General features: G+C 27.6%; 2 protein-coding genes across 3 annotated transcripts; both read right to left on the reverse strand.

The window, feature by feature from the left end:
• Window positions 1–7,178: 7,178 nt before the first annotated feature.
• On the reverse strand, window positions 7,179–54,776 carry LOC135927324 (uncharacterized). 2 transcript variants are annotated; one of them, XM_065463286.1, is made up of 11 exons: window positions 54,561–54,776; window positions 54,337–54,404; window positions 44,097–44,203; window positions 42,847–42,966; window positions 41,527–41,663; window positions 37,987–38,263; window positions 30,985–31,163; window positions 30,568–30,706; window positions 26,047–26,168; window positions 20,912–21,096; window positions 7,180–17,856 (listed from the first exon to the last, which is right to left on the reverse strand). In XM_065463286.1, the coding sequence occupies exons 1-11, from the start codon at window positions 54,633–54,635 to the stop codon at window positions 7,878–7,880; spliced, it is 11,388 nt and encodes a 3,795-aa protein (XP_065319358.1). In that variant the 5' UTR covers window positions 54,636–54,776; the 3' UTR covers window positions 7,180–7,877. The 2 variants fall into 2 exon arrangements, with proteins under 2 accessions (XP_065319359.1, XP_065319358.1); XM_065463287.1 differs by lacking the exons at window positions 30,568–30,706; window positions 30,985–31,163; window positions 37,987–38,263; ... (3 more) ...; window positions 54,337–54,404; window positions 54,561–54,776 and adding an exon at window positions 29,026–29,211 and having other exon boundaries at window positions 7,179–17,856.
• An 8,598-nt stretch (window positions 54,777–63,374) lies between these two features.
• On the reverse strand, window positions 63,375–71,019 carry LOC135927128 (large ribosomal subunit protein bL12m-like). The gene is made up of 4 exons (XM_065463067.1): window positions 70,741–71,019; window positions 70,631–70,696; window positions 70,359–70,508; window positions 63,375–63,779 (listed from the first exon to the last, which is right to left on the reverse strand). The coding sequence occupies exons 1-4, from the start codon at window positions 70,975–70,977 to the stop codon at window positions 63,663–63,665; spliced, it is 570 nt and encodes a 189-aa protein (XP_065319139.1). The 5' UTR covers window positions 70,978–71,019; the 3' UTR covers window positions 63,375–63,662.
• Window positions 71,020–72,089: the final 1,070 nt, after the last annotated feature.

Here is a 72,089-nt window from a genome sequence, read left to right on the forward strand (position 1 = left end):
TACCCTGAAGCAATGAAAATACATTTTTAAAACACCCCATCTGTCTCAAATATATTCCATCATGTTTGGGTGTCTCAAATATATTCCATCATGTTTGGGATACCTATTCTATGAATTTCAGAAAATTTTGCCATAAAATCAATATAATTTATATTAGTTTTTCCATAAATTTTTTATATCAATTATAAATGACTCAAACATTAACGGCAAAATTGTCAGCAATTCATATGATAGGTATTCTAAGTAGATTGGTCTGTAAAATCAGATTTTTAATTTTAAAAAAGCACTTAAAAAATTATTTAAAGTTGAATTTTAATAAATTGCCGGATAAAATACATTGTGAAGCTAACATATATAATCGACATGTGAATTATAGAATAAAGGTCTAGAAAAAGAACTTTGTAAAAAAATGTTGAAAATATAGATTATTGCACAAAAATATTCATAAGAATTATTAGCAGCATGTATATAAATTTACAAAGTAATCACGTAAAAAAATATGTATATTAAAAAATGAGAAAAAAAAATATAATGAAGAAGTATATTATGAATTAATAATAAGAAATTCAATCCTTTTATATTTTTTAAATATTTATTAAAATTAACTCGTGCATTATTTTCAACTTATTTTTCTAATCCATGTTTTTGTGCGATTTATTTTTTATACGATCACCTTTTCTTATATCGTTAATAATATCTGATATTTTTTTGCTTTGTGTGTTTCATCTAAAACTTTGTTAAAATTGTCGGAATGTCCCGTAAATCATTTTTTGGAGTATCAATAACTATATCGACAGTTTCATCATTTACAACGAGTGGTAATCGTGATAAACAGTCAGGAACTGTATTGTATTTTCTTGCTCTATAGATTATTTTGAAATCGTAATCTCCCGCTATATTCTATTTTTACAATCACATTGAATTGAAGTGTTTTCTTTTAAGTCTTTGGCGATGATGTACAAGGGTTTATGGTCAATGATGAATATAAATTTTGTCACTATGAGATATTCAAATCCTATTATGAATAGAGCGTCTCTGTATGTTTGTGTAGTTTATCTCTGCTTTTAATAACGTTCTTGATTCATATGCTACAGGTTTTATTCCGTCACCTATATGAAAAAGTTCTGTTCCAAGTCCATGTTTGGATGAGTCAGCATCTATTCCAATAGATAAGTTTGGATTAAAATAATTTAACGTAGGAGGTTGACTAATTAATGTCTCAATTTCATCAAAAATTTTAGCATTTTCAGCTTCCCATTTCCACTTTTCTATATTGACTATTTTGTAGAGTGGGTCTGCGAGGTCTGCAAAATTATTCAAAAATTTTCTGTAGTAACTTGCCATTCATAAAAATGTATAAAGTACATCATATGATTTTGGCTCTGGCATGTTGATTATAGCTTTAATTTTATCTCGATTAGTAGGGGAAATGTTCCATAAATGGCCATGTGTTAAGACTGGCCATCACCCTTTATCTTTTTAACCATTGAACCACTTTCTCTCAAAATTGGTCAAAATGTGTATATTTATGATATGTACCTTACCTAAGTTCATTTATTGAATAGAGCAATTCGATAAAAAAATATTTTAAATAAACTAGTTTTATTACCTCTTTCTGGGAAAATCACGTCACATTTTTTTGAAATAATTATTAATTTAGATTGCTTATATTTTATATAAATATTATCTTTCGGCATTTAACATTATTCACACAAAAAAATTAGACTTTAAAAGCTTTACTTAATAGACATATAAAGGCGCTTAATAATAGAAAGGTGATTATTGTCTGGCCATGTATTGATTGGCCACAATTAGCACATTCACATATTCATATTAAAATGAAAAGCTCTTGCAAAACAACATTTGGTGAAATTTAAAAAGATAAACAAGCTTAAGAATATTTTGCAAAATGATAATTTAGATATTAATTTATATATTATCATCAAATAGATTGTGATAAATTGAGATTTTAATACTAATTCAATTAGTGTATTATTAATTTTTTATATAACTAAAAAGTTTAAAAATATTAACATAGGTCTTTAACAAGTATTTCATATTGTATTATTTCATATTTATAATAAAATTTTTAAATAATATATTATGGCCAGTTAACACATAGTATATGGCCAGTCAATATATAGAAAAACAACTTTCACGTAATCTCATTTAGCTCTTAAAATTTTATTTTAAAGATTAAGATTTAGGCTACACATTGATATAAAATTTGTTTGGTTAAACATAAATTTTAATACCTTTTTTCAAAAAAGCAAAAACATGGACATTCAAGGCACATTTCCACTATATATGCCTTCCGCATCTATGTCATATCCTAAAATCTGATGTTGGTATGCTGGTTTGCATGAATACGCTTTTTGCAAAATTAGGTGTGAGATCATATTAGCTGACCGATTCCCAGCAGAGGTCAGGTAGGCACTATTTTGAGGATCATTTTATTTTTAATTGGATTTTATGTAATCTTTAAGAAATTAATTAATATTTTACATCTTTATTTTAAATTATTATAATATCTAAATAAAAAAAAGAATAATGATCGTTAAAATAAATGCTATATATATAGTATTTTTAAAGTAAGGTATTAAAAGTATTTGAATAATAAAATTAAAAGAAGGAAAATAAAAGTAATAGCCTTGTACAAAGATGTTGTTTTCGTTAATAAAAAATTGAAATAATATATTAGTGAAAATGATATTTTCGTCAAATATTTATTTGAAATAATATACTAGTGAAAATAATGATAAATTATTTAATTCATAACAACTTTCGAAATATTGTCTACCTTAAGAGTTGTCGAAGATGTTAAAGGATAATTTGGGTACATTTTATTCTATGATGATGAATATAATGAGATGTTTTGAAATCATTATCAAATCCATACTTTAAGAATATATGGATTGAGTCAGATGATAAAAAAAAATACCCTATAAATATATTATTAAAAGACGACCTGGTTTTATTATTACATAATCAAACTCACCTTAGATTGAAATAATTATTTCTGAGTTTAATAATGCACATAAGATTTAGCTAGAAATATTGAATTATCTTTAGAAATATGTTAGAAACACTTAATTATTATTCTTCCATTAAGGATTTTTAAAGTATAATACTGCAATTATCAGCTCCAATTGAAAGGTTATTCAGTTTTGGCACAATGAAATACTCCGACCGATAGGCTAAAGGATAAAATATTTTTAAGATTCACTAGTTAAAAAAATTAATTTTGATTTAATAAAATAGAATAATTAATTTTAAAAAACTCTGTATTGTAAATAAATATTTAAACTTCATAAAAACTACTAGTCTTCTTTCCTCTAATGTTATGAATAAACTAAAATTAATATTAAAATGTTTATGAATCTATCTTATCATTAAATATAATATATATTGTATATATTCATTCTTATTATAAAATGAGCTATATTAATATATATATTTAAAAATTCCAAATAAATTAGTTCTCTAATTATATACATATCATCAAAAATAAATATAAAATGTTATTCTATACCTAACTTCAAACTTAATAGGAAATGATCATTTTATAGGAAATATCTTATATTTAAAGGCTCTCATTTAGCAATGATACAATATAATAATGATCCTTCCTTTTACAAAAAATCTATATTTGAATCTAGATTGTTTTTTGAGGATCTGTCCAATTCTGTGTTGAGGGGATATTACAGATCTCTCCGGCTGTTGATTTAAAGGTGTATCTAATGGGGGAGGAGGTTTTTTCCCAAAAGTATATAAATGTCACTATAAATAATCATTAAAGAGTAGAAATAAGTGAAAGTTAATACTTTATCAAAATTTTCAGAAAAAAACATTTCAATAAAAATAACAAAAATATTTTTCAATAGATGTCACCCTGCCAAAGGTTTATAATAAGCGAGTCTAGCCCTCCAATAAATATTAATGGGAAAAACTTGTCAAATATTACTCACCCCCCTCTTAATTATTCAAAATAACTTCTTTAATAAAAATTATCAACATCTTAATGATATAAGAGAGGTAATAGGGAAAGTCAGATACAATGATCTGCATTAATTTCGCCTTCATAGATTGTAAAGTAGCACCTGCTGACACAGGGTTGTTAGATCCTACTTAGTAGAAAGGATATAATTTTTATGTATTTTAAATAAGGCATTAAAATGAATTTAAAAAAATTAATTTGGCTTTTTCCCTAAAAGTTTATAGAAAAATAATTTAAAATGTATTGCGTGCATACAATTGCTTTTATAAATTCCACGGATAATCTGTTCCTCTTATTTGTTCATTGATTATTTATTGATTGGTAAAGCAAAAATGAAGCTTGCTATAATTAGCAGTTCACTATGTTCAAGAATTGAAATATCAGAGAAATATATGACCCATTTTGGTGAAAAGGAAGTCTTATATATTCAACACACCCCAACTTATCAGTAAAAAACTATTTAAGGTTGCAAAATTCGTCGAACAACTTTGACTCCTTCAAGGTAACATTTTTATTTTTAAATAAATCTATAGACTTTTCTAAATCTCATCACCTAGGAACATTTTTAATTTAATTTCCATCCATTTGAAAATTTTTAATTCTTATAGAGGTTCTTACCAATGATCAAAATCATCTTTCAGTGCATATACTCGGATTTTTTGTCCATTTTAAATATTTGTTTGAGATATTGATTTTACTTTTGGAGACAAACTTTCATTTTTTTTCAACGATTTTAAATAGTTTAACATCTCAAAAACTGAATTATTTTATTTTTGAACTGATTTAATTTTTCATCAAACACATACATCAAGGAATGGGCAAACCACGGATGCTTCATTTCAATCATTTTCAAAAAAAATTAATTCTGACAATATATGGTAGATTTTTAATTCTAAGTAATATTTTTTATTTAAAAAAATAAGAATTAAGTTTAAAAAAACAATAACAAACATCAGAATGAATGGTATTTTTTAAAAATTGTTTAAAAAAAAAGAAGCATATATGATATGCTTTCCATTTTCAAATTCAATGTTATGAATAATTGCCTATATTTTTTTGAGTTTTTACTTAAATACTGCAACATACGATTAAGAGTTACATATCTTATATAAGTGCAAATATTAGTATATGTAAAAAAAAAATTATTTTCAAAAAAGAGAACAATTAAAATAAATACTGGACAGGACATATTTTTAAAAAAGGACTCATGGAAGTCCTACCTGAAACTATTGCGGGCCGGCATAGGCACATCTTAGTGCAGCGGTACTAAATAGAGAACATGTTTTTCAATGGCTTCTACTTCAGCAAATGACATTTATTATAATGTAAGTACACTTCTAATAAATGAATTGTCAGTCTAGGTTAGTACTCATGTCATTTGACGCCCATGAGTTTTATTATAAAAACGGAACGCTAACTCAATGTTTCTTTAATCCTAAATCCGCGTCTAATATTCTCTAACATGATCTGTTTTTTTTCAAGCTTAAGATCGAAGTCTAACTTGTTCTCAGCTCAAGGTATATAACCTGAGTTGCGCATTATCACTGTAAACTTTGGCAAATAATCAAAAGGGTGAAAGTTAATCATCCACACGTAGGAGAGCCAATTCATTTTTAAGCCTGTTGGAGCAGCTTTTAGTGAACTAATTAGGTGGAGTATTCAAAATATATTTAAAATCTATATAAAACTTATGAAATAGGTAAGAAAGTAGTTGAATTGACAGTTATAAAAATAAATAAAATTTAAAAAAATGTACTTGTCCAACTTGAATATTAAATAATAATCCACATCTGCTTTCTAATACTACCACCTCATAATAAATATTCGACCTAGTGAATATCTAGTAATGATATATAGCGTCGGATTATTTTTCGTAAAATATCTAATGAGTAATGAATATCCTAAAAAAATTTGTTAGCGGCAGGTAGATTTACCATGTGTCACGATTTTCTAAAAAAAATTTATAACATCTCACTCAGCTTTTTTGAGCAAATTGAAATAATCATTATTTTTCTCGCACTTTAATTCTCGCTTTTATTAAAAAAATATTATTGTTATGTTTTCCAAATTTAAAAAAGATTGTAAATATTTGTAGATAATATCAAAAAATCACATTCATTTATCAACATTTGAATGATTAAATTTGGAAATGAACATAAACATATATTGGTAGACGGGCAAATTATCTAAAAAAATCACACAAATATCAGAAAAAAATGGATGGATTGAATTTCCTTTAAAATAATATCACCAGAGACAATATTCAATCATATTCATCCGACCTTTTTTTCAAGGTCCGGCTCCCAAACATAAATCGAAATAAATTTTTGTCCGCTGAATACAACCCGAAATTTCTTGAAGAAATCTGAATACGGTCTGAGAAAATTTAAAAATATTTTTTGCCCGGCCCTAAAATTTTTAAAGATGTCCCAGTCTGTTAGACGAACTCTAGATTTAAACATGATATATTCACCTTATAATTCGAGATGGAACGATGTGCTAATAACTACGAAGATTATAATAAGCTATTACTGTTCCATATCCCAAATTATATAGGACATGGAAATGGAACATTATAATATAAAAATAAACAATATGGGAAATTTAATTTTAGAGTCACATTACTTGTTTTAATATTATATTCTAATGAGTTCAAAAAGATATAGAACATATAATCTTAATATTATTACGGAGAATTATAATTAAATTAATTTATAGTAAATATTTATTATTATTATATTTAAAATAAAAGCTACTTCGCTACTATAAAAAATAGTTGCGAATTTTTACCAGAGATCAAGATCTTTTTCATTTTATCGTGGCTAAGAACGAAATTATCTGAAGATACTTTAAATGATATTTAATATAGTAAAGATTAAATAAATAAAATTAATTTTTAGCTTATCTAACATTCATTTTAAATTTATTATGAAAAATTTAGAACCACCTAAAATCACATAATGTTTTGATCCCTGGTTTTTACTTCAGAAAAATTCTATTAGGCCCTATCCTAACTCTTTTATCTTATCTATTTTAAAATATAAGATTTTATAAGTTGGCCTCAGATTTAATTTTTCTTATAAATTCAATTAAATGACTGAGAGTGGGAAAATTCATATAAAAATATATTATTATATTAGTAAATTTATTTATATAAACTAAAACTAGCTACATAATTTGATAATTCATGTGAGTATATATTAATATTATATATTTTTCGTTCGTAGATTTAAAAGTAATAATTTTTTAAAACAATTTAAAAATTAGGAAATTTAAAAAAAATAATCTTTTTTTAAATACAAAATACATTTACGCAACATAATATATGATAAAAATATAAATAAATACTTATTTTTTAAAATTAATAAATATATATTATATTTACATAAATAAGACTAGTTTCATGAATAAGGAAAAAAAAGTAAAATATAATAAATTGCATTTCAACTATAGGCAGTGGCGCATGAAGGGTGGAGGGGGGGGCATAATTTATTCTCCACCTAATAAATAATAAAACACCGTCTTTTTCCCTAAATAAACTATTCGTTAGCTTTCTTTCCCCTTTTAATAAAATCCTAAGTACACCACTGACCACAGTTACTCTTAAAAAGTACATAATATAAGTATTTAAGAAAAATTAGATAATGGGTTTCAGGTTTTTATAATATAATAAAAAATAATAATGCAATAAGGGCCAAAATCACAATTCATGTTAAAAATTCGTTTTATTATTAATATTAATGGAGGAGGGGATGTGGTAAATAATCTGGTATTAAATAATATGGTTGATGAATGAAATTTTTCAATAAAATAAATAATTAATTCTACTATCAATATTCTTCCATAATAAGATGTGTACACAATGCATGACTAATTTAAATTAATAATGTAACACTTTGGCATATCCTTTGACCCTTTCAGCAAAGCGTTCCAGTAAACTTTTTTCTTTTTTAACAAACGGAAGAGGTATATAATTAAAAATTGCATCTGAAGCTCTATTAAGCTTGTCTAAAATATTGTTCGTAAACACGGTATGATACAGAGCCTTTTTGGGTGAGGATACTGCATCCACAATTTCGGCCACTTTATCCTTAGCCACATCCAGATAGCTGTTAGATTTTTGTCCAGGTAAGGCAAATTCCTTCAGTCCTACAACGTATTGGCCCGTTGCGTGAAGAACTGCTTGAGCATCTTGCGCTCCAGCAGTGGTCAGTCTTTTAGCAGTTTCCAGTATAAGAGCGGCTGTTGATTCAATGTAATACTTGCTATCGTAATAGTTTTCCAATATAGTCTCTTTCAGAGGTTCTTTACGTCTGATAGTTATGGCATCTTTAAAATATTCGCTAGCGTCGGTGAGAGATTTTCTAGCGTTTTCAACAATAGATTTAGTGTCGTGTGGAGATTTAGCTCCGGACAATTGTAGAGCTGATCTCATTATAGTTTGCTTGGCCTTATCAAAATAACCATTCGATCGATGATGCGGATATATATTATCAATTATGGTATCCTTCATATCCGTCACCCTATCTTTGGTGAGTTCAAAATAACTTTTAGGATGATTCCCAATAATATAATCTTTAACACCTACTAAATACTGACTGGTTTGATCAATTATGCTGTGGGTATCTTCCACACCTGCACTACTTAATCGTTTAGCAGAATCAATAAGCATAGCAGCTGTGGATTCAACATAAGATTTGCTGTCATAATAATCGTCCGATAGTCTATCCATGAGTGTAGAATCATGTTTTTTGAGCATAACGATCTTAGCAAAATGTTCACTCTTTTCTGTCAAGGATTTGCGGGCCTTATCGATAATGGACTTTACGGCACTTTGCGATTGAGCACCGTTAATTTGATGGGCTGCATTTATAATTGTTTCTCTAGCTTTTTCAAAGTATCCTTTGCGGTGAGGATAAATTGATTCCATAACATCGTCCTTAAATTTGTATAATATATCCATGGAGCCTTCTAAATAACCCTTTTTGTGTGGAAAATGTTCAACGATGTTGTCTTTAAAGCCGGACACTCTATCCTTAGTGAGGTCAAAATAACTTTTGGTAGGGTGGTGATAATGGGTAACGTAATTCCTAACACCTATAAGATATTGACCAGTTTGATCTAAAATTGCCTGGGCATCTTTAGATCCTGCGTTACTTAAATGTTTAGCTGCATCTATTATAATTGCGGCAGTGGAATCCAAATATGCTTTACTACTATAATAAGAATCTGAAATTGATTCTCCTAAACTATTTTTATGCTTCTTGCCCTTAACCAAGTTAGTAAAATGATCACTAGAATCTGTTATTGATTCCCGAGCTTTATCGAGTATTGATTTAATATCGCCAGATTTGGATCCACTTAACTGATGTGCTGTGTGAATTATAGTGTCTCTAGCTTTCTCATAGTAACTCTCTTGGTGAGGATATATTAAGTCAATAATTCCTACTTTGATATCGTCCAAATAATGCATCACGTTTTCTAAATAACTAGGTTTGTGCGGATGAACAGATTCAACAACTTTGTTTTTCATTCCTGATAGCTTATTCAAAGTTGCATCAAAATATCCTTTTGGGTAGTTTCCTGTTATATAATCTTTTATGCCTATCATATATTTACCGGTTTGATCTAAGATTGCATTGGTTTCGTCAGAACTGGCAAGGCTTAATCGCTTAGACGCATCTATTATCATATTTGCGCTATGATCCAGGTATTCTTTGCTATTGTAATATGCGTCTGATATCGATTCGCCCATACTATTTTTATGTTTTTTGCCTCTAACTAAATCAGTGAAATGATCACTTGCGTCTGTTATTGACTCCCGGGCTTTATCAAGGATGGATTTAATATCGCTGGATTTGGCTCCACTTAGCTGATTCGCAGTGCGAAATACAGTATTTCTAGCTTTTTCATAGTAGCTATCTTGGTGAGGATATAATGAGTCTATAATTCCTACTTTCATATCGTCCAAATAATGCATCACGTTTTCCAAATAACCAGGTTTGTGCGGATGAACAGATTCAACCACTTTGTTTTTCATTCCAGTGAGTTTATCAAGCGTAGTATCAAAATATCCTTTTGGATGGTTTCCTGTTATATAATCTTTCATGCCTATCATATATCTACCGGTTTGGTCTAAGATTTCATTGGCTTCATCAGAGGTAGCATGGCTTAATCGCTTTGAAGCGTCGATTATCATATTTGCGCTATGATCCAAGTAATCTTTGCTATTGTAATATGCGTCTGATATCGATTCGCCCATACTATTTTTATGCTTTTTGCCTCTTACTAAATCAGTGAAATGATCACTTGCGTCTGTTATTGACTCCCGGGCTTTATCAAGGATGGATTTAATATCGCTGGATTTGGCTCCACTTAGCTGATTCGCAGTGCGAAATACAGTATTTCTAGCTTTTTCATAGTAGCTATCTTGGTGAGGATATAATGAGTCTATAATTCCTACTTTCATATCGTCCAAATAATGCATCACGTTTTCCAAATAACCAGGTTTGTGCGGATGAACAGATTCAACCACTTTGTTTTTCATTCCAGTGAGTTTATCAAGCGTAGTATCAAAATATCCTTTTGGATGGTTTCCTGTTATATAATCTTTCATGCCTATCATATATTTACCGGCTTGATCTAAGATTTCATTGGCTTCGTCAGAACTAGCATGGCTTAATCGCTTAGACGCGTCGATTATCATATTTGCGCTATGATCCAAGTAATCTTTGCTATCGTAATATGCGTCTGATATCGATTCGCCCATACTATTTTTATGCTTTTTGCCTCTTACTAAATCAGTGAAATGATCACTTGCGTCTGTTATTGACTCCCGAGCTTTATCAAGGATGGATTTAATATCGCTGGATTTGGCTCCACTTAGCTGATTCGCAGTGCGAAATACAGTATTTCTAGCTTTTTCATAGTAGCTATCTTGGTGAGGATATAATGAGTCTATAATTCCTACTTTCATATCGTCCAAATAATGCATCACGTTTTCCAAATAACCAGGTTTGTGCGGATGAACAGATTCAACCACTTTGTTTTTCATTCCAGTGAGTTTATCAAGCGTAGTATCAAAATATCCTTTTGGATGGTTTCCTGTTATATAATCTTTCATGCCTATCATATATCTACCGGTTTGATCTAAGATTTCATTGGCTTCATCAGAGGTAGCATGGCTTAATCGCTTTGAAGCGTCGATTATCATATTTGCGCTATGATCCAAGTAATCTTTGCTATTGTAATATGCGTCTGATATCGATTCGCCCATACTATTTTTATGCTTTTTGCCTCTAACTAAATCAGTGAAATGATCACTTGCGTCTGTTATTGACTCGCGGGCTTTATCAAGGATGGATTTAATATCGCTGGATTTGGCTCCACTTAGCTGATTCGCAGTGCGAAATACAGTATTTCTAGCTTTTTCATAGTAGCTATCTTGGTGAGGATATAATGAGTCTATAATTCCTACTTTCATATCGTCCAAATAATGCATCACGTTTTCCAAATAACCAGGTTTGTGCGGATGAACAGATTCAACCACTTTGTTTTTTATTCCAGTGAGTTTATCAAGCGTAGTATCAAAATATCCTTTTGGATGGTTTCCTGTTATATAATCTTTCATGCCTATCATATATTTACCGGCTTGATCTAAGATTTCATTGGCTTCGTCAGAACTAGCATGGCTTAATCGCTTAGACGCGTCGATTATCATATTTGCGCTATGATCCAAGTAATCTTTGCTATTGTAATATGCGTCTGATATCGATTCGCCCATACTATTTTTATGCTTTTTGCCTCTTACTAAATCAGTGAAATGATCACTTGCGTCTGTTATTGACTCGCGGGCTTTATCAAGGATGGATTTAATATCGCTGGATTTGGCTCCACTTAGCTGATTCGCAGTGCGAAATACAGTATTTCTAGCTTTTTCATAGTAACTATCTTGGTGAGGATATAATGAGTCTATAATTCCTACTTTCATATCGTCCAAATAATGCATCACGTTTTCCAAATAACCAGGTTTGTGCGGATGAACAGATTCAACCACTTTGTTTTTTATTCCAGTGAGTTTATCAAGCGTAGTATCAAAATATCCTTTTGGATGGTTTCCTGTTATATAATCTTTCATGCCTATCATATATTTACCGGCTTGATCTAAGATTTCATTGGCTTCGTCAGAACTAGCATGGCTTAATCGCTTAGACGCGTCGATTATCATATTTGCGCTATGATCCAAGTAATCTTTGCTATTGTAATATGCGTCTGATATCGATTCGCCCATACTATTTTTATGCTTTTTGCCTCTAACTAAATCAGTGAAATGATCACTTGCGTCTGTTATTGACTCGCGGGCTTTATCAAGGATGGATTTAATATCGCTGGATTTGGCTTCACTTAGCTGATTCGCAGTGCGAAATACAGTATTTCTAGCTTTTTCATAGTAACTATCTTGGTGAGGATATAATGAGTCTATAATTCCTACTTTCATATCGTCCAAATAATGCATCACGTTTTCCAAATAACCAGGTTTGTGCGGATGAACAGATTCAACCACTTTGTTTTTCATTCCAGTGAGTTTATCAAGCGTAGTATCAAAATATCCTTTTGGATGGTTTCCTATTATATAATCTTTCATGCCTATCATATATTTACCGGCTTGATCTAAGATTTCATTGGCTTCGTCAGAACTAGCATGGCTTAATCGCTTAGACGCGTCAATTATCATATTTGCGCTATGATCCAAGTAATCTTTGCTATTGTAATATGCGTCTGATATCGATTCGCCCATACTATTTTTATGTTTTTTACTTTTAACCAAATCGGTGAAATGATCACTAGCATCTGTTATAGACTTTCGAGCTTTATCAAGGATGGATTTAATATTAGTAGATTTGGCTCTACTTAACTCATGTGCCGTGAGCATAATAATGTCTTTTGTTCTATCATAATAGTTCTTTTGGTGGGGATAGATTGTTTCGATAATTCCATTTTTTATATCAAAAATTTTATTGATAGACGATTCAAGATACCCTCTTTTATGCGGATAGAAGGTTTCTGAAACGCTATCCATCAAGTTGGATAGTTTGTCTTTCGATGTGTCAAAATAGCTTTTGGATGGATTATTATTTATAATGTATTCTTTAATACCGATCAGGTACTTCCCAGTTTGGTCCATTATCGAATCGGCGTCTTTCGTACCTGAGAGGCTTAGTTGTTTAGCGGCTTCTATTATCATTGCAGCAGAGGAATCTAAATAAGATTTGCTATTGTAATAGGCATCGGTTATAGCTTCCCCCATTTTATATTTATGCCTTTTTTCCTTAACAATATCTAAAAAATGGTCACTAGCATCCGTAAATGACATACGAGTCTTATCCAGGATTGATTTGATATCCTCCGATGATTTAACTCCATTCAATTGTTGGGCCGCATGCATGATCATATCTCTCGCTTTATGAAAATAAGACTCAGGATGACGATGAAAAATATTAGCTGAGAATATCTCGCTATTGTAGTCACCCAACAAATATAGAGCCACTAAATGAATCAGAGCTTTAGCATCTTGTGCTCCTGCTCGTGGCAATCGTTTAGCAGCTTCGATTAGCACCGCTTGAGTGGCATCGAGCCCAGTCTTAGTATCGTAGTAGGTGTCCGAAAGTTTTCTTTTTAGTAAATTAGGATCATCGGTAAAGTGATGGCCCAAGTCATGAACAATAGAGCGTACTGTGTCTACAGTTGTTTTTATCAGGTCCGGAGAATTAGTATTCTCAAGTCTATGTGCTGCTTGTAAAATAGCAGCCCCCGTTTTTTCCAAATAGGTACTTTCGTGTCGTGGATATAAGCTATCAATAATGCCTTCCTTGATATTGGACAGTGCATCTAGCACACTTTTCAAAAAACTCTTTGTGTGATGGTGAAGTATAGAATATTTATCACTTTCGAGGGATCCCTTTGATTGATGATATAAAGAGTCTACCTTGTCCTTGGGGCCAGATAACCTATCTACAGCCAATTCGAAATAACCCTTTTTATGCATACCTGGAACGTATTCCTTTATTCCAGATATATAGTGCCCTGCTTGGTCTAATAGAGCTTGAGCATCCTCATTTCCAGCAGATGAAAGTCTTCTTGCAGCATCTGAAATCATTGAAGTTGTCTTTTCTATATAATCCTTGCTATCGTAATATTTGTCCGAGATTTTATGCTTTGAAAACTTGTCACTCATAGAATTTATCGATTTTCTAGCCTCATCTAATATTATTTTTATATCTTTAGGCGAATCTGCATTTTTCAATTTATGAGCAGATTCTATTATGGTATCTCTAGTTTTTTCGAAATACCCTCTTTTATGGGGATAAAATGTTTCAATGATATTATCCTTAGCACCAGTTAAAGAATCCACTGCACTTTCTAAGTATCCTTTCTCGTGAGGAAGTAGAGCTTCTGTAACACTATCTTTTATACTAGATAATTTATCTCCGGCCAATTCGAAATAACCCTTTTTATGCATACCTGGAACGTAATCCTTTATTCCAGATATATAGTGCCCTGCTTGGTCTAAAAGAGCTTGAGCATCCTCATTTCCAGCAGATGAAAGTCTTCTTGCAGCATCTAAAATCATTGAAGTTGTCCCTTCTATATAATCCTTGCTATCGTAATATTTGTCCGAGATTTTATGCTTTGAAAACTTGTCACTCATAGAATTTATCGATTTTCTAGCCTCCTCTAATATTATTTTTATATCTTTAGGCGAATCTGCATTTTTTAATTTATGAGCAGATTCTATTATGGTATCTCTAGTTTTTTCGAAATACCCTCTTTTATGGGGATAAAATGTTTCAATGATATTATCCTTAGCACCAGTTATAGAATCCACTGCACTTTCTAAGTATCCTTTCTCGTGAGGAAGTAGAGCTTCTGTAACACTATCTTTTATACTAGATAATTTATCTCCCGCTAATTCAAAATATCCTTTTTGATGCATCCCTGGAACGTATTCCTTTATTCCAGATATATAGTGTCCTGCCTGGTCTAATAGATCTTGAGCATCCTTATTTCCAGCGGAAGAAAGTCTTCTTGCAGCATCCAAAATCATTGAAGATGTCCCTTTTATATAATCTTTGCTATCGTAATATTTGTCCGAGATTTTATGCTTTGAAAATTTGTCACTCATCGAACTTATAGATTTTCTAGCATTATCTAATATTATTTTTATATCTTTAGCTGAATTTGCGGTTTGTAATTTATGAGCTGATTCGATTATGATATTTTTAGTTTTTTCGAAGTAACCTTTTTTATGGGGATAAAATGTTTCAATGATATTATTCTTAGCACCAGTTAAAGAATCCGATGCACTTTCTAAATATCCTTTCTCGTGAGGAAGTAGAGCTTCTGTAACACTCTCTTTTATACTAGATAATTTATCTCCTGCCAGTTCAAAATATCCCTTTTGATGCATCCCTGGAACGTATTCCTTTATTCCAGATATATAGTGTCCTGCCTGGTCTAATAGAGCTTGAGCATCTTCATTTCCAGTTGAAGAAAGTCTTCTTGCAGCATCCAAAATCATTGAAGATGTCCCTTCTATATAATCTTTGCTATCGTAATATTTGTCCGAGATTTTATGCTTTGAAAATTTGTCACTCATCGAACCTATCGATTTTCTAACATTATCTAATATTATTTTTATATCTTTAGCTGAATTTGCGGTTTGTAATTTATAAGCTGATTCTATTATGATATTTTTAGCTATTTCGAAGTAACCTTTTTTATGGGGATAAAATGTTTCAATGATATTATTCTTAGCACCAGTTAAAGAATCCAATGCACTTTCTAAGTATCCTTTCTCGTGAGGAAGTAGAGCTTCTGTAACACTATCTTTTATACTAGATAATTTATCTCCCGCTAATTCAAAATATCCCTTTTGATGCATCCCTGGAACGTATTCTTTTATTCCAGATATATAGTGTCCTGCCTGGTCTAATAGAGCTTGAGCATCCTCATTTCCAGCGGAAGAAAGTCTTCTTGCAGCATCTAAAATCATTGAAGTTGTCCCTTCTATATAATCCTTGCTATCGTAATATTTGTCCGAGATTTTATGCTTTGAAAACTTGTCACTCATAGAATTTATCGATTTTCTAGCCTCATCTAATATTATTTTTATATTTTTAGGTGAATCTGCACTTTTTAATTTATGAGCAGATTCTATTATGGTATCTCTAGTTTTTTCGAAATACCCTCTTTTATGGGGATAAAATGTTTCAATGATATTATCCTTAGCACCAGTTAAAGAATCCACTGCACTTTCTAAGTATCCTTTCTCGTGAGGAAGTAGAGCTTCTGTAACACTATCTTTTATACTAGATAATTTATCTCCCGCTAATTCAAAATATCCTTTTTGATGCATCCCTGGAACGTATTCCTTTATTCCAGATATATAGTGTCCTGCCTGGTCTAATAGATCTTGAGCATCCTTATTTCCAGCGGAAGAAAGTCTTCTTGCAGCATCCAAAATCATTGAAGATGTCCCTTCTATATAATCTTTGCTATCGTAATATTTGTCCGAGATTTTATGCTTTGAAAATTTGTCACTCATCGAACTTATAGATTTTCTAGCATTATCTAATATTATTTTTATATCTTTAGCTGAATTTGCGGTTTGTAATTTATGAGCTGATTCGATTATGATATTTTTAGCTTTTTCGAAGTAACCTTTTTTATGGGGATAAAATGTTTCAATGATATTATTCTTAGCACCAGTTAAAGAATCCGATGCACTTTCTAAATATTCTTTCTCGTGAGGAAGTAGAGCTTCTGTAACACTCTCTTTTATATTAGATAATTTATCTCCTGCCAGTTCAAAATATCCCTTTTGATGTATCCCTGGAACGTATTCCTTTATTCCAGATATATAGTGTCCTGCCTGGTCTAATAGAGCTTGAGCATCTTCATTTCCAGTTGAAGAAAGTCTTCTTGCAGCATCCAAAATCATTGAAGATGTCCCTTCTATATAATCTTTGCTATCGTAATATTTGTCCGAGATTTTATGCTTTGAAAATTTGTCACTCATCGAACCTATCGATTTTCTAACATTATCTAATATTATTTTTATATCTTTAGCTGAATTTGCGGTTTGTAATTTATAAGCTGATTCTATTATGATATTTTTAGCTTTTTCGAAGTAACCTTTTTTATGGGGATAACTCATAACATCATCTTTAGTGCGTGTTAAAGACTCCATTGTGTCTTCTAAATATTCTAAGGGTCCTTTCTCGTGATGCTCTGTAACATCTGAAACTGCATCTTTCAAGTTCGACATCGCTAAACCAAAGTAATCCTTGTAATTCATTCCTGGCACAAAATCTTTGATCCCAGATATGTATAAGCCGGCCAGATCTAATATAGCTTTAGAATCTTGATTTCCGGCATTAGAAAGCCATTTGGCAGCATCTAGTATCATAGAAGATGTTCCTTCCAGATAGTCCTTGCTCTCAAAATATTTGTCGGATATTTTGTGCGCAGAAATGGGATCACTCCTCACAGAATTTACCGATTTCCGGGCATTATCCAGTATAGTTTTTAAATCTTTGGGCGATTTAGCTCCTTTAAGCTTGTGAGCCGAATCACTTATAACATGGCGAATCATATCGAAGTAACCCTTCCTGTGGAGATGAGCATCCGTTTTGCTGTGCTGTTTTTCTTCATTTCCTTTAGTATGAAACACAAATCCCCAAAGAGAACTCAATATACCGGTCTTCTCGAGATGTGGTGGTTTACTTTTGGTGAGATGCTCCAAAGTAGATTTATCAGGTATGATATCAGATCTAGCTTTGTCTTCGAGGGATACAGATCTTTGTTATTTTTTCAAGATAGAAATAAAATTTTAAATAATTTTTTTCACTAGGAATAAAATAAAGGGTAAAAACATGCTATAAATAGGACACATTTAATTAATTTTTTTTGTTCATTTCTATCCCTTTTTAAAAATCAATTTCTTTCTATTTATATATAATGTTCACCATTAGTTTCTAGGGTTGGCAAAATTTGTGATTTATCTGAAAAAATCGTTTTAATATTTAAATAGCGATTTAAACCAAACAAAAATACTAATATTTTAATTAAGGAAGTTACAGATTTAGATTAAAAAATATCATAAAGCATAATCTTTTTTCCTTAGTGTAATATTTCTTTATAGCTAAAAAGTTATTGCATCAGGAGATCCGGTCAGGAAATTATTGAAAAAATATATATTGATAATTCATGAGCTAATTTGATATTTTATCAAGACTTTCAATCAAAAATTCCATATGCGAACACTGTTTTAAAAATATTTAACAAGTCGATATCGGTGAGTCGGAAAGAAAATCATTCATTCTCTAAAATGATCAATGACATATAATAATACCTAGACTGACGATTCATTCATTAAAAGTGTACATCAATACAAATCAGCTAGAGACGCCATCTTGGTTACTGTAATAAATATTAAAATTTTAAACGAGAGCCTAATTTTATATTATATCTGATGCAAACTTTATTAAAGAATTGCCTGATCATCGAGATAATAAGAAAGTAAGTTATCAATTTAATATTAGTTTTTAACATGAAAATAATTATTATAAAGGTTACCAAAATGGCGGGTCCAGCTGATTTGCTTTTAACGACGGTTAAAAATGCATTTTAATGAATGAATCGTCAGTCTAGGTATTATTATATGTCATTGAAAATGATACTATTATGAATATAAGCCAAATTTGAAATTTAATTTTTTTGACTTTTTATTATTTTTAATTTTAGCTTATGTTATTTCCGATATCCTTACGCATTAGTAAAATGTAAAATATTCGTTAATACCCTTAATTTAAAATAATCTTGATTATTTATGCCCCAAAAATTTTTAAAATCTCCTTCTCCTTTCTTTTTCTGATAGAGGCTAGTTCTTATATTATATTATGATAAATATAGTTTAATTAACCTTTTTCTGATGATAAATCAAGTGTTTATAACTATTAAGATATTCGAATTAATTTTTTATTTATTTTTTACTGTCTATTAACTTAATATTTACCTTAAGGCCTAATTTTATTATTTCTTTTATTTTACACTATTAATTTAATATTTACCTAACGGACTGATTTTATTATTTCTTTTATTTTACATTATGTTAACTTAATATTTCTTAATACCTTGGTCGTTTAAATGATTGTTGTTTTATATTAACCGATTAAGTAAAAATTTTGTAAAGTATATATATAATAGATGTAAAATTTATTAGATTTAGTTAGGTATATTTTTAAATCAATAAAATCAAAATAAATATCATTTTGCTTTCCTATTTTTATTTAACTCCCTACAACTTCTTCAATAACATTATACAAATCAAATAATCTAATTATTTTTAAAATGGTTGGTTATTTGACAAAATTTAATAAAAGATTAATTATATTTAAATTAGATTTGTTTATATATGGTTATTTTTATAACCCACCATCCTGAAAATCAGCATTATTATAATACTTCCACCGACACATCTAATCATATCTTCTAAACCACAAATATGCTTCAAATTTAACCAACAATGAAACCGAAGTGGCAGTGGAAGGTGGCTAATTTTATATTTTCAACTCTCTTATCTATCAATCATGGTAAAATTCTAAGCTAAATTTAACCAGTTTAATAAAATTTTGTTTGCACATTATTTTTATATAATAGCAATAATTTTTAATTCGATTGTATTTCAACTATATTTAAACTGAATAAAATGCATAAGTTTCCAATTTAATAAAATGCAACTTAATATAAATTAAATACTGATTATATTATAGAAGTCAAATAAACTTTTGTGTTAAAACACATAATTTTTATATGTTTTTTGGATTTTATAATATTTACACTCAAATTCAAAAAAATTGTAGGGTTCACATCGGGTCGGGTTAAAAAGATTTTGAATTCGGGTTCGGACAAAATTTTTTGTCTAGCTCGGGCCGCAAAAAAATCACTTTGCAGACCTTTAGTTAGCAGGACCATTTAATTCATAAAACAATCAACAGATTCAATAGAGTATTTTCATCATATGGAGTGTATTCAAAACTGAATAGTTTAGAAAAACTAGTTTTCTTTTAAACAATTAAATTCAAATATGTCGAGTACATTAAAAGTTGCAATGTATGTCAAAGTTAGTAATAAAAAATCGATCTTTTAATTTTAAACAATCTAAATTTTGGAGGATATCAGATAATTCTCTTATAAAATTAATAGATTATTATTTTTTAAATTGTAATTGCAATATTCTAATTATAATGATAAAACTATTTTTATGGTAAATTCAATAAAAAAAACTGATATTATTGTTATTTTTACTAAAATTTAAAGTATCTATTTTTCTGGACTGACCCTGAAACTGAGCCGAGTTCGCAATATTTCACTAAACCAGAACTCTTTTTTTAGAAGGAGGGTTCACACCCCTTAGAATATTAACTAATTTATCACTACATTGAGATTAGAATTATACATGTCAATAATTGAAACAAATGAATACAAAATAAATCAACTCTTTTTAATCTAACAAGTAATGATTATTAGTACAATTTAGTATTTCTCATTTATAAATTATTTAATTAAATTATTTTAAGTCTTCATCTTTCCTTATATTAAGAATTTTGATCAAATTTAGTAAATAAAATTTATTAAAAATAATGATTAAATTTAAATCACAGGTTTTTTTAAAAAATCGAGGTAATTTAAATCATCAAATTGATTTTTATTTGCCAACCCTACTAGTTTCCAAAACTTTTAGTTTCCAAAATTTTTAAGTGAGTCCCTCTAGTCCCTCATTTGGCTAACTTTAAATAAAATCATTTATTCCCTTTCAACCCATAAAGAACAATCTAATCATTTATTAACTACCCTTCCAATCCTCTGCGAGAAGCATTAAGAGCCTTGTAAAGCGCGTCAACGCAATAACGACCTCTCCTATCGTTGAGTTGGTCGTTCGCAACCGTGTTAGTTAGGTAAGCGTAACCTATTCTTTGATTAGGATCGCCAAAGGCCAATTGCAACCCGTGACCTGGGAAACCAAAATTGGTTTGGCCCTTAAAGTTATATTTTTAATTGAAATAAATATTTTTACATAATCACAATCGAACATTCATTCTCAAACCAAGATCAATAGAAGTATAGATTGGATAATAGTAGAAAAATTAATTTTATGGTTAGCACCAAAACATTGATGACTATTATGTTGAATTTACTTGTTGGGGGGGTTATCTAAATTTTATGTGACCCTAAAATTTTATATTTATACAAAGGCTTTAAAATTTGAATTTTCAAAATTTTCTCGCTGAGGTGTGGATCAGCTTGCCTAAAATATTTTATACTTGAGCACATATGTAAATCAAATTAATTGACTTTTTTTTATAACAACTAAATGACAAGATGTAGCGATATACAGCTTAAATGAATATCTTATAGTTTTTGGACAGTCCTTCCAGTTATATGTTTATGAGCAAAATAAGGAAAATTTTATAATATTTTGATTTTATTGTATATATTATAATAAAATTCAAATCTTACTAAATCAAACATAATATTACATACTATATACGTGTTCTAGTTTCTTATAATAAGGTAATAATAAATTTTTAAAAACTTATTCTTTTATTGGGGGTCACAAAAACAACAATTTTCTTTATAATTTTTAAAAAGTTAGAAAGCATTAAAATGATCATTTTTAAATAATTTTTTATGTGTTCAAGGTGTCATAATGTCACTAGAGATCTCCGGCTCTGACGGGCTTCGAGCCGGGCTTAATATTTTTTAAGAAAATTCGGGCCGAGTCGGGTTGGGCCTAAAATATTTTTAAAATATATCTTAAATTTATCAATTTTATGTTGAATTTTTTATGTATAATAAAAATATGTGATTTTATTTATAGAAAGTAGACGCCATATAACATATATCGTTTATTTTGAGTAATTATAAGAATTAATTTTTATATTTAAATAAATTCGGGCCGGGCCGGGCTTGAAAAATTAGGCCCGATGCAGATCACTAATATCAACATCGTCGTTTTGGAAATTGGATGGCGAAAATTTATAAAGAAAAGAATGTATATTACCTAACTTCATATATTTTGGTCCATTGGCAATTTTCATTTTATGCATTTAAAATTTCGATAAAAAATATTACTCAATTTAAACCAAATATTTTCACTTTGTAACATAAAGTTGGTATACATATTACAGCTATTATATAAATTTAGCTAGTTTACAAACTAGCCAGTAGTTAGCTAGTATAATAGTGACTTAAATATTTTACAAATTAGCTAGCTTGCTAATATCTAGTAAAGTAACTATTATTTTGTGAATTTTTTTATAGATTGGAGTATATATTTTAAGATTTTATTTATTTTTTTTTATCCTTTTTTTGCCCGATGCATTATAGATAACGTATAAAAAAATATTCAAATTATACGTTAAGTAAAATTTTGAAAAAAAATAATAAATCAAGGGAAATAAATGAAAAGAGAATGAGCTAGAAGTACACCAAAAAGGAAAATTAATAAGTTAAATCATAATAAAATTCAAAAATTTTGAAATATAAAATCATGTTAAAATTAAGAGTTATCAAACTAAAAAATCATTAAATGCTCAAAAATGCGTAGGAAAATGCACAATGAGAAAATTAAGTTTTTTATTTAAAAAACTAAAATAAATATAAAGGTAACAAAAAACGGAAAAAAAGATTAAAATTAGAATAAAATAATCTAAAGGAGAAAAAATACAAAATTAAAAATAAATGAGAAAAATAAAGTTATAAAAAATGGGGAAAACCCCAGTGTTGTTAAAGTAGCACGCTACTATAGCGTGCAACTTTTTCTAGTAGCGATAGCTTTAGCGACCTACTTTAAAAAAAATAGAGATAGCTCGCTACTAACAGCGAAGCAGCGCGCTATTTCGCTACTTTCAATTTTATATAATAAATACATACACATAAAAATTGTTAAAATATATGTATAATTATAATTAATTCTAAAATCATAATCCTTTTATTTAATTTAATTTTGAAATTTATATTTTAAAATCTGCATTATAAATCTAATTTTCAAAATAATTTAAAATGTCGAAGATAAAGATTATATTGAAGATAATTTTGGTATCGACAAAATTTTCCTGGAAAATGATAATAATATGGAATTTCGTTTTCCTGAATTCATTGAATATTTTAATCTCAATAAAAAAATTAACTTAAGGTATAAATTTTACTGTAAGATGTGTGCTGGAAGGTCTATCATCAAACAAGACTAGTAAATTTAACGAAGACGCTTTTATAAGTAATATATCCAACAAATTTAATATCAATGTGTAGCCCATTTCTTAATCTTTAAAATAAAATTTGAATCAAAGCTGTATCCCATAATAGTTTTTGAGCTAAATGAGTATATGTGAAAGTTGATCTTCTGGCCCAGTCCAAACCTGGTATGTTTCAATTTGATAAGATATTATTCAAGAATTATATTATGAATTGAAATTTTCTAAAATAATTAATATTAACATTTCATTTAATCATCAGACTCATCTAATGATTATATTTTATAAATTATTAACTGGATGTAAAACATGCTTGAAATTAAATACTAATATATTTATATATTTAAAATTTTATCAAAATTTATTATCCTTTAACATTTTAACCAATTTTGAGAGAAATTGGTTCAATAGATAAAGTTAAAGGGTGGTGGCCTGACCATTCACTTATCCTCTACATAATTTTTGTTCTAACTATTACTATTATAATTTACGACTTGATTTTTTTAAAATAAATAATAATACTAATAGAAATCCTTTGGATGCATCTTTTTTAAATTAAAAAACTCAAATTAATATTTTTGATTATTCTTCTTTATATAAAAAATATGCATATTAAATTTAATACTACATTGTGTGCTAGTGTTACACAATTATTTAGTCATAGTTTATATTTTCTGATCTCGTTCTAGACTTGGAGATGACAGTATGGAAATGTTATTATTGAAATGACATTTAATAAATAAATAAATTATATATATATATATTTGAAATTTTAGACATATTAATTTTTGAAAATGAGATTCATAAAAAATATTTTAAAAATTCTAAAGTAACGCAAAAAGTAGTTAGTAGTGGGCTACTTTTAAAAGTAGCTTTTAACACTGGACAACCCAAGGTTAAAATTTTTTTAAAAAAAATTAAAATCATAAAGTTAAAGAGCTAGTTAGTATATTAAATAGCTCATTTGAAATTAAAAATACATTTAAAAAAATATAACGGTCCCATTTTATCAGGTATTAAATTTATGAGATCCCCTCATCATTCTTATGTAATTAAATTCCATATCTTCTACTGTTTTCTTTAAATTCATTTCCAGTAGTATGGCATTTTAAATTGTTTTTTAAAAATAATATCCCATAAATTTTCAGGATTTAAATTAAATATTTCTGTCAGGTAACTATTCTTTAGTCAATTTCTCAGCATGGCATGGTGTCCTATCTTGCTGAAATACACTTGCGCCATCAGGAAATAAGTATCTCTCAATTTTTAAAGCGTTTTTATGCCATTTACAAAGACATGACTTCCAACATATTTTTACAAATTCCCATATCATTGTCTTCTCTGGAAAACAGCTAGTTTTAATTAATCAGTATGAAAGGCTTCTTATCTCTGATTACATGATCCCTAACATTACTACAGTTCATTTTAAAAACGGGATTCATTTGAAGAATGGTGTTCCACGACCCATTCTTTCTAATCTTCCTTTTTTTGAATCATCGTTATAGTGTTTTTATATAACCTTGATTAAAGAATAAGTTAGGTCAATAATGGAAAATCTCCTGTAATAGATTTTACCTCATAAATCTTGTCCTCTGTTTTTGAATGACGATTTTCAAAAGATTTTTTTTAATATATGATCTTCTAAAGAAATATATCTCTTAAGGCATTCCTTTAGAGTTGTTCGTTAACAAGAATGCTATCTAGAAGATCCATCAATTATTTCCTGAATACGACTAAATTTAAGCTCAAGGGAAAAATTTTATTGTGAATTCCTTTGCTCATAAACACTACATACACCCCCCCCCCCCCGTAACAATGGGGAAGAATTTTCGACCACTAAACTAGTCTCTAAATTTGTTTCTAACGGTTTGTAAAAAAATTAAAATATATTGGCACCAAATAAGCTTTTGCCCCCCCCCCTCCATTTGAAGTTTTTCTGGCTAAAGGCCTGCTTTTAAGATTCAATCAAATATATATCTTTTTTATATAAAGATTTTGCACGCGTCATGTAAAAATATTACATAAGATAATTTGAAGAATTTTTTTTTAATTTTTTAAGATAAGATATATATATTTTACCTTATTTTTGAGGGGCTTTTGTATTTTATCTTTGGATGTATTTTTAGCATAATTATATAAATTATATTTTTATATTCTTTAATATATATATATTAGAACTGCAGATGTACCATTTGCACGCCCCGATCGGGTGTATTTAAAAAAATTAAAATGGCTTAGGGCCCGGCCAGCAGGTCTCTGATATATACTATATATTATTATTTTAAAAAAATAAACATATTTCGTTTTAATTGTGTATTATAATCTTTTTATCGAAATTTTAAAATACACAAAATAAAAAAAATGATTGAACGAATATAATATACGAAAAAGGGTTGTTAAAAAGTCCGATTAGGATCTATCTTTAAAAACGATCTGAAAGATTTTAGTCAAAATAATATTATGTAAGCCTAGAGATTTGGCAAATAGAGGTCCAAACCTTTCTACCATCCATGAGAACATTAAATCATTTTAGCCAAAATATTATTTGGATCGTTTTTATAAATCGACCTGAATCTGTCATTTTAACAACCCCGAAGTTTGGTAGTATATTACAGTAATTCGAAAATCAAAGGTACTAAAATATAATATCAGAATACTTATTATTCGATTTATACATTTTAATTCTAAAAAAAAAATTTTCTTAATTAACAATTTTTTAAAAAAACTTTTTACATTAGGGTTGGGCATAAGTATGAATCCGGTAGACATAGCGAATTTATACATATCACCAAATATGACATCTTTATCGTAAGAAGACGACGTTTGCTTGATCATTCTTTGCAATGTTTCGGGTTCTAAAAAAATTTAATAAGATTCTTTAACCGCACCATGTTTTTAATTTGATTATAAAAATTCGTGCTAAAATATTAATAAAAATTAAAATATTCCCCAATATCATTTATGCTTGGTACATTAATTATAAAACTACAAAAAAAGATATTTATACAAAATTTTAGGAAATATTTTGACAACCTAATATATTGTATTATTGAGAGTAATAAAAAAAAAATAGTGCTGCTTGCATCAAAGATCATCGGCCACCTTCAATTTTTTAAAATTATATAATCGTCTGCTATTTCACTTAAGTCTATTTTTAAAATTTAACCATTTTTTTTAAAACTAATTTTAATAAATGTTATCGTTCTAAAGGTCCCTGAGAGAGAAACATTTGAGGAGTTTCGATATTTTATTCTCTAGCATCAGGCGAAGAGAATGTAAGGAATTAATTTTAAGTATTCAAATATCGGCTGTATAACTGTGAGATGCATCATAGAACGATGACAGAATCTCAAGAATTGTATTCGTATAATAACATTTTCGATATTTTTACTTGAAAAGGGGAAAGGATTGAGCTGGGTAAATAATCACATTAATTTGATAGAGACCATTGATACAATAGAATATTTAGCGATGACTCACGTTAATTTAGGAAGTGTTGTGAATGTCATTCGAAACCAATAAAAAGCTTTCCATATTGATTTTCTTCAAAACAATAAAATAAGTGGAAAATTTTCATGGCGTTTACACTTTGAATGTGGAAATGGGATTATAAATACTAAAATATCAATCATTATCAAATCAATTTTGATTCCATCATTCGACACCTTTTTTTCCTTGATAAGATCTTTGTGAATGATAAAACCTTAATCCAAAAACAACCCAAAAATAGCTAATTCTAATAATTAATATAATAGAATAGCTGACAGGTTATATTGATCTAAGCCCTGTATGACGATTCATTAAAGGAGAGTTCACTTAGCAGAATAAACCAACTCGAGAAAAAAATATAAAATATTTCGAATTCCATTTGCTTATTATAAATTTTTAGCAAGTTGAAATAATACAATACAGAATAGCATTATTTATTCAAGAATTATTTATCAAATCCTATACAATGATGTATAAAACAAAATTTTAGAAAAAAAAACTTTATAAAAGTATCGATAAAATTTAAATATGTTATAAATATTGTCGTAATTGAATAAAAATTTTGAATTATATTTTTAGATTTGTAAAAGTTTGTTTTTAGTTAAGTCTGAGGATTTTTATCTAATTTTATTTTAATCGCGTTAATGATATATTTTTAGATTTTGTAAATGATTTTTAGTTAAGTCATTATATTTTACAATTTTTAAGTTATTTTTAGTGAAATTTATATTAATTATAATTATGATACTAAAATTTATCAATTATAAAAAGGTATTTTTAACTTATAATTTAAATTTGAGCATGAGTAGGGGGTTTATAATTTCAAAAGAAGATATTTTTTGTTAGTTAATTTTTAATTATTTTTTTTAATTATTAATCGCTTCCCTATAAAAGGAAGCGAAATTGTAATTTAATTAATTCATATTTTTTTTGGTTTTATAAAATTGTAAATTTTAAATTTGATATTGCGTTGTAATTTTTCATTGATATTATTTTAATAATAAAGTTCAGAGTTATATATTATTTCTGTGTAGAGTTATATATATTTCTTGTAGAGTTATATATAATTTCTGTGTAATACGGCACAACGTAAAAATATAATGTATAAAAAGATTTTCAAAGGAAAAAGGGATCCAAACCGAAACGAATACGGGTTCGGTTCAGGTTTAGGTTAGGATAAAAATAACGGTTTAAGGTTCAGATTCGGTTCGTAAAAAATAAAAATATCGGTTCGGTTTGAACCTCTAAAAACAGGTTTAAACACTTTTGTATTCAAACCTACATTCGAATTATGTATAGGGAAGTATATTTTTTTTAACTTCATAATTAAAATAAAAAACACATATATAATACCTTCATTTTTATTAATTGCACATAATAAAATAATATTTAATTAATAAATATAACAAATAAATATCAATGAATAATTTTAATATGAACAATTTAACTTTATTTACTTAAAATATTTTTATTAAGCCGCACAATTAATATATTTTCAAAATTCGTCTCACTCAAATTACATCTATAAGGAGATAATATAAATTTAATTGTTGAAAAATATCTTTCCACGCTAACTTGGGTAGCCGGCTGCTATAATGATATCAGATTTGATGTTTCATTTATAATACTATATGCAAATAATTTATATATAGGATTTAATTTTTCTCTAGACATTATAATTTATAAGCTTAAAATATTTAAAAAATGTTGTAAAATGGCAATATACTAAAGTTTATAAAAATTATGACTGACACTTATCAATCAAATGTGATTGATAATAAACTTTAAAGCAATTCGAATATAATTAAAATTTTTGCAATATACTAGTAATAACTTACACATTATTTTATAATCATAAAATTGCTTGAACCGGTTCTGAGGCATTTTAGCGGTTTAGGTTTGATAAAAATGCCGGTTTTTAGCAATATAATGGTTCGATTTGTTCCTGAACGGATTTTTTCAAAAAAAATTTCTCATTGAGAAGTAGTTCAAATAGAGGGCATGGCTCATCCTTTCGTAGTTATGCCACTGGTTCAGTTGATAAACTTTAAAAAAATAGCCGGTTGGATTTTTAAAAAATAATACTTAACAATTAAAAACCCTATTATATAAACTAAGTGATCATTTAGCTGCCCGAAGCAAGATCGTAGCAATTTTTAGAATTCACTAGCCTCTTATCTTTATTTAATTATATAAATTCTTATAAATAGTTATTTATTTGACTGATTTGGAGAAGGCAATTGACAGGGTGCGCATGAGGTCACTAGATGGGCCTTGAAAAAATCAGGTGTGAGTGGTTGGTTATGGCAGTGAAGGCAACGTATGTTGGAGCACAAACTGCGGTACGGACGGATGATGGAGATGGTGAAAGCTTTGAAGTGAATGTAGGACTTCATCTAGGATCCGTGCGGAGTCCATTATTATTAATCTTAGTAATAGATGTGATGCTAGAGAAATGCGTGAAGGACTTCCCTGTGATTATATGCATGGTAAACAGTGAGGAAGAATCGAGGGATAGAATTAGCAGATGGAAGATGGCTATGGAAGCAAAGGGCCTGAAAATGAATTCAGTAAAGACCAAGGTGATGATAAGTGGGGATAATCTGAAGATTGAGGAATCCGGCAACGTGGTGTATGTGGGAAAGGAGTTGCTAGAAATTCAATCTAATGCACGAGATGCCAGAAATGGGTGCATAAAAGATGTAGCGGGGAAAAAAAGGAAATCATGTTAGTAAGAATGACCCTGTAGAATGCACATAAAAGAGGTATAATACTGATAACGTAGAAAATGGAATAGATATTGGCAATCGATTAACCCTGAAAAAAGTGGAAAGTTTTGCTTTTTGGGTGATATGCTAAACGTAGACCTCAGAAAAGGTCTTATTATTTTAGAATCTTTCTTTCTTTGGTGATATAGATTCTGTTGTTGCAAGGGTCAGACAAGCATGGAAGAAGTTCAGAGAGATGACAAATATTCTAACAAATAAAAAAGTCGCTCTGAAGTTAAAGAGAAAGTTTACGTAAGCTGTGTGAGGAGTTGTTTAGTATATGGCGGCGAAACATGGGCAATGAAAGGCCCAAGAAGCCAAATTGGAAAGAATAGAGATGAGGATGATTAGAAGGATGTGAGGGGTATCTCTGAGAGAGGAAAAACTAGGTAAGAATTCCGAGTGAGAATTGGTATAAAAGTTATTGGAGTGGTAATGCGAAAAAATAGACTAAGATGGTTTGGGCATGTGGAACGTAAGACAAAAGATGACTGGGAAAATAGATGCACTTTGATGGAATGAGGATCAAGACCTAGAGGAAAGCCCAAGATGACTTGGATATAGGAGATAGCCGAGGATATGAGAAAAATGAATCTTACAAATATTGATGCTCTCCGGACCGTCATGGAAAAGAACATAAGAAAAACTGGCCAACCTGGGTAAACCTGGAAATCGGCATTAAACGGAGAAGTAATTAATTAGACAACCTTTATAATAAAAAAATAAATCACTAATTTAGATATCCTAAAATATTAAAATGAATGTATAGGCTTTATAAATGGATGGGGAGGAGAGGGGGGATTCAGTGAGGTCATACTCACAAAAAAATATATCGAATTCGATTTAATATGATTTTTTTTATGAAACCTATTAAAATTTAACTTCAATTATAAATTTTTCAAAATCTTATCCTTTTTTAAAAAAATCACAATTATCCCTTGATTTTAAAAATTTAATTATTTTATAATATTGTTTTTCTTTTTTAAAAAAAATGTACTCAAAAGTTGCTGATTATTGTTGCCCTGATTAGCCAAAATACCGTAGACTTTTGCCAAACTCCTGGCGTCACCTATCCCAATAACCGAAGGGAATTGCAAATTTCTAACCTCGGGTCTATTTAATGCCATAGTTTGTGTCTAAATATAATTTTGATTAAATAGTTTAAAATTTCAAAGGAATTAATTGGTATTTTTTTAAGCTAATGTATTTGTGTATTCAATTTTTATAAAAATTTCATTTGACCATTATTATAACAGGAAAAAAATATAAATTCATATCTTGAAACTATTCTTTCTTTCTTTGTCTATTTATAATCTTGATTAGAATTTAAAATATATAATTCATAAACACTTTCATCCTTAAATGTGCTTTCTTTTTTTCTATCTATCACATCACGTATAAGTTTTTAACTAACTTTAACAATCATATCAGGATTTAACAAAGCCTTTTTGGTCATCGGGTGAGTGTATATCATTAATCCGAATTTGAGCTTTTGAAAGAAACCGGATAAAGTTTTCAAAAATCTCTCGTTCCTTAAGATAGCCACTCTAGCATTGATATCTCTTGAGGGTAATCCAATAAAGAAATCCAAATCTGTCAAAATGGAAGAAAATAATTAATTGAAATTAATATTTAAATATTCAGGTGAATAAAAAATCGAAAAGTAGCATTTGTGTTTTAAAATCGAAGGCTGAATATATATATATAAATTAAAAATTTAAACTCTGTAGAAAAAGTTTCTTTATAACTGCAGTTTATCGATTACTAATATTCAAAATCTTTATTTGGCATTGCATGTTTTTAATAAACCTTTTTTGACAATATAGCTATAAAAGTGACGAACTTGCGAAATAAACCAAAAATAATTTCCCGAATCGTAATCAAAGAGTTATAAGAAAATTTTGAAAAGAAAGAACCGAATCCCGTTAGAAATACTTTAGAACAGGTTTAACCGGGTTCATAACAGTTTTGGAAATTATATGTGTTTATAAAAATTAGTATTACTATATATGTGATAATACTATGTTACTAGCTAGCTATTTCTTATGCATGTTTTATAATAAAATAAAGAAATTCAACTAACTTTTATTTTATTTCTAAATATTTTAATTATAATATTAGGTGCCAACAAAATACTATATATGCGATAATTTATTTTTAAAATCCAAAACTTATAAAAACCTAAACAAAAGGAAAAGAACCGATATGGATCTGTTAACCGGAACTAATCGATATAAATTTGTTTAAAAATAACCGTAATGGAACTAAACCAATTTAAAATTTAAAAACTAAACACCGGATAGAACTGAATCGTTATACTTTCGGTTCTACACTCAAGTTATAAAGATTAGATACAGGCTTTCCCATTCAAAAAAGGTAAAGTTCCAATCAAAAAAGGAAAAGGTCCGATCAAAAAAGGAAAAGGTTTAATCAAAAAAGGAAAAGGTTTAATCAAAAAAGGAAAAGGTCCAAACAAAAAAGGAAAAGTGTCAATCAAAATAGGAAAAAGTCCGATTAAAAAAGAATAAGTGACAAACAAAAAAGGAAAAGGTAAAAAGGAAAAGTGTCAAACAAAAAAGGAAAAGGTCCAATCAAAAAAGGAAAAGTGTCAATCGAAAAAGGAAAATTCCCAAAAGAAAAGGAAAAGTGTCGATCAAAAAAGGAAAATTCCCATTCAAAAAAGGAAAATCGTAATTTTTTAAAATTTTTCAATTTTTCTTAAATTTTTGATTTATTTTTGTCATTCCTTCTTATTTTATTTCTAACTTTTTGCGATTTCTTTACTTTATTTGTATCTTTTCTCAATTTATTTTTCTTACTATATTTTTCACAATTTTTTTTCTTCTCATTTTTGATAATTCTTTTGTATTTTTAAAAATAATTTATAAATTTAGGTCCATTTTTTAACAATTCTTTACGTTTTTTTTCATCATACATATGTCGTAATTTTTAAAGGGATCATAACTATCCGGGATCTTCACGGGATTTAAAGAGATCCCTTTAAAATTTCAATTTTTTAAAGGATAAAGAACTATACGGCATTATCACGTTTGAACCATGATATAGAAGAATCTAATTTTAAAAAGCGTTTTCCGAGCGTTTCGTTTTTTAATTTTATTGTTATTCATTAATTTTCAATGTTGTTTTTTTGCCTTATGAAATAAGATATGTCTAATATAGGGTATCAATCGATAGCTAATCAAAAGATCTATTCAACTGGAGGTCTATCTCTCTCCCATAGGCGGGTCTAAGTCTTGGGGGGTCAAAAATATTTTTATCAACACAAAATATCGATATGGGTATCAAATAAAAGCTAATTTTAATATGGTTTGACTGAAAGTCTTCATTCTTTGTCTGGGTGGGTATGACTTGGTCTGGGGATGGAGAGGGGAGGGGTGTATGGAGGGGGGGGGGGTTGTAAAAAATAATTTTTTTGAAATGGGTATCAAATAAAAACTAATTTTAATATCGTTTGACTGAAAGTCTTTATTCTTGGTCTTGATGGGTATGAATTAGTCTGGAGGTGGGGATGGAGTGGGGGGGGGGGGGGGTGTAAAAATAATTTTTTTTGATATATCAAATAAAACCTAATGTTAATATGGTTTGACTGAAAGTCTTTATTTTTTGTCTTGATGGGTATGACTGTCAGTCCCTCAACATATTAACAAAATGTATAGTTGGATAGTACAGAAATAAAAGAGAATGAAGATAAAACAATTTTTTAAATCTTTTTTCGGTTCCAATCCTGAACTTGAAATATATAATTTGCAGTGTTCTATAATTATCGCGTTATTCCATAGCTATTTTTTTAGTATCGATAATTTTAGTGTGCTACCTTTTTTAAAAAGAGCTCGTTACTAAATAAATAAAATATTATTATAATAATTTTATAATTAATTCTAAAATCATATTCTTTTTATTTTATTTATCTAAATTTACATTTAAAAATATGCATTGTAAATATATTTTTCAAAAAAAAATAATTTTGAAATGTTGACAGTAGACATTGATAATGAAGGTAATTTTGGTACAGATAAAATAAAAAGATTATAATTTTAGAATTAAATTATTATAATAATTTTTGCTATTTATTTAGTGACGAGCTACCGCTATCTCTCTTTTTAAAAAAATGTAGCACGCTAAAGCTATCGATACTAAAAAAAATAGCTATGGAATAACGCGCTAAATATAGAACACTGTAAATTATAAATTTTATGTTCAGGATTGGAACCGAAAAAAGATTTAAATTTTTTTTTTATCTTCATTCTCTTTTATTTCTGTAAATTCTATCCAACTAGACATTTTATTAATATGTTGAGGGAGGGACTGACAGTCATACCATCAAGACGAAAAATAAATAATTTCAGTCAAACCATATTAAAATTAGCTTTTATTTGATACCCATATCAAAAAAAATTATTTTTACACCCACTCCCCTCCACCCCCCCCCCCCACCCAAACCAAGTCACATTCATCAAGACCAAGAATAAAGACTTTCAGTCAAACCATATTAAAATTAGCTTTTATTTGATACCCATATCAAAAAAAATATTTTTACACCCCCCACCCCCCTCCATTCCCAGACCAATTCATACCCATCAAGACCAAGAATAAAGACTTTCAGTCAAACCATATTAAAATTAGTTTTTATTTAATACCCATATCAAAAAAAATTATTTTATACACCCCCCCCCCCTTACGCCCCCTCCCCATTCCTAGACTAAATCATACCCATCCAGACAAAGAATGAAGACTTCCAGTCAAACCAAATTAGCTTTTATTTGATACCCATATCGATATTTTGTGTTAATAAAAATATTTCTGACCCCCCAAAACCTAGACCCGCCCATTATAGGAGAGAGATTGACCTCCAGTTGCATAGATCTTTTGATTAGCTATCGATTGATACCCTATATTAGACATATCTTATTTCATAAGGCAAAAAAAACAACATTGAAAATTAATGAATAATAAAATTAAAAAACGAAACGAAACGCGCGGAAAACGCTTTTTAAGTTTCTTCTATTTCATGGTTCAAACGTGATAATGCCGTATAGTTCTTTATCCTTTAAAAAATTGAAATTTTAAAGGGATCCCTTTAAATCCCGTGAAGATTCCGGATAGTTATGATCCCTTTAAAAATTACGACATATGTAATGATAAAAAAACGTAAAGAATTGTTTAAAAAATGGACCTAAATTTATAAATTATTTTTAAAAATACAAAAGAATTATCAAAAATGAGAAGAAAAATAAATTGAGAAAAGATACAACATATAAAGTAAAGAAATCATAAAAAGTTAGAAATAAAATAAGAAGGAATGACAAAAATAAATAAAGATAAGAAAAATTTAAAAAAATTACGATTTTCCTTTTTTGAATGGGAATTTTCCTTTTTTGATTGACACTTTTTCTTTTGGGAATTTTCCTTTTTTGATTGACACTTTTCCTTTTTTAATTGGACCTTTTCCTTTTTTGTTTGACACTTTTCCTTTTTCGATTGACACTTCCTTTTTTAATCGGACTTTTTCCTTTCTTTTTGGGAATTTTCCTTTTTTGATTGACACTTTTCCTTTTTTGTTTGGACCTTTTCCTTTTTTGATTGAACCTTTCCCTTTTATGATTGACCCTTTTCCTTTTTTAATCGGACCTTTTCTTTATGATTGAAACTTTTCCTTTTTTTGAATGGGGCTTTTCCTTTTTTAAATGGGAAACCCTGTAAGTAAAGATATTCGGATATTTAAATACAAGGCGTTCCGGTATCGGAACGCGTGAACTAACTGACACAAAATATGAAATGGAAAACTATTATTCAAAGGTATTTATAGCCAGAGTTAGTAATTGAGCTAAAAGAAATATTTTTAAAAAGGTACTGGTTCCCAGATACTAAATTTTTTAACTGATCCCTATCATTTCAATCTTAGTTTTCTATCCAGTTTACAAATTTAGATTACGCTGAATTTATAGTAAACGCGCTATGTTCAAGCATTGCGTTATTTAAGGCTATCTAAATCAAAGTTGATTCTTTATAGCGATAATATTTAATAATATATATCTTCTGTTTATAACAAATATTAATAACTTATAATGTAATTTCTAGTGTTGACACAATGTCGGCGTTACGATTTCACAAAACGAAGACCTATAGCTATTCTAAGTTCTGTTGGTTAATAAACAAGCCTAATTAAAACTAGGTATAGTTTTTAAGCATTCGTAACCAAGGTGGCATATGGCTGAGGCTGGAAATAGTTGATCTAACAAGAGTCGTATTGTTGTCATTCATTATACTCGGGGTTGGGTTTAAAGGGAGAAAGAGCGATGGAAATTTCTTTGAACAGCTTTGAAGTGTAAGTATTCAACACATTACTGTATTAATGGTAAATTCCAGTCTCTTTGTCTTAAATTTGGATATAAGCGGCTTGGAGAATCTTTGCTCCAGAGGTTTAATGCTGCCATATGATGTGGATTCGATAGTATCCCAGTCTCCAAGTGTTTATGGAAATTTAGCAACTAAGGATAAAAAGGCTGAAATGCTTAAGGATATGGGGGAATGGACTTATACCACCTAGCTTTTGTGGAAGGGTAGCTTGCATACTGAAGAGTAAAGAGAATTTGATATTTAAAATAGATTCGAGAGTATTTTTCTAATGAACCTCAAGGTCTAATAATATTTCAAGGGACATGAAAATTGTTGATGAACGAAAGGCATGTAAAATTTTATAAATGAATAAAAAATATTTAAATAAATAAAAAACCTGATGAGCAGGTAAATTTTTTAAAATATTTTACATTCGATTGAATTTGACAAGAAATTCATCTCTGTAATGAAATATAGTACTTTCAAAATGGGTGAATCTAGGTGGGTAAAGCTAGTTTTGTCCACTACAATAAAATTTTCAGGTGGGCAGACCGATTCAAGGGTGTGATAAATTAATTTTAAAATAAATTTGTTTTTAAAATTTGTTTAAATGTCTGATTGAGTTCACAAAGGATATGCAACAATAATATAATTTCTCATCCAAATAGATTTTCTTTTCTTAAATTGTTACATTGCTGGGTTTCATAGTTTTTTAACCAAATTCAATTAATAAACCTATTTTTTAATATAATATTTTTTAACCAATTTAGCACAATATATTCCATATTTTTTGCCCTCAAGTTGCTGGTAATATTTATGGAATTTCATAAGTAATACCTGTATTTTTTTAAAAATTTTTCTAAATTAGATCATAGAACTTAGTATAAGGAACGACAAAGACTTAGATTATTTTAGAATTAAATAATTTTTAAATAAACTACTAAATTAGTTATCATTACTTACTAATAAGAAAAATTTTCAGGCCTGGCCCGGATATTTTTTTTTGAGTATAATTTAAAAAAAATTAAAATACGTCCCGCCCGGCCTGTGTACCCGGACCGGGCTTAGGGCCGGGCCTGCAGGTCTCTAATAAATAAATTCTATTTTCCGATATTTTTTTCGGTTTAATTATTTTTTTATATAAATAAATTGTATATTTTTTCAAATAATTGATTATAATTATATCATAATTTTTTTATATTAAATAAATGCATTCAGTAAATAAATAATGCGTTATTGAATGATATATAAAGTAACTTATATGTAGTTACTTTTGAAATATAACTGCAACTAATAACTAGTTACATTTGCAAAAAGTAACTAGTAACTGTAACTAGTTATATCTCAAAGTAACTTTTAACAATACTAGTAATTTCGCTATTATTTTTATAATCGTTTCACATATTTTTTATCATCGCATTACAACATTTCTTTTTCAAATTTTATCGTAGGGTAGGGATATCATCATAACCCTGCACACGAATTGCCGCGAATTTGTGCTAACTGTGAATGCAAGCTAATTCTTCATATTTATAAATAATAACTATTTATTGTCTTCATTTTGTAAATAACCCTGCGTTAAATAACGTACCATTTAAATATAACGCGTTTACTATAAATTCACCTTTAGTTCTGAGGTTTCCGGATACAAACTTTAATTTCAAATTGAACAATAAATAAAATATCAAGATATTTTTTGTACATCATAGTTAAAAATAATTTTGCACATTTTATCGTTAAGCTAAAAAAATCAAATAGAAATTATTTTTTTTAATGATAAATAATAGTTTCAGATAAAATGTGTATAAAGATTAGTCCAAAATGATCTTTTTTTAAAAAAAAATCAAAATCATATAAAATTTGTGAAATCAAATAACGTTGTTTCGAAATAAGAACTGTGAGAAAAAGTTTAGACAAAAAAATAAACTATAATATTCGAATTATTATTTTTAAAATTAATGTTACACATTATAAATTAATAACCCTGTAAAGCAGAAATAAATATTAATTACTAGACACCTTGCGCATTTTATTTAAACACAATATAACAAATAAATACCGAATTTTTTGGCGATTTCGTCATCAAAGTATCTTGAAATGGATCTCCTTTTCGGTGTATCGCATCTTCTTACAATCTGATCGAGGTAAAGTCCTAATGTAAAAACGTGGTAACCTCTTTTAATTCCTGGAGGGGACCAGGCGGGTTTTTGGTCAGCTAAAATTTTGCTAAGCTCGGTATCAAGGTCTTTAAGTGTGTTCCCTTCCGTGTAAATACTGTTTTCCTTGAGCATCTTGAAGGTAATTGGATGTGATGGATCAATGTAAGGTAGGCCGGCCTTTTGAAATATATTTTATTTACCTTTACTACTTTGATGGTTATTATTGTATAAATAATCATTTTTCACGATATAATTGGAAAAAATGCGCAGTTAATAAAAAATTATTTGACATTCGATAGCATTAAGGAAGTCAGGTAGGGTTTAAAGATGGGTTCCTCCTGAACCCGAGCTTGAGTCGTAAAAATGGTGAATACTCTTACCTTGTGTATATGTCCGAGTGAACATTATAGAAAAACGAAGATCAAATAAGCGAGGAGGTTCAACAAGACACTGAATACTAGATTAATATGTTATCCTGTAACTTCAACCAGAAGCGAGAAATGGGCCCATAAAAGACAAAAAGGCACTTTGTCAAATTTATCCTTTAATTTAAATATCTCTGGATATTATGAGCAAAAAGCATAATTTAAATTTTATTATATATCGAAAACTAACTATTCTATCTAATTTAAAAACAAATAATTTAACGAAAATATGATTTATTTAAAAATATAATAAAAGATTAAGTTTTCGAAATATACAAAAATATAAAGGTTAGGTAGTAATTAATTACATATGAAATTAATTTCATTCAATTAAAAGGAGTTAATAATTTTAATTAATTACATTTTTAGGTAACTAATTAGGAAAAGCAGTTATAATTCATAATTACTGTTAAAGTAGCTTATTTAATTTTAATTATTAGCAAAATAAAACATTAGTTTATCTAATCCTAGTTATTTATATGACATTCAGAAAATTTAAATTTGATGTAATGTCTGAATCTACTTTTATAATTTTCTTATTGATCAATCAAATTATATTACTGATATTCAAATTTTAAAACTTAACATTAACCAAACACTAACTTATGTTTAACTGTTATTTTTGAATTATGCTCATGAGAAATTGTTACATGTTATTTTTATTATATAAAGAATGAAAATAATAAACTTTGTAATATAATAATTTGAATTAAAAAAGATAATGTAATTCATAAAGATTATTATTTTTTGATATTTAATAATGTAATTTTATGAAAGATTTATTTTTGACATTTTAAAAAATAAAAAAAGATTTAGTCTATTAATATAATCCGTAAATCTGCTACCACACTCATTATATATCATGGTGGCCATCTCGAACTCGCGAACTTAGTTGCATTTATAATTCATTTTTCATTTAATTAATTTTTACGAAAAACGCGTAATATCATTCATTCATATTTGTTAAATTTAAAAATGGAATTTATACAAGAATCCTCTAAAATTTTATCCCCCATAGCAATTTCCTTAGACAAATTGCAGGAAAAAAATAATTCTTATTATTGGGAGCTAGTTCCACTATTATTTTGTACTAAATAAATTATTAGAACTGTAAAACTCTGCCTTGCATAATTGTGCGACCATTTTAAAGGTTATAATTATAGGAATTAAATAAAGATTTTCAAATTTTTTAGAATTTGATTGCAAAGCAAAACCTCTTTTCTTAGCTATTATATCCATTAAAAATTTAAAGCTTAGATGGGTTGAATCAGGGTTGTGCATTTGACCGGTCAAATACGTTTCGGTCAATTGACCGATATTTGACAGGTCAAATATGGTCAAATACGGTCAAATGGGGTCAAATTCAAATATATGTTTTTTTAAGTTAATATTAACTTTATTTTGAATATAATAGTAAAATGAATCTATAATATTAATTTTTTAAATTCATTGTCATTCAATAACTAACATGTAGCTCTCTGTAGCAGAGTTTTGTTCTGATTCATATTCAATATTATCATTTTCTTTAATATTTTTTAATCAATTTTCCTGATGTCTTAGATCTTCAATCGATTTCCATTTTCATAAGAATATTAACGCAAATCGACCTATTTCTTTCTAAAGGAGAAGTAGAACTAGGAATTGTTAGTCTCTTAATGGGCAGGGTGGACAAAGTTTAATCTATTAACTAGGTCGGAATTGATTGTTTCTGGTTACTTTCCACATAATTTGCTATATTAAACATGCTGTTTTTGCTTCTGAAATTAATTATATCACTTAAAATATTTTAGTCATCACTACCTTGTAAAATAGCTAATTCTTGAATTATATCACATACTTGTGAGTTTTCCTCTTGATATTGTGGACACAAAAAATAAGCAAACATTGTGATCACATGTATTTACATCGTTTTTCCCTTTTTTAAACATATTTTTAATTTATTTTTCATTTAAATTTTTTAGAGTATTTGACCGTATTTGACAGGTCAAATACTTCTAGGGTCAATTGACCAGTCAATTGACTGAATTTGACTGGTCAATTGACCGACTTGCCAACCCTGGGTTGAATCAATAGCTAAACAAACTGATATACGTTAATAATATTTGAAGTTGTTTTAATAAATACTTCTAAATCTAAAAGTCCATAGATCCGAGATTGTCAAAAACAATCATAATAATTTCCTCAAATTTGACTTAATGATATTGAATTTGAAGTGATTACTTACCCAAAAGATAATAGAGGTCATATTAATATGAGAGAAGAATTTTGAAGTATAATTCATTGTTGTCTTCATCTATGCAACTTTGCTATATAAGTATAATAGAACATGAATAATGAAATGTTTGAAAGATTGATACCTTAAAAAAATCAAACGTTTTTTTTATATATTAAAGGGTAGAAAAGAGCTTCAAATGTTAATGCCCAAAATAATCTATTTATATTTAGGCATCATAAATGATATATTTTTTAACAGAATTTGATTGCATTTCTAAACATTAAATGTATAAATATAATGTTCATAATAATTTATATGCAAATGTCTTATGATATTCATTTATATTAAACGAGTAAAACCTTTATATTTTTCAAACATAAAAAAATTGTAATTAAGAATAAAATATTATTATAATTATATTATATGAAAGTTTCGCGTTACTTTTTATGATTTATAATCAAATCCTACTTTAATTTATTATTTAATTAGGAATTGTAATTATTTAATTATAATTACCGAGAAAATCACGTTTTCACGTAATTATAAATAATCGCCGTTTTAGAAAAGAAATTAGTAATTGTAATTAATTACAAATTTTGAGTAATTATGCCCGAAAAATATAGATATTTAATAATATAATATATAAGATCATACAATTTTAACTTTTTAAATATAGTCATTTAAATATAAATGAGAAATAGAATAACAATAATATGATACACCTAATAATTTGATAATTGATATAAGAACAACATTTTTTTCATTCTTAAAATATATCCAATTATAGTTTAATAATTTACTGTATGGGTCAGTATATGAGCTATAGTGATATTTCCCTTGTCATGGATTCTGAATTGAGGCCAATACTTAGCCACCGGGTCATCTATGTTGAGCTTGTTATTGTCTTGAAGGTGACCTATAACTAAGGCCGCCATACCTATATAAACACAAAATAATTATTGCTGGTCTCATACTTAATGTGAAGGTTAATTTTTATTTTAATGTCGTACTACGTTTAATTACCCAAACACTTTTAAGTATCAAATCATTTTATTTATTATTATAAATTAATATACTTTTCTATCATATTTCCCAATTTTCAGCTTGGGAATTCTTAATTTTCTTTTACCACTCAACATTCAGATTGTTCATAAAATTAATGACGCATGGTAAAAAGAAGAGTGAAAAAGATCCAAACAAAAGATATATTTTAAATTGGCTAGATTAATTTAATTATTTTTTTATTAGTTAAGAAGTATATTGAAATGGCTATCTTTGAAAAGAGTTAATTCCATAATTTGATTTCAAAATAAAGGAAAACTACCTTTAACTTAAAAGTGCATTGTGATCATTAAAGTTCAGAGTTAAACTCATTATCGTTATACCCTACTTTTTCTTTTAATTTAAAGTATTGATTTCATAGTAATGATGATGTTATTTATAAAGACAGCTGTGTAATTGAATTGGGTAACTTGGGGACCTAATTTAAAATGATGCTGAGGTAGTTATTTTTTTATCACTTAATTTCCGAGAGAATTTCGAAAAAAATATATTTTATTATTTATTAGTAACATTTGAAGTTGATTATTGTCATATTTCCTTTTTAAAACATTAAATTTTAATTCAATATATTTTTATAATGTTTTCTTTTTAATTGCAAATACTAAATACATAATTAAAAGTAGATATCTGCAAATCACGGCCCGACCCGTACCCGGCCCGATTTCTAGAAAATAATTTAAGTTCGGACTGAATCGGGCCTAATATTTTTTTAATTATTTTAACCGGGCCGGGTGGGGCTTAAATTTTAAATATGATATAATTACATTTTGTCAAATAAATTGTTATATTTTAAAATTCTTAACAAGGCGCTAATATTTTTTTAATTGTAGAATATTTTTTTTACAATAAAAAAATATTAAATTTTTCTATATTTAAATAAATTCGGGCAGGGCCGACAAATTTTTATTTCGGGTAAGGCTTTTCCGGACAAATAAAAAAATTCGTTCGGGGTCGGGAATGGCCGAACAAATTTTTTAAAATAAATTTCGGGCCGGACTTGGTAAATTAGGCCCAATGAGGATCACTAATTACAAGTATTAAAATAAATATAAAAAAACCTTTAGTGGCAGAAAGTGTGTGTGTCAGAGTATCTTCAAGCCAATAATAATCGTATTGCTGGAAACGATTTTTAATGCTTCTTTTAGCAAAAAGTGAACCTAGAAACGATTTTTGGCCTCCTTTAAATATTAAAGCGACGATATAGGAATGAAATATTGTTAAAAGGAAAAGGTAAATTCTGGAAAATTTATTATACTAAAAATTTAGGATTAACATCGATAAAATACGTCTCGCTAGTACAAAAAAATCTTGTCGACAGACTTAGGGGAAAGACTATTGATCACTACCATAGTAATTCTATTAATGATAGTGATTTCACAATCCTATACCGGAATCGGTATGGGTCAAGGTTCAGAATTTTTTTCAAATGGGGTTGAATTTAAGTGAATCCAGTCAGACCGAACCCGGGTCGGCTAAAATAAAAATTAGTGACAAATTACCCAAACTATGGATCGAATAGAATGAGGTTTGTAGGTTATTGTAAAAAGAGCCTTCAGTTTTATACGAGATTGCTTAAAATTCTGAGCTCGTATAAAATCTTTTGATGTTATTTTTAAGAGCCAGTTTATAATCCTTTTGTTTAAAAATCTCTCTCGTATAAAATAAAAATAATATGGTTCATTTTTTTATACGAGGTACAACCCTTTCAATAGCTAATTTTATTACTAAAATTTTACTGTTTAAAAAAAAAATCAAGTTAGGACAGTATCTTACTGCATTAGGATAAAACAAAAAATCAAGTGTGGATGTCACCTAATTTTTTTTAAAATTTTGTTTTGAAGAAATCATTCATAAAACGACTAAAAATTAAAGGAGGGAGGGAATCGGGTTCCGGTTAATAAACATAAATATTTTTGGGCCCATGTTAGATACGGGTTTGGAAAAAAAGAGTTCCAGAATCTTGGATTTAAGATTACGGATTCTAATTTCTAATAAATTTAAAATGTAGATTAAAAATACTTTACCTACATAAAAACAATTTTAAGAATATTAAAAGCTACATTATATTTATGCAATGTTTATACTTTATAAGAGAAGAGAAGAGAAGAGAAGAGAAGAGAAGAGAAGAAGAAGAGAAGAGAAGAGAAGAGAAGAGAAGAGAAGAGAAGAGAAGAGAAGAGAAGAGAAGAGAAGAGAAGAGAAGAGAAGAGAAGAGAAGAGAAGAGAAGAGAAGAGAAGAGAAGAGAAGAGAAGAGAAGAGAAGAGAAGAGAAGAGAAGAGAAGAGAAGAGAAAGCTAATGTAGTTAACCTTTGATGTTAGCGAATCCTCCCCATAGATCAGCTACTAGTTTCCCATTATGATAAGCAGCGAACGAGGCCCCACCCATACTCTCCGCGCCTCTGACGAAATTTTGCCTAAACATACATGTAAATAAATATATATATCTCATTATATCAATTTCTTTCTTTGATATTGCAAAAAAGGGATCATTGCTTAATTAAAAGGCATGGAAATTAATATTTTAAATAGGTGGTCCAAAAATTTTGTCAAAATAAATACTGATAATGAGCGATATTATTGACGCAACATTTAAAAATTAGGCTAGTTATTGGGAAAGTATTTGTAGCTGTTAATATTTTTAGGTCAATTCCTTTTTATTTTTGATTAAACATTTCTAAAAATTATGTTAGTTTTTGAGAAGGTATTTGTAGCTGTTGATATATGGGTCTTAAGTCGATTCCTTTAATTTTGATTAAACTTTTCCTAAGTTTAGGTATTCCTAGTATATAGCGTGACGATAAAGTATATGAAATGGCTTTTACTAATGGATATTGCCACAGTTTTATAAGTTGGTTATTTATATTATAGTATATAATCATCAGTAAAAGTAATAATCAAAATCTTAGAATAGATTAACATTTATAAATGATCGATAAATAAGATATATTCCTTCTATTTCTACTATATTTTCCAACTATTTATATATATACGATTCAATTAGGAATTAGGATCGATTAATGACAAAAGGCTAAATATTCTAGATAAATTTGGATTAATACTGTAATGGACTAAATATGATATCTTTGGCTGAATATTATAGTGTTATAACCATTTTTTTTGTTCAGTACCTTTTTAAAAAAATATATTTCGTGTATAAGAGATCACAATGTAATAATGCTATTATATTTAAACATTTTTATTGTGGAAAGGTTAAAAAGTCAATATGGAACACCATAATACTCAGCAGAATAAGAAAGGCGAATAACTAAAACCTCCATTATATTATGAGTATTTTTTAATCAGCATATTTTTTTCATTTTTAACCGTATAAAATTAATATTTAATCAGTATACATAAATAATAGCATATCAGCATTACAAAATTAGTTCTTTTTGATCAGTAAAAGATCATGTTTTTTAAAAAAAACTTGACTAGTGATAGAGGTCTTTAATGTCATAATAATTTCTAGTGGAGTAGATATCAGTCCTGTCATAAGACAAAAAATTAGCCAACCTGTTGGACTATGTTAGGGCAGGTAAGATCAAAAGGTTAAAGAGATATGGTTTCTGCAAATAACAGCAAAGTTGAGCTCGAATACAAAGACTTTGGATATAATGTTTATACTCCTTTATAGGAGGATGGAGATCATGATTCACTGCTAATTAAATTTTTTAGCAATTATAATGTATTTAAAATTTTGATGACAGGTGCAGATATACATGATGTGTCATACTCATTCGCTAAGTGTAGTTTTTAGGTCTTAGGAATGCAAAATATATCTTCATAACACTCTGAGTTTCTTTAGTAAATAATTATTTAACATTATATAATTATTTTTATTTGGTTATTTTGACATAATTTTGAAAAAAATTACTGTATATTTTAAATAAATAACTCTTGGAAAAATGCTCTTCTCAGTGTAAGATTTTGTAAATATATTAAGCAGTCGTGTGTCCATTTATAAAAAATTTGAAAGAAAAAAAGCAGTTAGTGCCCACTTCCTCCTATTTCTGGTTTTTCTTATAATAAGCTAGATTTCACTATAAAAAATTTTATGTAAAAGGGCTAATACAGAGAGCTATATGTATACCTAAAACGAATTATTTGTTAATCGATATTCGATTCGATTCGTATTTTACGAATACGAATAACACAATTATTCGATTCGAAAATTCGAATAAGGAAAATATATTATTCGTCGAATAATTTTTTTATCTATTATTCGATCGAATTATTCAAGATTATTCGACTAAAATAATTTATAGTATTAATATATATTGGAAAATAATCATATATAAATCATATATTATTATTAGGAATTATTTGAAATAATCTCCTAGTGGAATACTGAAAATTGCGCCAAATTTTGAAACTCCATTTTAATTTATCTCATAATATTAGAAATTTCTTTTATGATAGAGATGGACGAAGAAGGTAATTCATATAACATATACAATTATAATAAACTGTTAATCCCATCACATCAAGAATGACGGGCAAACCTGATATTTCTCTTTCATTTGATGATGGAGAAATCATAAATTTGACTTTTTGCCTAAAGTTTTTACCACTTTATTTGTAAAATATTGCTAATGTGAGTTTTTCGTACTTATTTAAGTTGCAGAGCTTTTTGACAATTTATTATTTCCCCACATTAAAAAGAATATTACTTTGACTTATATATTATTTTAGTTTATGTTAATAACAACAAAGTAGTGTTTGGGATTAAAGATCATCATTGAATCTCAGTAGGAATTTCTCATTGCCCAAATCAAATAATCAAAAACTTTCATTATTCTACTATTAATCAAAATTCACAAAAATTTATATTATCTTTATATATTCTTGATTCTTTTCCCAATATAATTAAATTTTATGAACAGTGTTTGGAATTAAAACCTATAAATCCAAATCATTTTTGTAAAAAATATTTTATAAGTAAATCTATATAAAATTTAAAATAGTATTTTTAAACTTAAAACTTTATTTTTCATTTATATCCAAATTCACTAAAATATATATTATAATTTTGTGATAAATTTTTTATAAGCTATCATCTCATCTACATTTTTGGATAATTTATCAATTGTATGAGCAGTTTGTAAAAAATATTTTATAAGAAAATTCCGATATGATGATTATAGGATCTGATGATTTTGACATATATATATTACTGACTAACTTATTGATTGCCATATTGGGTTGGCTGGCTATGCTATAAATATTATAATAATATTTAATTTATTAAATAGATATTCAACCTATTGGTATAATAGATATTTCTGAATCAGAAAGCATTGGAGAACAAAGCCAATATTCATCATCCACCTCAAATTCTATACAGTCAGGCTCGGGAGGACGGAAAAATGCAGATATTTGGAAACATTATATTTACCAAGCATCAATAGAAACTGCAAGATGTAAGATTTGTCGGGTTGAAATTAAGTGTAAAAAAAACTTCTTCAGCTTTGATTAATCATTACAAACGATTCCATCAAAAAACTTATAATAATAAATTTATTGAATCATATTTTGATGATGATATAAATAAAAATCATATGCACAACAATAATGATATCAAAAACCATTTATTAAAATTTTTGATCAAATCTAATATCCCATTTAAAATTCTTGCAACAAATGAATTTAAAGGTTTTGTTTAAGCATTAAATCCTAGCATTAAAATATGTTCAATTCCTACATTAAAACAATACATTAATGAATCTTTTGATAATGAATTCCAAAAAATTAAATTGATAATAAACAAATCTAATACACAAATAAATTTTACAATAGATATTTGGTCAAGTCCAACAAATGTCCCATTCTTGGGATTAACCTGCCATTACAATGATGATGAATGGGTACTAAAATCTATATTATTAGACATTGTTCCTTTTACAAATTCCCATTCTGGGGAAAACATATATAAGACATTTTATAGAATCATTAACAATTATAGCATAGATATAAAGTCAACGGCTATTACATGCGACAATGCCGCATCAAACACTACCTTTATAAATACCCTTAAAATTAAAAATCCAAGATCAAAAATTGCACATATTCGCTGTTTTGCACATGTTTTAAATCTTGTTCAAGAAATAATAAAACAAATTGATGAGCAATTAATAAAATTAAGAGGCACTATAAAAAGCATTCGAAATTCTTATAAGAAAACTACTATGATGAAAGAATTTTGTAATTCACAAATTCCATCTATTACATATTTGAAGTTAAAATTAGATACACCTATCAGATGGAACAGCTCATATTCTATGATGACGAGCAATACAAATGAGAAAAGCTATAGATCATGTCGTTATTAATAGTTATGATATATCTATTATTCAAGAGAAACAACTTAGTGAAGTATTTATTTATATTTAAATCTAATTTTTATTTTTTAATATAGGATGAATGGACCGCCTTAGAAAGAATACATTTAAACTTAAAAACATTTTATGATTTTACTGTTGCCATATCAGGAGAAACATATCCTACACTTAATCTGGTCATCCCCTTTTATATATCATTAATTGAGCACCTAAGTCTCTTTGATAATACGCTTATAAACGCAATTAATGTGCAACAAAAAATAGTATCATATTATAATTTAACAGATTTCCAAACAATTATATCTGCAATATTAGATCCAAGACTTAAACTGGAATTTTTTGAGTGCCTACCTATATCTTATAATATAAACGGTACAACTATATCTAATAATTTTGAGAAAATGTTTGATGAATATAAAATTAAATATGATGTATCAAAAAGTAAACCTTTAATACAATCAAATATGGATGTCATTTTTAAACAGAATGTTATGCCAATTTCTGAAATTGACACATATTTGAAAGAAGTGAGAATAACGTCAAATAAAAACCCACTAGAATGGTGGAAACTAAAAATGGCGAGGGACATATTGTCGATACAGGGATCTTCAACCCCATGTGAGCGACTCTTTTCTGTTGAGCTCATATGGTTACCAAATACAGAATGTCGTTAAAGGAGGAAACAATCCGAAAAACTTTATGTTTGAAAAATTGGCTGTTGTCAGATTTATCTTCTACATTATAGATATGAATATTATATTGATTTTTCCACATTGTATATAAATATATTATATACGTATGCTTCTATTTTGTCTCACTAATAAAATTTGTTTGTCTTTATCCTTAGTTAAATTTTACAAAATAAATTTTATAATAGATCTTTTTTAATTCATGGTAAATAAAATTTTCGAATCGAATCGAATAATCATTTTATTATTCATACGAATACGAATAATAAATTATCGATTTAAAGGAATACGAATAATTCCATTATTCGATTCGATTCGTATTTTTGTAGGTATAGCTATATGATAAAATTTTCGCTAAATTATTATTTGATATATTTAAAATTAAATTGAGTGAGTGATAAAATTCTGACCATTTAAGTAACTGTATCAGGAAATAAGCCAAGTTGGAAATTAAAATTTTAAAAATAATAAAATGGGATTAAGTTGCGAATCGAGTCAGTCGCTTTTTGGTTTGCTTAATATAGAAATAATAGCATTTACTGAAAAAATTATGTATTATTTATACTGGTAATATTAGTAAAATACTGGTAATTTTGTTTATTGGGAAAATATTTTTTTTAAATACTGGTAATTTCGAATAAAATATTGGAGAATAATAACAGTCTAAGAATAAACACTACTGTTATTCATAGGCCCTAGAAAAATATTTTAAAAAATCGCATTGCCGAATATTGCTTAAAAATCGATAAATAAAAAAATTAATATGCAAATTAAGGGTGCAAACAATAGTTAGACATAACATAATTATCATTCATAAATTCGTAATAAATCGTTTAGATTTTGATTCGACGATTAACACTTGATAATGTAATAATCGGGGTATAGAATATTTGAAATTATGGTGAAAATATACTATAACCAATGTCATCCGTTGGGCATATCTAACGATGCCCCTGACGCTGTAATAAAAAATAAATTTGACATGATACCTAAAATTTGTAATAACGAGATAATCGATGGAATTTCACACAATCAGAACTTTATTAACTCATATATTAAATCAAATTAAAATGGTATTTTCACCAATTAGCTTCGTATTTCCAAATTTGTTAATTGCAATAAAAATCTCATTAAATTCAATTCTAACCCAATTCTTTCAGATAAACTATTTGAGGTAAGGTATCGTTATCCAATGATAATAATGGTAGACAATCGTGATGCCACCATTGTGTTTCTGAACAGTTAATCGTAAACACTTTATGAGTTATATTTTGATGAAAAAATTTGACGCTAATTTAAATTATTCGTTCTATCGAACTCAAAAAGGCCCGCGGCTAATTATTTATACTTAAATTTATTAATATAAAAGATTATACAAAATATATTATATTAATAATAATAAAAGTTGAACAATTGATTTTATCTATAGTTAAATAACTGATTAGCTTTAATATATGAAGCACACAAATACCAAAAATAAAAACCCTCATTAATAAGCATGGAATTCATATCAGATTTAGATTATATTTGCATAAAAATTCTTAGTCATTTAATGTTCAAAATCTTCATATAGTAACAGAACATCGCAGTTGTAAAATAATATTAAAGGCGAAAACAAATATTTAAAAATTTTTTTAAATATTAATATTTATTTCGAGAAAACTTTTTTACACTTAAGTTAAGATCAAAAAATAAAAATTTTTTTTATATTATTATTGCTTTTAGTGCTTCTATCTTAAATCTTGATGCCGATTTGGGGATATTTTCTTTTTTTTCTATTAACTATCTCTACAAAATAAATTGAAGCTTTAGCTTTATAATTAGTGCTATCAAAAGTTTGGCAAACTTTACATGTTTAGGGTTGTGTCTTAATATGAGATTCAGTATCATATCAAATTTTTAACTCGATTTAAAATAATGAGATTTTAACTAATTTATTTCTATATCTACTATTAAATTATATATATATATATATATATTTAATTTTGTTTTAAATCGATTATAATTTGAATTTAAAATAAATTGAAATACTATAAATCACTATAAAAATTAAATTTAAAATGCAATTTTATAATTGAGTTCCCAAAAAAGGAACAATAATTATGTCTATAAAATGAATTTTTTGGCGCATATATAAAAATTATCTGGCTTCGTTTGTAAAAAGCCATATTTTATTGCCTAGATTTTTTAAAAACTTATATGTTAATGGCGAAAAATGGTCATTTGTAGAAGTCACTATTGGAGTGAATATGAAGTTATTAAAATTCTCGTATTTGTTAATCTTTTTAGTTTCTGCTGTATTAGGGTTGATAATTTGATGAGAATAAAGAGACATTTGTGTAGTCCCATATTAGAGAATTACCGATGGCCTAAAGGTATGGTTGTCATGCCACAAGGTTTTAAGCCATCACCTTAAGGTAAATTTAGGTTCAGGCGGGTGTTAACCCTCGATTTATTATATGGTTTATTGCTGAAAATGGCGATGGTGTCGCCCTTGACTAAATATACAATTAGGGCCCCTTTGAATCGACGTGTAATTTGCATTTGATATAAGCATGAGGCACGGTGTTACAACATAGACGTAAACCAAGGGTTACTTTCAGTTGTTATTCTGATAAGAAATTACCAAGGTTACCACTTGAGTGATTACAACCATTTATGACCACCAAGTCTATCAGTTGATTGAAGGAGTTGAATCCAATCTAAAGGTGGATTGACTGATATATCTAGTTGGTATTTCGAAATTAAATGTGTGAAAATTTTTTTGTGCGTGGTGATGATTAATAAACAGAAAAAATGAATAAATAATATCTATAAAGACCTTAAAATCAAAATTAAAAGAATATTTCGAATCAGGGAGACACATTATTTTATTTAAATGTAATTGATTTTTGTAATATTCAAAATCCAATATTATAGTATAAAAATGTACTAATTAAGCATTACTTAATGGTTATGTAAATTTAAGATTTAGTGTTACCAAAAACTTAATTGACTTTATGCTTAAAGAGCGAAGTCATAGTTTTTATTTTGTTTATGACTTTGTCTCTTTTTTGGTTGATAAAACTGATTGAGGAATTAATAATACTCATTATCAGGCACTAAATATTAGCATGGCCATTTCCAGACAGAACGTTTTTTCAAAGCGGTTTTTGAGTAATGTTACCAGCAATTTTTCTTATATTTCCAAACAAAGGATACTAACTTATTTAATTAATTTATAATATAATATTTAAAAATAACAATCCGGCCGCATTTCAAAAGCCCATTTAATCGTTATTAAAATCAAACCAGTTTGTTTTCTATTTACGATTAAAAAAAATAGGGATCCAGATTGTTTAAAATATCATATTTAGAGAATTTTTTAACGCGAGTGTACTTACGCAAAGTTATTATATCGAGAGCCTTATCAAGAAATAATGAACATATTAAGAATACATATATTAATTTCAAAAAACCAATATTCAATAATCATTTACCTGCATAAGTTTCGAAATAATAGGCGTAAATATTTTACAAGTATTTCGTCACTTATTAGCTAATAAATGAATAAGAGTTTGCTTAAATTCGCCCTTTTTTTTGTGATGAAAAATAACATATCAATTTCTTCCGATCTCTCAATCCTACATTTTGGGCTCCAACAAAGAAAAGTGCTTTACCCTACATTCACAGTTTGTGCGAATTATACAAAAATACAGCATATTTTCTATACTTCGCCGCGAATTCGCGCTAAATGTGAATTCAGGGTTAAGAAATTAAGAGTAAATTTTGGCAAATAAATTTGTTATTACAAATTTACATTTATATTAATGGTTTCGATTCCGAGTTTTTCCCTGAAATCAAACTCTTGACCGATAAAAATGTTGCCAGTATGTTAATAACTTACAATTAACACAAGTTAAAGCTAAAATTTTTAATACCGATTTGAAATTATTTAGAAAAAAAACAACCAAAATATATTAAGAAATTTTTACATATAGAATTAAGGTCATCAATTAATAGCTTCATTGTAAATGGGGAGGAGGGCATCGGGGGAGAGAAGTCACATTCTCAAAAAAATTTGAGATTCACCTATCCTAAGATAATATTATTTTTTTCGGAATTTTAGGTTAAATAGATCTAATTAACTCAATAATCATATTCTTAAAGTCTGGGTTCCTATTAGGCGATTCTTTTAGAATAAGACGAAAAATCATAGACAGGAAAGCATAAAACCTTATATTCCCATTAAAAAAACCATTTCTAAGCTCGGGAATTATTATATAAATTTATTAGGGTAAATAAAAATTAAAAACTCTAACATTGAATAACCAATTATTTTTTTAATTAATTATGTCTTAAAAAAAATTATTAAAAATAGTCACTATAACAATATTACGGTAATGCCTATGTGCTATAGCTATCCCGTTATGCCTATGCGGAAATATATTAACGATAATATATTTGCAATAAATGATTTGAGAAATAGATTTCACAATATTATCTTAGCAGCTTGGGTATTGCCGATAATGACTTCGATATTAAATTTTGGCTATTATTGATTTGCCAGAAAGGTCTAGATGTTATGGATTTCCTATGAAGAATTCCTACAATAGTCTTCATGGAATAGTATTTATGCTGAACTAACATGGAACCAAATATTTGGACAAGCAAGGTAAGTACTTCATTTCCATCTGGCATGATGACAATTTTTTTATAATTTCCTAATAACTTTCCCTTTATATACCTATCTCAAGTGGATTAAAATATTTAATAATTAAGCACCAGGCATTGATAAAATTTTTAGAATATATCAATCAATTTATAGTTATGTTGGACATATTTTCTTCTCTTTATACTGACTACTACTATATGGTTGAAGCATCTATAGGTTAGAAATTAATAAAGCCCAAAATAATGGCACATATTTTTGAATTAGCCTTTCCAATTCTTAAGTCAATTTCACAGAGATGATAAAAGGGTATTCTATATTTCAAAAAAGCATAATAAAAATAACAGGTAAATAAAAAATTTTTTAACAAAAATACCCAATCAAAATTTTTGAATCTGGCAGTTTGGTGGAAAATTACAAAATTTTTCTGAAACAACCTCCTCTTGCTATACCACTGGCCCAGCTTATAATGACCACCTTTGTATTGAACATCTCCTGGTGATCATTACAGGGGAGAGGACTTATTCTAAAGGGCTGGCCACTATAAGGATGTTTTCGCAGAAAGAAGTTGGTAAAAATAAATCCTTGGTTAAATCTAAAAAAAATATTACATGTGTATAGTGGTCATTTTCTTTTAGTGATATGACTAACTTATGCCAATCCTAATAATTTTGGCAATAGCTTAAAAGAATATATCATTAAAAAAAATTATGGCTACATTTGTATTAAAAATATCATTAAAATTTTGAGTTACCTTTTTCAAATACTATTTTATAATTATAATAATAATGTGATTTGTTATAAAACATTTTGTTCACTTTTTAAATATTGCAAAAAAAATATTATTAGTATTTCAAAGAAAGTATTACTTAAATGCCTCCTTTACACTTTCAAACCCTGGCTCTACATGTCCATGTATTTCAAATGTGTGTCGTTTCTATATAAATATATATAAATTTATTAAAATATTTTACTGAGAAAATAATTTAAATAGTAAGAAAAAAGTGTATAAAATTACTAATTATAAAACAAAATCAAGTATATAAAAAAAATTAAAGAATATTTATGAATTTAATATAAATTGTATTGTAACTTCATAAAATTTTGGAAGATATAAGAATAATATTGCAGCTAAAACAACAGCTAGAGAGGTTATTATTAAGGTCATAATTTTGGAAAATTCATGTAAATTGTAGATACTGTTAAAATGATGGTGTGAAATAAATTATTCCTGAGTCTTTTTGATGAATATATTTCAGATATTTGCTCAGGTGATACAAATAGGAAAGAACTATTTATTTATAAATAAACTATTTATAAAAATCGTAATATCATCCAAATAAAAATAATGAATTTATGCTAAAAAGTTAAAACATATGTCGATATTTATTTCTTATTCATGAATATTGTGACTGTTCTGGAACAAAGATATTCAATAGGTAAACTTGTTAAATACATAAAACTTCAACAGACTTTTAAGAATGTGCAAAAAGAAAATAAGCAAAAAGGTAATTTGATTTTACTCTAAGATTCTGCATAAATATTTTTAAAAGTCTTTTGTTTAAATTGAATATATACTCGTTGATACCAGTGATTTCTATTTCCATTCAACATTACTAAAATTTATTTATTTTTCTAGTTTCCTGAGCTATTTACATATTTTCTTTAAAAATATAATTTAAACATTGATGTAGAAATTATAAAAGAGATTTAGAACTTACCAGTAGGTGTCACACCCCCCCCCCTCTCCAGACCAAAAAAATGCAAATAATAATCTAAAAAGGTTCAAATATTATTTTATATTCATATAAATTCCTTAACATATAATATTTATAATAGAAATTTACAATTTGTAGTTCAATCATTTTAATTTTAACATTATATACGACAATTGGTAGCTTAGTTATTTTAATTTAACATCATATACTGTTTAGTCATTTTAATTTAACATTAATTATCGGAATTTGTAGTTGTTAAATATGTAAATAATTGTACCTTTAAAAAAGGGTATCTCTTACAACCTTTAAAAAAGTTATTTCATAATTTTCTTTTATATATTTAAAAACTTTAAATTAATTTAAATTGTTCTTTTCTTAAATTGACCTTAAAATAAATCTTATATTTATAAAAATAATAATTTATATAGAATGGAAATTGTAAAAATAAATATATAAGTTTTTCATAATATATTATTTATAATAAAAATTGTCTTAAAATATTCTTTGCCTTCTGTGTTTTATCATAGTGGCAGAAAAGCTACTTTGGAGATTTTTTAAATTTTTAGATATGATTTTATATATTAGAACATGGTCAAAGCTAGATAAAAGAGGATTCGGGAATGTTATATTTAATTAATTCTAAAACACGTAAGAAATGATTAAAATGAAAGTGAAAATTAAATAAAATTTTGATAATAAAATTTCTAAAATATGAATAAACCAATATGGGACCATAATAATAAAACAAAATCCATAGATAAATTAGAAGATTATTTCATATATTATGATAGTAAAAATAAGCTTAATACATAATTTACCAGATGATTTATTTTTGGCTATGGATGTAATGGTATCGAGAGATGAAAGTTCAAGTTATGAGGAGGCATTGTTTATATTAAAATGTTTATGTAATTATAAATCGGTTACGGAAATAAAAGAGAATTATTAATAAAAATTTTAGTCAAAATTATAAAAATAATCATAACAATAATTATTATAATGACAAAGACAATTATTATAACAGAAATCAATATAATAAATCTAATAATAAAAATTATTATGAAAATAGTAAATTAGATAATAAATATTATAAAGAAACACATTATAATAAAAGGCATGATCGTTATAATTATAAATTTCATAATAAAAACTTAAATAAAATTAAATCATGTAAATTAATACCAAATGTTAAAAACATTATAGATTCTATAAATTAAAAGAGATAAATTATATGATAAAATTTGAAGAAATATTTGTGATTAAAAAAAATAATGAATAAAAATTAAAGAAAATAGTAAAATAAAATCTTTTATAGTTAATAAAAAAATTTAAAAAAACTTTAAAAATAAAGAAACGTAAAACAAATATTATAAAGAGAGGCAAGGTAAAAGTAAAATATCTTGATGTTAAAAAAGTTTTTAAAAATGTGATATGGAGATCATATGTTAAAAATGGAAGGCGAAAGAAAATTTTTTTTATAAAGAACAATTTGAAGATAAATTATGATATAAAGAAATTGTTTAAAGTGAAAAATAAGGGAGTAAAATTTTAAATTAAAAATAATTGAAGTTTAATAATAAATAAGTAAATTTTTTATATAAAAATTTACAATTCAAAATATTCTATGATTCTATATTCCAAAATATGGTTATTATTCTAATTCTATATAAATTATTTATTCCATTATCATTTCAATTATTCCAAAATTATTGTATTCGAGATAAATTGATCATAATAATAATTACAAACATGATAATAAATAGCGAGATGAACAAGCTATATGTAAGTGATAAGTGTATATATATATATATGTGTGATATATATTTAAATGTAAAGTTTATGTTATCATTAAGATGTGTTATATATGTGATATATATTTGAATGTAAAGTTATCATTAAGATGTGTTTGAAATGATAATTTATAAATCATGTAAATTGAAATTTTTTTCTATTTTTATTAGATTGTACAATATTTCCTGTTCAACAATTGTAATAATATTTCTGTCTTTATTTTTTTTTAATTAATGTGAGGATATCGTTTTTAGGGGGGTAGGTACAAGTTTTTGAGCATGGTATGCTTCTAGTGAAAATTCTGTAATTTACCTTGATAGCATCTACCACAGTCAGTGGGATTGATTACAGGTGACTTCAATGTACGTACTTATAATAATGAACTGCCAGTCTAGGTTAAAAGGATGACATTTGCTAGCATACTCAATTGTTTTTTTTAATTAATTTTTAAAAATTTATAAGATAATGTGCGATTTTGATTCCAAAAAATGTCTATATCTTAAAAATCATTCAAAATTATCATTTAAGCATAAAATATAATGTTGTAAACAATGAATGCATTCGTACAAAATTCGTTTTTTAAAAAGTGAGTGGGGTTCTTTTATTTCGAACTATGAAAGTGATTCTCTTTTGACGAACGCGTTTGTGTTTTAAGTTCGTTCAATTTTAAAAAACCTTATTTTTATCCATTTGAAAATAAAAAATATTAATAAGATTTTAATCCAAATTGTTGAAAAAGGCTTATTTTTAATCAGCGGCTTCCTTTATCATATTTAAAATTTTTTTAACCAGCAACTATTTCTATCCTATAGTATAGTTTATTAATTTGAATATTATACTATCACATAGTATTTATAATAAACTATTCTTCCAAATCGTCAAGTTCTAATTTAAAGAGGCACTTGATTAATTGTAATATTTATTAATATATATAACAATAAGTAGTCCGTTAATAATTTATATTAGATGGTTATATTTCATAAGCCTTTTAATATTATAAATAGATAAAGTAAAAATCTTTATATGTTATGGTAAGTCACTGAAACTCGGGGAAATTTTTAATATTATTTTTTAAATATTTTTTTTATTAAAAAATAAAATGAGATCGTGTGGATATGGGGGGAAATTTTTTGATGTAAAAATAATTCAAAGTTTCTTTACTCAAAAGTTTTAAGACATATTTTTTTCTTGTGAAAATTTTCAAAATTTACATTAAAAATGGAAAAGGTGTGTGCTATATTAAATGCTCTTAAGTTAGGACTAAAAAATTTTTGTGAAAATTATAATTTTTTTAATTTTTTTAAAAATTTTAAAAAGGCGTGTGCTATATTGGATGCTACTAAGTTAGGACAATTAAATCAAACTAGATAATTAAACAATTTATTTGAATAAACATAATATATAAAGTGATAATAGATTATAATTTTAAGGAAAAACAAAAATGGGTCCATATAAATTTATATCATTTAAAATTTAATTAATTTTCACATAATAAATGAAAGAAATATTTTCTTCCATTTCGGGGGGATGTACCTTAAGATCCCTCCATAAACGCATACGTTGAGTATGGGTCGATATATCATTAGGATCTATAAAGTTTTTGCTGTGATTGACCCATTAATAATCATATCCATTTCCATTAAAATTGTTATAACTTGAAAAAATATTAAATCTTAAGATTTGTGCCACCAACTTTGAATTATTATTACATCAAAAAATTCCCACCAATATCCAGACGATCGCATATTTATTATTTTTTTAATAATAAAAAATATCTTTAAAAAAAATAATATTAATAATTTCCCCTCAGTGTACCTTTAATTTATATATTTTATAAATAATTAATTTAATATGCTAATAAAAGTATTTATATATTAAAAAATAAAAATTTTCTTTATAAATAAAAATATTTTTTATTTTATATACATCAAAATAAAACTATTAATTTTAAACATGGCTGATATATTGTGTTAAAAAATATAAAGCATTTATTTATATATTAAATGAATTTAAAAAAAAAAATTCATAAAGTTTTGAACAAGCGATGCGTTTTTTAAAGGAAAACGTTGAACGCGAATGCGTGGTTTTTGTAAATAAATGATAAACGCGCTCGACTTTTTTAGAAATGTTTACAGCGCTAATAAAACGAGGATACTGAATACCAAGTCAACATATCTATGGGGTTTTAAGTAACAATTTAAAACTATCTTGGGTGTAGCTATATCTCAGTAAATTAGTCAAAAGAGTTATTTTTATTATATTAAGCCTAACTCGTATAAATGTAACCTCAATCCTACCTACAACTTATTCGGGGAGCTCGATTTCAAAATAATAAACGCTTGTACTGGTAGTTTACACGCAGACATCTCAGTCCCGTTAAACTACGCAATTTTAATATTTCTCCCTCAGAATTTTTTTTTAGCATTTTAACGTTTTTATAAATAATAATTTTGAGAAACATTAATTGATTATTTTTATAATTTTTAAAATAGATTTTAAATTTATTCAAAAAACATGTCTAGTTTGTAAATTTCTTTCTATCTTTACCTTAATCATATGTTTTATTTTTATCAATAATAAATATACATCATTTATTAATATTTTATCATTTTCATGTATGTTTGTGTATTAGGTAGGCGTTTAATTATCACGTATCACGTTTAAATACATAATAAGGTTATTTATTATAGTTCAATCACATTATTATTATAATCAGTGCAGAGGAGTGTATCTACATCTATTGCAATACAAAAATATGCTATAAAATAAGAAATAATAAAGATGCAATTACAGTTGCGGAAACGGTATACACTTATCATGTAGTACAACATTCACATAACTACTTATCATCACAATGTGGGTCGAATCTTTTACCCATATATTTAACGACTCTGAGATAAGTGAAAACACTTGTGACTGAACAAAAATGAGCAAGGCTATCACCAATGTTTTAGGACCTGCATCCAGGAGGTCAATTCTTGACGATTTGAAAGATGGGCAACCATATGCAATTATAATAGATGCATCCAGAAGTTCGAACCGAACTAGAAAACCCAGGTTTTTGTGAAAAAATTGAACCCGAACCGAACCTGAACCCCGTTTATAAGATTCAAAATCCCGAACCTAACCAGGAAATTTTATTTGAACCCGGGTTCAGTGTATTGTTTAAATTAATATAAGATATTTGTATAATTGTAAATACAAATATTAATAATTTACTTGACATTTTATAATATTTTCAAATTTCCAATTAAGTGAAGTGTTAATAAATTTCAAACAACTTAATTTTTAAATTTTTTAAAATTTATTCTCAAAAATTCCTATTGGATTGTTAATAAATTTTAAACAATTAAATTCATTAACGCCATTTATTTTTAATTTTTAACTTATTCTCAAAGATTATTAATTAGAGGAAAATGAACAAGTCAAATAAAAATTATTATATTGGATATTGTTAATTTAAAGAAATACGTCTAAATAAATTTTTTTAAATCTATACATGACTATGCTTTGTATTTTTAAATATATTTTGCCTATAAATAAAATAAAAAATTTATTTTTTATACCAAATTTATGTCTAGTTTTTTAATTATGATTTAAATATAATATAATTTTTTTTATCAATTTAAAAATTCTTAAACTCGAGCTGAACTCGGAACCAAACCCGGGTTCAAAAATATTTCACTGAACTAAACCCACTTATTTTTTTTAAACTTAAACCGAACCAGGGCAAAAATTTTGCCGGGTTCGCATCCCTGGATGCATCTAATAATGGAAATATTAAAACATTTCCATCTTCAGCTATTTCAACAAAAATAAAGGCGTTTCAATAAAACTATTTAAAAAATTTCCTGAAAAATCCAAAGACATAGTTAACCATATAATGGTAAATATAGCAGATTCAGGATTATCAATGAGTTGCATGTCCGCTTTCTGCGCTGATAATGCCTCAGTGAATTTTGGAAAACCAGAGTTTATTTACATAATTGAGGCAGCACAATGTTCAATACCAATTAGCTATATATGCCATATACTACATAATCAATGTATTGTCTGTGGATGTCGAAATAATTGTAATGTTTTAACGAATTTTATTCATCAACTAAAAGAGTTAATGAATTAAAAGTTGATGGAGTGGTCTGACTTGGAATGGTGAGTTATTGCGACATGTTCCTATTAGATGGTTATCATTAATACCCGCTATCGATAGAATTTTAAAATTTTACGAACCTTTAAAAAAATATTTCTTTAATAAAGCTTATAAAAGCTCTCCTAATATTTAAAAAAATATTTCTTTAATAAAGCTTATAAAAGCTCTCCTAATATTTTGAAAAATTTTTTCGAGAATGAAATGGCAGAGGCATATTTAGGAATAATTTCACATGAAGGATACTATATGCTATTAATATGCAGTTGCAATCAGAAGAATATTTTTCATAAAGGTTCACAAAATTATGCTGCTGTGTTCATCTTTTAAAAATTGACAATAAATTTTATGGCGCTATTGGTAAAAATATCATATTCAAATATTACTCTAATGTATTTTTAAATGAAACAAATTTATAATATTTGCAATCAAAATTTGATTTTAATAACTTATTTACAAATGTATAGATATTATGACCTTATTACAGAAACCATCAATTGGTGGTTTTTGTAATTTAATAAATATATTAAAAATACCGATAGACATTGATGTCTTGTTGAGGAGATTGAATTTTTTATGATTCTCCAGAATATTCAAAGATAGATGGTCTAAAAGCAGAGGAGAAATGGGTGGAATTTTTTCGTAATAATGATAAATCCCCATACTTGGGAAAAAATATGCGAATGTTTTCTCCTTACCTCATTTTAATGCCTCATCGGAGTGCATTTTTAGCATGATGGGGACTGCCTGGAGAAAGGAGAGAAATCAGATTGCTCTAACAACATTAGAGGCACAGCTAATGTTTAAACTAATTATAATATGTCAAGCCAGCAATTTTAAAAATATCTCTATAACAACGGTAAATATTTAGTTCCATTATTTAAATCTTAAATAAAATATAATTAATATTATAACTACAAACTATCTAATTTTTCATATTATTTTTGTATTTTATAAAACCTTATTTATACATTCGCATAAAATAAATATATTTTTTACATTGTAAAATTAAAATCGTTTATTTTCTTAGAAAATTTTATCTTGTTTACATTCTTTTATATTTGAAAAAGAACGTTGGTTTTTTTTATAAAACTAATATATTTTAATAAATAAAGATGTTATTTCAATAATAAAATATTATTTAAAAAAAATTTCTTTCGTAAATTATATATAAATTACCATTTTAAAATATAATTATTCATGTTTTTTGGAAACTGTCCTACCTCCGTTTTTATAATTTTTTAAAGAATTATTTGTGTATCATTTCATATATTAGGAATTCAATAATGATTTTATATATAATATAAATAAAGTACTCCACTAGTTATTTTAACAATATTACCTATTTTGAAATTAAAAACGCTTCCGACTTAGTTAAAATTTATATAAAGTAGGTATAAGAATTAATAGGGGGAGAACTAAGCTAATCCACAATCCCGGCCGAAGGCCAGGACTTTGTGAGCAAAATTTTTTTTTAGCAATTTTTATATTTCTAAAGCAATTTTCATATTTCACCAGCAAAATACCAAATTTCTCCCATAATTTGAAAATTTTGACCTGGCAACCCTAGTATAGAACCAAAAATCTGCTGGGTTCCAGCAAAATATCTAACCTTTTAAATCACTTCGCCTATTCCAAAATTGATAATTTTTTTGTATATAAGAATAATTTAAGATATTGTCTGATATTTTTATTAAAACCAACGTTTGAACAATGTAGTTGGTTATGACTATTTTGAGCAGAAACAGCTAAAATATGCCATTTAAAATGTAAAGTTCGTATTTTTTTGGCACATATCCTATCTTGCATATATTTTTAGCTAAACTTAACATAAATATTTAATGAAATGAGATGACAATTACAAGAAAACAACTTATTCGTTAGTTATTAATATATTGTACATCACGGTGAAAGATTAAAGCAATACAAAATTAGAGGGGAGTTTATAGGATTTTTTTTTCAAAATTTTTATAAAAATATAAATGTGCCTGAAAATGAACATTTAATTTTTAAAATCAGCTACTCCAGTTATATCAAAAGAATTATTCAGTAAAATTGAGAATATTAATATGATAGTTCACATAGAAGAATATCCTTGCTGAAAATATTGGAAACTTAATTTTTATTTTAAAAAACGAACATATATATCTCTTTTAAATCTAATATATAAAGTAATTATAACAAGCATTGGTAAATATTATTATTATTATTATTATTATTTAACGAATTATTTAGATTTCAGGCTAGGAATGTGAATCAGACCATTTAGATTTGTTTATGTATAACAATAAAAATTTTTGACAGAAGTAAAAGCCAAATAAGTGGTATTGATGTGCCTCTGATTTTTAACTATTTAATATTTTAAAACATGTTCATAAAATACAACTTTAAATTGAACCTTGAGTTTTAAAAAAAAGAACAGTATATCCATTCTAATGCATTTCAAAATATATATGGGAGGGTTTATTTTATTCATAAACTAATATTTTGTAAAAAAATGCTATTCAGATATAAAAATATATATATATAAATTAAAAACTCATTCAATAACTATAGTAGCTCCTAAAGCAGTTAATTGTTCTTTCAATTTTTCAGCTTCATCTTTTCCCAAATCACTTTTGACAGTTTGAGGCAGGGATTCAACATATTTCTTGGCCTAAAATTATTTTTTTTTATAATTTTTTTAAAAACTTTATGAAATTGTATAATTATATATACAATCATAAAATAACCAAAATAAATGATAATACTTGATCATTTTTTAAAAAAAAATGGCAAATTTTAATATCTGCATTTTTGATAAAATTAATTTATATTCCATGTTTTGAATAATAATTATATATAATTAGTGTTGTTAAACAGCTCAATTTTTAAAAATGTATAACCCAATATTTTTTTTTCGGTCATGGGTTACTTTATTTGAATATTTACTGATATATGTTGACAAAATGTAGTAGCAAATCATTAATTTTTTTACAAGGTAAAATAAATAAAGGTGAATAGAAATAGAATTTACGGGAAAAAATAAGGGATAAAAAAAGGAAGCTAGGAATATGGAAGGTTATTCAATGGAAGAACTTAGGTAGTTGGAGCGAATAATGGCGGTAGCAAGTCTTTGGCGTAAGAAGAGGGATTCCTTAGGCTGATCGGGTTTTTCGCGAATCCGTTTGCCTAATTCTTCGAAAAAAGTTGAGCTTTGCTATCGAAGGTGGTGAGAATACAGGCGACGGGTATGAATTAGAAAGAAGGGTCTAAGGAACTATACTTTATGGTTTTTCGAAATTCTGCGAGGAAAGGGCATCGACGTTATGGTTAGATGGTGCATTTGGGTCAATGCAAATGAAGACCCAAACCAGGAGCTGACCCCTTGACCAAAGAATCAAGGACACACCAGGACGTTTTCCATCGGTTCTAAAAATTCCGGTTGGTTCAAGTCTAGATTGAATGCCTCCTGATTTGAGGGCGCGTAGTATGATGTCGTTAAATTTGGTGTGCCGTGAAAAACGGTCACGGCAAAAACGACAATGGAGACAATGTCTACCCGTACGGTCGACACTGGTTTCGCAATGTTTGCATTGGTACCGAAGAACAATTTCGCAATTGAGCCGTAGTCCAATAGCAAATCTTAGCTCGTCAGCGGAGAGCAACAAATCAAGGTTGTTGGAGGGTATGGTTTCCAGATATTCATAACCGTATCCTTAGTTCAATTGGTGAAAAACTGTGAGATCGTCGTCTTGAAGGCTCAATTTTAGGTAAGCGACGGAGCCTTCGTTGAGTGGAATATCCCAGTCTCTCTGTGGACATGAGGAGGGCCGTGGAGTATTTGGGACAACTGAATTGTCCCAAATGGTCGGGGCTTCGGCCAATAAGGGGTCAGGGAAGTTAGAAAGCTGGCTAATGGAGTCAGATGAAAGACGAGAGGCGATGAAACCACTGATGGGAAGAGTTAGAGGTGAGCGTAAGCCGATACCCCCGAGCTTGCATGAAAGTCTTGTAACCATGAATTATGGTTAAAGCGGATTTCGGTTTTTTGTTAGATGAGTGAGAGTCCGTTAGCATGGGAATGTGTTTTGATGATGGCGAGTGCCTTAGCAACCTCGTTAGGGGGACCACAGAGTATTCCGTCGTCAATGTACCAAGCGTGCAGTGAAAGATTGCAGTTGGAAGAAATGTTTTTGATCATTTCGTTGATTCCAAATGCAGAAAAGTATCGAACCCAGAGGATCGCCTTGTTGGATCCGTTCCGATGATGAAAGTGAATAGTTGTTGAATTGGAGATGAGATGGCATGGAATAGTAGGAATGGAAGAATTGAGAAAAGGTGGGGAATGAGTGGTACATTTGTGGGAGAAAGTGAGAGCGGCGAATGGAGTTGAAGGCATTAGAGATATCAATTTTAACTAGGATTTCGTTATTTGGGTTGGTTTGGAGATAGATACGAGTATGTGTGGCTATTTCGCAGCCACCTTGGATGCCGATACCTAGTTGGTGAGGTGCTAAAATTAAGGCTGCGTTGTCCTTAATTTTAGAAGATATTAGTTTAGCGACAAGACGACGAAATACGGTCCCGATTGCTATTGGGGTCATTCCATGTCAAATCAATCACTTTTCGGCCGACCCCTTTCGATTTCGATAAAAATTCGTAGGCTGGTTATATATGTTCCCATTAGATTATAAACAAAATTTTAGCGCATTAGAAACTATATTAGCGGAGATATTCGCAGTTAAAGGTCCAAAAAACGTCTTTTTTTGCTTTTTACTGATGTTAAATAATTAGTTTTTAATTTAAAACTAAATATGATCAAATATTGAATCTAATATCAATAGCCAAGTTAATAATTGATGATTATGGCGAAAACATCAAAATTAATTTTTGATAAAATATGGGTCATCTTATGATCAGTTGAAAACTTGAAATTAATATTTCGAAATGTATATGATCTCCGATTTTTAATTTTTTTAAGAATTATTATCCGTTTACTATTTTTTTAATAATTTATTCGACAATCAGTATGGCTGGGTATTTATTTAAAAAAATATTGGGATTATTATACTTTAGAAGAAATAGATGGCGCTATATATAATAGTTTTAATATGTTAAAATTTATTTTTTTATTGATTAAAAATATTTTAATGTATATATATCATACTAAATAGATTACAATGTGCATTATATATATTATTTGTAATTCAGATCATAAATTTTTAAAATCTTCACAAATTTTGCCTAATTAAGATAGTTTATAAATTAATTAAATCTTACTTCATCTAAAGGAATACAAAGCCTGACTAGCTTGTGAGATTCTTCAGGAGATAATATATATGTTCGACTGGTGGGAGTAGAAGGATTGACCAGCGAGAGAATATGAGATTTAGGCAACACTAAAATATTATCTTTCAGAGGAAATTTAAATGAGGCTGAAGGTCCACAAGGGTGTAAAAATCGGATTTTTACTTCTTCATTTGTATAACTTTTATCGATTATATATCCTAACCACCATTTATCATCATATACACATGTTATATATTCATTAATATTTTAAAATATAATTTTCTCATTTAAAAACGGAACTTGTTTTATATTATATTTTTTGGAATTAGAATATATTTTGGTTTTTAGTTTATTTTGATCAATGGGAATAATCCCATGAATTTTTTGGGTACCATGTATGGGCAGTGCAGAATTAAATCTTTTACGAAGGGCTAATTCCTCTTCGATATATTCTTGATTGGATACATATTCAAATTGAATATTAATATTTTCTTTAGCATAATTATATAATTCTAATGGTTAGGATTTGATTTTTATTTGGCCTTTGAAGACTAGCTCTGGCAACTAATCTTTTGACAGTTCCTCCGATACCGTCACATGCATTTTTGCCGTGAGCAGTGACAAAGAAATGCTATTCGGCAGGAATATTAAAATCGTATTTATGAAGGCATATGTTCAGAAAATTTTTGCGATTCTTGTATTGAGACGCGGCTTCATCCGAAAAATATATTATTTTTTATGGTTTAGAATGAAATTTGGCTGTTAAGAATTTAATGAATTTTTTTTGATAAAGGTGGACTGCACTAGTATTATGGCTTAATGATTCGGACAAAATAACAAAATTTATATTTTTTAATTCTTCTCCAGATTTATAATATGCTACAAATGGATGTATAGTGGCCTGCACATTGTTCCAATGAAATCCCTGAACTTCATCTTGTAAAATGAAGGAATAATTTTCAGAATAATCTAGAATTGTTAAAAATTCCTCATCTTTTAAATTTTCTTTGGAATTCTTCAAAAATAAACTTTGTGTTTAGCTATAAACGAGTGACGCAGTAAAATTTGAACTTTTTATAATAGATATTCGATGAAACCATCAATGGACTTTATAATAGTTTCAAGATTTGCTCTATCCACCGTGATCCATTGTTTAAACGTGACATATTCTATACGATTTCTCTGAAACAATTCGTATAATTGGCCCATAAGAGATTCTATACCAGGGCATTGATCACAATTTGTTAAATAACATTTTGGCTGAGATGGATTATAAATAATTTGCGCCAAAAGATTGTTATAAGAATTTATACAGTAATCTTCTCCTGCTGTAATTTCAGCTATTACATTTGTCATTAATTTCACATTCTGATGAATGGCGCAGACACAAACAGTGTGTGTGCCATCCAACTAAAATTCAGTTTTTTGGTCTAAGTTCGGCAAATTTAGGGAATCCAATTGATATACTTGGGTATTCTTCCTTAAACATCTTGAATATTTCTTTAAGATTATTTAATATAAATCTTTGCTAATTCTTTCTCGCCTTTAACAGATACACAATCTTTTATTCCAGGCATGAGTCGGCTTATTTCATCAGAACTATAATTTTGTTATTTTTATTGCTTAAAAAATTTTTCAAAATCTTTGAAATTTTCTTTATCTCTGGTTATTTTAATAATGTAAGATAATGACAATTTCATAACATTCTTGGTCTTAATGGGTATGACTTAGTCTGGGGAGGGGGTGGATAGGGGGTTGGGGGTAGGCCTGGTAATTAATGCGATTTTCGATTTTTCCCTTAATAATTTTTCTGCACCCCTTTAATCCTGCTTTTTTGTTCGTTTGCTAGTCCGATTTTTTAATTATTTTAATTTACAATGAAATATTAAAAAAATTATTAAAATTTTTTATCCTGCGAATATCTCAGGGGAATAAGGTTTACAAAGTTATATAATCGAATTTTATGATATATTTACATTAAAATATTTTTAATCAATAAAAAAAATGAATTTTAACATATTAAAACTATTATATATAGCGCCATCTATTTTTTTTAAAGTATAAAAATCGCAATATTTTTTTAAATAAATATCCAGCCATGCTAATTGTTAAAGAAATTATTAAAAAAATAGTAAACGGATAATATTTCTTAAAAAAATTAAAAATCGGAGATCATATACATTTCGAAATATTAATTTCAAGTTTTCAACTGACCATAAGATGACCCATATTTTAAAAAAAATTATTTTTGATGTTTTCGCCATAATTATCAATTATTAACTTAGCTATTGATATTAGATTCAATATTTGATCATAATTAGTTTTAAATTAAAAACTAATTATTTAACATCAGTAAAAAAAAAAAGCGTTTTTTGACTTTAACCCGATTATCTCCGTTAATATAGTTGCTAATGCGCTAAAATTTTGTTTATAATCTAATGGAAACATATATAACCAGTCTACAACTTTTTATCGAAATTGAAAGGGGTCGGCCGAAAATCTTGATTTTTTTGCTCATTTGACATGGAATGACCCATTGGGCGTATATCCTTATTGGGTTTTTCGAGTGCGATTAATTTAGCACCGAAAAAGAGAGGTCTGATGGACTTGGGAACGAGTCCATGTGCTATTTTATTACAAAATGTTGTTAAATTTTGTAAAATTGGGACTTGGCTGACTATGAGGGGGGATGTAAGATCCTGGAAGAAGATGGGACGAAGCCCATCGTAACCGAGAGAAGAGTCGTGATGGAAGGATAGAATAGATTTACGCACCTCAGCGGGGGTGAAATCAGTAGGGAAAATATTGGGAGGAGGGGGAGATATGAAATCAACTCTGGAGGGGTGCTTTAATTTGAGTTTGTTGAAACTTTCTTCATTACTAGTAGCAAATGAATCATCAGATGCTAGTAAACGAAGAGCGGATTTGATGTTTAGGTTGTTAATTTGTTGGAAATTAACTTTGGCTTAATTGTAGGCTGGAAAGTTTTTTGGGTTCATGAAAAGATATTGTGGTTGTGAGGGTGAGGGGATGTATAGTTGCGTCTTTGATTTGTTGGGTTAAAGATTCTGAATCTCTGGATTGGGAGGTTGGAGAGTCGTGAAGTAAAATGTGAAGAGTTTGAGCCAATGATCGAGAGAGAAGTTATTTAATAATGATTGAAGACAGTTGGAGAGGGCTTAAACTCTGGAACCTTTAGGAATTCTAGAGATAATGGGAGGTTTGTCGGATTTCAGGAAGTTGATTATGTCGCCATGAGTGGTAGGTTGGAGGGGAATAAATGTGCCTAATGTGGTTCGTATGTAGGCGTTATTGGATGGGGTGGAAGAATGGCTGTGAGTAGAAAAAATGGAAAGGGATTTAGGAAGGGGGGAGAAAGATGTTTTCCGGACTCAGGACAAATGATGCCATTGGATTTGTGTTGACCGGGTTTAGTAATTTTAAGTTTTTAGAGCATGTGGGAGTGTCCCAATATGTGGATAAGGAGAGGTTGTGAATTGAGTGAAAAGACTTGTGAAAGAGGGAAGAAATGTCAAAATAATTGTGTAGTGAATGGGGATGTGACCGAGAGTAAGAAGAAATAATCTACAGAAAATAATGTGTTGTAAAGATAAGGTTTATTAATATATTTTAGCCAAAAAAATTATGCAAGCCTAAATATTTTGCTCATAGATGAAGGAAAGACTTGGACATCATTGACAAAGTTTTAAGGTTTGTGTATTTTGGCTAAAATCTTAATTTAAAATTGGCTAAGTTAAGCTAGTTAATAATCACTATACACAATTATAATATAACCAAAAACAATGATATATTAGATCAAATCTATTTTTTTTTAAATATTGGCTCAATCTGATTAATGGCCAATATTGATTTTGATCTGACACAGCTACAAAATATTGAATAAAAACTAAATTAAATATAAATCAATGTTTTATAGAAAGTAAGATAAAAAATATATAAATACTTGAACCAGATTCATACCAGTCATCAAATTTTTGATTTCTTTAATTATACCAACTTTTTTAGTTTCATCATATTTTGTCATTTTAACTGTAAAAGCTGTTTTAGTTGAGCTTTGTGCTTCTTTGTCATTAGAGTTTGATTGCATATTTTGCTATTTTGTTAAATATGGGGAATCAGAGAAAAAATATATTTATTATTTTAATAAATTATTTAACATTAATATTCTAGAAATAATTTATCAGCAAAATGTTATTGAAATAATATTAGACTTACTGCATTCATTGCAGCTATAGACAAAGGATTGAATGAACTTGCAATATCTTGTATATTTAAAGTTTTCTTATATTATAAAAAGAATAAGATATATATTTTTAAAATTTTACTTTTAATAAGGCATTCAAATCTGCAACTTCTAAAAGATTTAAGCTAGATATTTCTTTAACCAAATCTATAATTTTTAATGAATATTGTTTTGACTCGTTATCTGAAGCAGGGATAGGAATTAAATCATTTACATTATCTGAGGTAGAAATATTTAGGGGTTCACTCAAACTAGTTTTAGTAACAGTTGAATAAAGTTTATATTTGAAGAGATTTATTTTAATAATATTTTTAAGCATTTTTAAAAAATATAAAAATTAGCGAAATTTAAGGATTGACGCGCCCGTGTAATTAGTTATAGCTGTAAATGTGATTGGGTATTTCTGAAAATGAAAATTAATTTCAGTCTTCTGCTATCAGAGGAGGAGCTATGTCGGCCTCATAGGTGCAAAGATAAAGGGAACAAGTCCGATCCTAAGGGCAAAGATGGTCTAGCGTTTATATTTGAAATGGCGGTTCAGTATCTATATAGCTATTAATTTTAGAAGGATTGACTAACTCTCAGAGTTGAGTAGGTCCTTCGGAAAGAGAATCTAAACACGGATAAATATTCTTTATAAAAAATGTATCTTAGATACAGATACTAGTATCTAATTCAAAATATCAAAAAGATACAAGATAAAAGATACTTGTATCTTTTGCTAAATAAGAGTATCTTAATTACAAGGTATCTTTATAAAATTATCACTACCAATTAAATTAAACAATTTTTATTATTTATCGGTGAAGAATATAACATACGCATATAATATGAATATTTACAACAATTAATTAAATATTTAATGACGATTTAATTATAATAATCAGGCAATTTAATATTAGTTTTAGCCTATTCATAGCATAGACAGGGAAAGGGACTAATATTTTTGGTGGAAGTTGAAAGATTAGTTTGCAAAAGAGTATTTAAAATAGATTAAATCAAATCATTATTTTGTAAGATAATCAATTTTTCAAATAATTTATCATTAAGCTTTTGCTGGTTCGGCTTATTTAACATTCCAAAAGGAAATATCCTTTCAACTGGACTGATGAAGCTATTCCAGTATTATATTTAAAAAATAAATCATTAATGGAAGGATAGTAATTAAGCATTTCTAATGTATTTCAACGGTCTTTAATATAATTTAAACTTCCAACTCTATTACTTGTATTATTGAACTCAGCAACATCACCAAAGGAAAATTAATCATCATTTTTATTAGATGTTAAATCTATTGGTGTTACAGTTTGGTACTACATTTAGGGCTTCTTTAATAATATATTTTGAATATATTTTTTTTTATCATCCGACTCAATCCTTAGGTTCTTAAAATATGGATGTGATAATGATGATGTCAAAGAGCCTCATTAT

Source organism: Gordionus sp. m RMFG-2023, chromosome 3 (genome assembly GCF_954871325.1).
Source record: "Gordionus sp. m RMFG-2023 chromosome 3, tfGorSpeb1-WG-v2, whole genome shotgun sequence".
NCBI classification, from domain to species: Eukaryota; Metazoa; Nematomorpha; class Gordioida; order Chordodea; family Parachordodidae; genus Gordionus; species Gordionus sp. m RMFG-2023.

What these genes read in the sequence shown, in the direction of transcription:
- LOC135927128 (XM_065463067.1), bottom strand. Translation starts at nt 70,977, where the DNA reads ATGCTTAAAAATATTATTAAAATAAATCTCTTCAAATATAAACTTTAT. An exon ending in ATTTGAATGCCTTATTAAAA is followed by an intron (nt 70,697 to 70,740) that starts GTAAAATTTTAA and finishes TTATAATATAAG; the next exon opens with AAAACTTTAAATATACAAGA. An exon ending in CTGGTATGAATCTGGTTCAA is followed by an intron (nt 63,780 to 70,358) that starts GTATTTATATAT and finishes AAATAATTTTAG; the next exon opens with GCCAAGAAATATGTTGAATC.
- LOC135927324 (XM_065463286.1), bottom strand. Translation starts at nt 54,635, where the DNA reads ATGACCTTAATAATAACCTCTCTAGCTGTTGTTTTAGCTGCAATATTA. An exon ending in AGGATTCGCTAACATCAAAG is followed by an intron (nt 42,967 to 44,096) that starts GTTAACTACATT and finishes TAATATTTAAAG; the next exon opens with GAGGCCAAAAATCGTTTCTA. An exon ending in ATCCTGATATGATTGTTAAA is followed by an intron (nt 30,707 to 30,984) that starts GTTAGTTAAAAA and finishes AATTATATTTAG; the next exon opens with ACACAAACTATGGCATTAAA.